Genomic DNA, 72,089 nt, shown 5'->3' on the forward strand with positions numbered 1-72,089 from the left:
CAACAACCTCTTCTTGGTCAAACAAGACCCGTATGCATTTTCCAGTACAAACTAAACACGACCCGTGTATGCTCCTATCTCCAAGTCCAATCTTGATTTTTTCAACTTTTCTGTTTTGCGTCCGATCATCCCAAAATCTTCACGCATGCTTCTCGACACCTCCCAAAGCGCGTTCCAACCTCCGATTTACCTGAAAAGATCATGAAAGTGTGCAAATAAGGTTGTTCTAAAGACTAACATGAATTTGATGAAATGCAAGAAAAATGAAGGATAGTTATGCTAAATAGATGCATAAAAGGGACTAAAAGATGCACAAAAGGTACACAAAATGCACCTAACAACTACCATGTCAAATGTATCCAAAAAGCTGTAAGGTATATTAGACAATCGACACAAAAGATAAGCAAGTTCAAAGAGACTATGAAAGATTGTGGGTTAGAAATGAAGAAGTTTTTATGTAGTAGCACTCCTATCTTACGGAAATTGACTTTCGAGTTATTGCAAACTGCATACAAGCTACGAGAGTCGTTTATAGAATTTTGCATAAGATGTATTTTTTTTAATTGTGTTGAATATGTCATCTTCTTTAAATTTTCATAACCCATTCGTTTGAAATCAGAATGACATGGTTTTTTTTCCAAATTTGTAGTTTAGTGTTTGTATTTCATTTTAGACTATATAAATATCTTATTTTGTTACATATTGATTGAGTTAGAGACCCACAACATGGGATATAAAAGCTAAATTTATGTTGTTTCAACATTGTGATGAATCCTAATTCATGCTTTATGTGTTTTTATAGAAAAAAGTGTATGAAAATAATCTAGGTAGACTACCAAAGCATTTTGACATACAAGCTACGAGAGGCGTTTATGGAATTTTGCATAAGATTTATTTTTTTTAATTGTGTTGAATATGTCATCTTCTTTAAATTTTTATAACCCATTCGTTTGAAATCAGAATGACATGATTTTTTTCCAAATTTGTAGTTTAGTGTTTGTATTTCATTTTAAACTATATAAATATCTTATTTTGTTACAAATTGATTGAGTTAGAGACCCACAACATGGGATATGATAGCTAAATTTATGTTGTTTCAACATTGTGATGAATCCTAATTCATGCTTTATGTGTTTTTATAGAAAAAAGTGTATGAAAATGATCTTGGTAGAGTACCTTGAAGATTTTATGACAAAAACGGAGATTGTTTTGGCTATATCAAAACCTTTAGAAGATCTCTTTATCCGAGAAGTCTTAGATGCATCTAAGAAATTGGTCAACCATAACCGGATTTATTGAAATGGTAACAGGCATGAGGGCGAAATACGACAAGCATTAGAGTGCCTACAACAAGATGAATGATTTATTTACTTTGGAGTTTTGCTAAATCCTACCATGAAGTCAACTTTATTGTTACATTATTTAAAAAATGATCAGGTACATGAATAACCCTATCAAAGAGTTTAAAGCTCGTCAAGTTCGAGAAGTCCAGATGGGGATGGAGAAATTGTTTGGCCTATTTGGAAAGATTTAACAATGGTGAGTCTTTTCAACAAGAAAGTCATCAAAAGGTCATTGCTTGTGATGATGATAGCGATTGTTTCGATAATTTCCTTAATATGTAAGGTGGCAACTCGGATCCGAAGGATAACGAGTTAAAAAGCTATTTGAAGGAGAATCAAGTAGCTTACAAACAAGATTTTGATATCCCAATTGGTATAAAGTTAACGCGATAAGGCTTCGGGTACATGCTCAGATTGCGAAAGGTAATTACTACTTTTTTTTAGTCTTTCCTAGTTTGTTTATAAATTAAAGTGGCAACTCGGATGTGAAGGTGGCAACTTGGATCCGAAGGAGCTTATGAGATAAAGGTGGCAACTCGGATCCAAAGGATAACAAGTTAAGAAGTTATTTGAAAGAGAATCAAGTAGCTTACAAACAAGATTTTGATATCTTCGATTAGTATAAAGTTAACACGATAAAGCTTCGGGTACTTGTTCGGATCGCGAAAGGTAATCACTATTTTTTTTAGTCTTTCCTAGTTTGTTTATAAATTAGAGCAGCAACTCAGATCTAAAGGTGGCAACTTGGATCCGAAGTAGCTTACGAAATAAAGGTTGGCAACTCAGATCAAAAGGATAACGAGTTAAGAAACTATTTGAAAGAGAATCAAATAGCTTACAAACAAGATTTTGATATCCTCGACTAGTATAAAGTTAACGTGATAGTGATAGGGCATAAAGTTAACGTGATAAGGCTTTGGATACTTGATCGGATCGTGAAAGGTAATTACTACTTTTTTTTAGTCTTTTAAAGTTGTTACAATTTGTAATTCTTTTTGTTGTTGGACATATTGACAATACAAATTTCAATCGTGGCCTTCCGAGGTCACGTTTAGTACTAGTGGTATAGTTTAAATTAGTATCAGCTAACTTGTCCACATTGATAGTTGAAAGTTTGGTGTGCATTCAAGATTGGGTTAGAAAGTCTAGAAATTCGATAATATACATCGGCAACGACATCTTTACAGACGATGATATAGCTTTGGGTTTCCTTTTTTCTTTTTACAATTTCTGTTATATTTTGATACGATTTTTTATTAAATACTAACAATCTTTCGCTGTGTGTTCAAACAAAGTAGATGACAAAGGAATGGAGAATATGCCAACTTTTGTTAGTTGAATTGGTATTAAACTATAAATTCTGTGTTACGATAACTATGATGTATGTTTTATTATTGTTACTTTTTGTTGGTTCATTTGGTATTAACGTTTTTCGGTTAATTTGTTGATTTGATATTATTCTTCTCAAAATATTGACTATATGACTAGTTCATTTAACACATAGTATAATATGTTCGGGTTCCAACTTCTAAACCGGGTATTCGACTGGAAACCGGGATGGCACCGGTGTAGTGGTGTAGTCTTACTGGTCAGCTTAATCGGTTCCGGTTCCGACCCCTAAACCGTCTTGCAAGTTGCAATCTTCAATTTTGTTGAAGATTCATTCAACTAATACAATACATATCAATACTGGCTTCTCAAAAAACAAATCTGTAGCATGATTTGAAGCAATCAATTTCAATTCCGAAAACAAGCCCTAAATCAACGTTACATCAGTGGAAAAATCAAAATTTCTCATCAAATTGATCAATCTGTTCCTGTTTTGCGAATTTGTGGATCGGAAACCAATCACAACAAAGAAAAAAAATACACGGTTCGAATTACGTAAAACAAAGTTTAAAGAAATAAAAGATGTGACCGTAAGATTAGTATCAATTGATGTCGGCGTCGTCGAAATCGTCTTCGAAGGAGTTAAAAAAATCGGAATCCGTCAAGCGGTGGTGGTCCAAGGCGGCGATAGGACCTTCTCCGAAAATATCGAGTGCTTCGACGTCGTCGACGTCCATAGCCACCGTTGATGCTTGTTCTTCCATCTCTCCGAACAATTCCACTGGCATTGGTTTCATTTTCTCTCTCCAAAAAGTTCGTGTCGAAGAAAAAGGAAGGTGCACTTGAAATTTCCTTTATATATGCCTTAATGCCGATTGTAAGTTTCCCAAATAGCCCCTCTATATTTCTTCATTTTCTTATTTCTTTTGGGATTTTGTTGAATTAAATATATTTTTTTTCAAATCTTGGTTTACAAAAGATTTATAAAACATAATTAGAAAATCATTTGATAAATTTAAATTAGGAAATCATTTGATTAATTTAAAAAAATTGCAAAATAATTTTATATTTATTAAAAAACAATTTATTAATATCAATATCTTTTTTATATGACTCAAATAGGGTTAATTAGAAATGAAGTGGTAAACATGGACATGTACTCCATTAATTTGACATGAACCGAAATCAAAGAGCCAGTCAAACGGGTTATTAAACTTTTTGGAACTATTCGGTTCTAGTTCAGATACAAAATACTCAAAATAACTACTAATTACAATCTACAATGTAGCATCTCTCCCTACAAAAGGAAAAAGAAAGTAAAAAACATTAACTTTTGAACAACAAAAAGATGTTAAGATGTTAAATCCTTTTAAACTTCAAAATTATATAGTGGTGTTTAATGAAACAAAATCTCAGTGTATCAAATCACTTAAAATGAATATGTTTAAGTTTAACCATCGGTATATATTATATAGTGCTATTTGACAAAACAAAGTCTCACCGTATCAAATTATAATCATTTTCAATTTATCCATCAGGTTGTGTGTGTGTGTGTGTGTGTGTGTATATATATATATATATATACCAGTTTTAATAGGTACCCATCGGATAACGGTTTCAAAAAATTAATAACAGTAGTCATAATCACTTTCGATCGATTCCAACATTGAGCTGGAACCAAAACCGTTTACATCAGTTTTAAATCATTTTAAACATTGAATCATTTACTTATTTATCGGGTTTATATGTAATCTTCTGGTAAGGACAAATGCTTTTATTTTCCAAAAGAAACTGTTTGACAAAGTTTTTCTCAAATGTGTTAGGGTTCAAAAAAACGTGAGTTTACCAAAAATAAAAAAAAATTAAAAAAAATTAAAAAAATTAAAAAAAAAACATATGGATAGCCATGTTTTGAGGGTTTTTCAAACAAATTAGATAAAATGAGTCGAAACGAGGAAAATAGTAAAACATGAGGGATTTGAAAAACCTAGTTGTTTAATATGATTAGCCCTTCAAACTATTTTTATTATAAGAAAACAAACTTACAAAATTAGTTTTGTGATAACAAAGTTGACTCATAGAGTTCCCATTAGGTTAAAGGGAGTGATGCCTTACATGATACGTCTTCCACATCAGATTTTTGACATCCACCTCATTGTCACATCACTTTTACCACACAACATGAATGTCAATTTCAGAGGTGGGTCAAGATTGATTTTTTTCTAATTTAATACATTCTGTTAAAAAAACAAGCATTTCATTAAAATAAAAAAGAAAGCTACAACATTTGAAATATTACTTAACTTTACTTAATACTTTACTCAATACTAGACTTATAACTTGACATGTTTTGAAGTAACTATATTGTGAAGCATGAAAGTTTGGCTCTTTTAGAAACACGAAGGTTAGGGTCTTTCATGTCTTGTGTCTGTATATAACATTCTAACTCACATGTTCGATAACAACTAGCTCATAACAAGAGTTCCACTTCATTTTTATTTTTCAGATTTCTTTCAAAACTATACAGATTTGAATCTTGAACAAGTAAGCAACAGTCAAAATGAATGTTTAATCGAGTTTTAATTTACATAACACAAGTCTTTAATTTATCATCTTGAAAATAATCCAACTTTGTTTAGAAAACATCCAGATGCTGGGTCCCCTATGCACCCACAAAAACCATCATCGTCCTTTGGAAATGATGCTGGCAATGGATGATCAGGTGTTATCCCAACCTACATTCCTCAACACCAATACAATATTTGGTCATACATACATACATACATACATACATACATGCATACCTTATTGATGTCAATGTGATCAGGGGTTTCATAACGAGCAACAGTAACAGCTAAGCCAGAGCCATCAGACAGTTCAAAAACCGATTGTATTTTTCTGTAAATTAAAAATAAATAAATATATTGACTTTCTAAAAAACAACAAAACATTAAATGAAAATTTACTTTATTACCCTTTGCCAAAAGTAGGTTCCCCAAGAAGCACTGCACGCTTGTTATCCTTCAATGCCCCAGCCAATATCTCACTTGCACTTGCAGTTCCTTTGTTCACCTAAAACACACACAAAAAGACTTAATTTTCTTTTTGACTTTTTCCAAATTTGCCCTTGTTGATTATTAAAATTATTAGCATTACCAAAACAGCTAGAGGCTCTGAAGCTGCTATTGCATTTGTTCCATCAGTGTCATATATATCTCTAACTCCACGACTATCGCATATGTACACAATCACACCCTTATTCAACCTGTTTCATATAATTTTAAAAAATATAAAAATAAATAAAAAAGAAAAATCTTTTTTAGTTCTTAACAGAGAGAAAGTCAGAAGAACAAAAAGGCTTACCAAATCCTAGCAATTTCAATTCCTTCAGGAAAAAGACCACCACTGCATCAAATTATTTATCATCTTTTTAAAAAGTGTTAAGCCCAAAAAACACTAATTTTTATTTTTTATAAAATATTATTACCTATTGTTGCGAAGGTCCAAGACAAATGCATCAACATTGTCTCTTCTTAAAGTCTCAATTGCTTCCTTCACAGCAGCTAGAAAGAGTAAAATTTGTTACAAGTTAGAAGCAATTTTTATAAAAAAAATTAATATAGTAAAAGAATTGCTTTTAAAATATTACCAGAAGCATTTTGGTTGAATGATGTTAATTTGATGTATCCAATCTTTGAGGTACCCTTCCCCATGCCAGGTGTCTCACACACTCTTGACCTCACTGGATTTAATGAAATATTTTCCCTCCTTCATATCACATAATTTTAATCTCAATAAACATTTTTTGTTATAAATTTATAATTTAAATGAAAGAAAGAAAGAAAGAAAACTGATATACGTTAAAGATAATTGCTTTATCTCGGGCCCACTTTGTATTTTTAACTGTACTTCACTTCCTTCAGCCCCCCTGCAAATTAGTTAGATTTTTTATAACTAACTTCAAGATTTTAAATTTTTAATATCTATTTCTTTATTTGAAAATGTTAAAGTATATAATATATATAAGTATATAACTTACTGTAAGCGTTCAGCTGCATCATAAATATCCATTGTTTCTGTACTAAAATCATCAATGGCTAGAATTAAATCACCAGGGGCAATGGAAGCCCGACTTGCGGGCCCACCTGGAGAAGCTGAAATAACCATAAGTCCAGAAAGAGCTCCATCATTTCCAGTTGGGTAACCAATTGACAATCCTACCCCTGTAAGTGCACCTTGTGTTCCTGACTGCCTTCATAAAACATATTTGTTTAAAAAAGAAAGTAAATCTCATTGAAATATAGTCAGCTTCATTTTCAATTTTTCATACCCTTAAACTTTTGAACTTTTCAGGCTCTAAAAAACGGGTGAAAGGGTCATCTAAGGTGGCAAGCATCTTCTTTATTGCTGCATCTGAATGCCAAGATAGAAACAAGTTTTAGACAATTGTTATTAGTAAAGAAAATGAAAGAAATTGAAAGAATGAAATTTTACATGTTTGTTCACGATTGTTCATTGGTTCATTTCTCAGTGCATTTTCTCTATACCTAAACCAACTTTGACCATTGAAGCTTTTGTCAACATATGCACGATCAATTGTTCTCCATGCCTCAAGGAATAAAAGATTCTCCTCAGTAAGTGCCCCTACATATCAACTCAGAATAAAATTGGAGATCTTCATATCATACCTTGAAGAAAAATGTAAAGATCAATAACTTACAGGAAGGAGATTTGCTAACAGGAATAGTGATTGTCATAAAGATCATCATTCCCAAGACAATTCGGACAAATAGAACTGGAAACAAATCTTTAAGTTTCTCAGAACTCTTAACTAGTTTCCGAAGGTTGATAGTATGATTCCTTAACTTTGTTAATAACCTTCCATTCCTCCTAAAAAGCACAACATGTTGGAAAGCGAATCGTTTGTTGAAACTTCTTATCAACCAGAAGAAACTTCCGTTCTGCTGCTTGTTAGGGTTGAAAGCTACTAATCTATTGCTAGAATTTAAGCTTACACATGAAATCGAGTTACAAATTTGAGGTTTTACGGAGCTAACAAGTAAAGAATTCCATGGTAGCACCTGTAGAAAAAATACATCCAAAAATGTGAACAATAGTACTAGTATAACTGTGTAATTTCATCGCCATTCCATGATCATTTCACATTTTACAACTTTACTTACACACAACTTATACTTTCCAGTAACAATTAAGGATTGATAGGGATAAAGCGATTGAAGTATAGAAAAAGGCAACAATGTATTCTAGGTCAAGCTCATGTGTTGAATGTGGTGGTAAATTCAAACAAAATTAGAAGGATTCTATACCCGATTGCAATGAAATTGTGAAAATGGAACTAATCAAAAGAAAATTTGAGGATGAGCGCATACCTTAGGAGCGAAACAGAGATTGTTGCGGGGGGAGACGAATACGGAGACGGAAGAGGAGCTACATATCACTTCCATTTGACTCCCACCAAAGTGGATGGGGTTTCGAATTCTTTCCCATTTTTATATGTGGACTCGTATGAAACCAGTTAACCAACTTATTATTTCTTTTTATTTTTTTTATTATCTATTTATGTACTACTTTTTTTTAATTATATAATTATATTAATAAAGAGTTCCCAATTCAACAGTTCTTGCTCTTGATTGGACCAATCTCATTTTTTATTTTATTTAGTGGTATACGTGTTGTGTTCGCTGCTCCCAGACAATTGTAACCAATAAAAGCGGGATGAGTGTGCTCTCCACCGCTTCATTCCCCACTTGAGCTTCCACCGCCTATCTTCTTCATTGTTCATTTTTTTCTTTGTTCCGATCCATTCCTCTATTCTACATCTATTCTTCTGTCGACTACCCTTCAACTTTACCACAGATTAGTTCGATGAGCGGTAATAGTTTACATGTAATGTCCTTGGATGAATGCTCTTGGGTTGGCATTTTAGAGTTTCCTTGTGTCCGGTTTTGATTTGTCGAGGTGAAAGAAAGGGCGAAGGTCAAACTGATGTTATTACCAAGGAGGACGATGGGTTGCTTTCTCCCCCGATTCCTTTGTCTATTGAGTCGATTTTGTTTTTCAAGTGTCAGCTGGGTCCAATTTCTTTCTAGGGTATCGTTTGATTGGAATATGGGAGCAGCACAAGAGCTGAAGACTATCTCCTGGATGAAGTTATCGATTGGAGCTTATGATTCTTCAAGTAAGTGCAAAATATATGTATTTTTGTTGCCTTCGTACGCCCCCACCTTTGTATTGACTTTAATTTCATTTGATTGGAATCAGTTACATAAAGGACGTCAACCCTATTACCGTTTCTTCCTACTCCCCCATCTCTGTACTGACTTTTATTTCATTTGATTTAATTTTTAGATAATCAGAGGAATCAGAGCATATGGCGTTAGGTTTGGTACATATGTCGGTCCTATTCATTTCAGTTTTAGGGTTTGATCCCCTCCGTTGGGGACACCAGACAAACTAGGATGTAGCTTTTCAACTCAACAAAGACTTACAACATACTTTTATAGGGTATATAAAACATCAATCTGTATTAGATAATTTTCCTCAATTGTATACAATAAAGTTGTTATTTCTTACCCCACTGATAGGATGTGTGTTTTAGTGATAATAATGAATACATGGCATATTGTATGGTTAAGTTGGATTTGGGTGTTTTATAGCCGGTCAAGGAATTGGATTCCATTCATATTTTGTTATTCCTTTGGAAACCGGTTGTGACAACCCGAAATTTCCATTCTAAACAAACCATATCAAAGCCAATAAGAAGTTAGAACAGTTACAGTGAAATTCCAGACTTTGGGTATAAGTTTGAGTATTTCAGGATTAGCACTTAAGGAGATATCAGGAGAGTGGATGCACTAGGGTTTTGTGCAACACTGTTATTCCAATACTCTATGATACTAGAGTTCATTCCGGGAATAAAATATTTTCTGCCAAAAATCTATGGACTATATATAGAAATTTGAACCATATTTATTCATTAGTTACATTTCCAACTAGAGAAAAGCCGAATTCTCTCTCACGGATCTTCGGGTTTTTATCTCAAATCGTGAGTGTAGCTATCTAGTTGTATTATATAGCTTAGATTGTGTTTTATAATATCAAAATCGGATCAAAACCCCAAGATTTGGGAGTTTACCGCCCAAGAACACTTGGAGAGTAAACTCCTTTTTAAGGGCCAAAAGAGTGCCCAATGTCCCTCAAAGCCTTGGAACTCGAACTAGAAGCTACCATTACATGTTTAGACCACAAAATCAATTAGAAACAAAGGCTAGAAGTGAGTTCACGGCCAAGGATGTTCTTGGGCCGTGAACTCCATTTTTAAGTGTCAAAATGCCCTAAAAACCTTCCTTAAGCCAAGAGACTAATTTAGACAAGTACCCTAGTGTGTTTAGGACTAGCAAACACCTTTAGAACACCAAGAAAAAGGTGTTCACGGCCCAAGAAGTTCCAGGGTCGTGAACTCCAAATAATAGTGCCAAATGGTGATATAAACTCTCCTAAAGCCTTAGACAATTTCCTTGATTCATTCTTAGATAAATTAGGGACTTGAAAACACCACAAACACCCTCCCAAAGGAGATTACGGCCGTAATCTCCAAGGGATTGGTCCCAAGGCCGTGAACTCCTAAAAGGAGTTAAAAGGAAGCCCAAACACTTGTTTAAGCCTTGAAGCACTTCACCACTTAAGTTGTAATAATTTTAAGGTTCATTTAGTGACCCTATAGAGAGTTTACGGCCAGGAGTTTACTCCCCTGGGCCGTAAACTCCCAACACATATGGTCTTTTGACCATAAACTCCCATAAGAGGTCTTACACTCCTTTGTTGCAACCCATTAGCCTCCTAGCACTTGACCAAAAGTGTTTTCCTCGCATTAGGATGATTATACATGTTTAATTGGTGTTATAATCACTAATTGTTTATATACATATGTCTTCATATGTAATTAGGACCATTGTGTGTGTCTAAAGTCTTCACTTGACAGTTAGCAGTCCTACCTCTTCGGTTCATCCGTATCACCCACAACAGGTGAGTTCATACCCCTTAATCAATGTTTTAACTGTTTTTAAATGTTTTGTGGGGGGATACAAGTAGAATCATGCTAGTTATTATATCAATCACTTGTGATTAATAAACAACATTCAAATGATTGACTACTCATTAGCCGTTTTACCAAACAATTTCCTTCAAATGTTCATCGTAAACACTTATTATGTTTAAAACTCCTTATTAAACTGTACATTTTACTCTGTATGTTTCCATTCAAACTCATTTATAATTGTGTTTCAAACAAATGTTTCCTTATACTTAAACTGTTCATTCAAACCCATGCCTTCAAACTGTTTTATAGATTGACATCAAGTCGATCTTTTCCTTAGATAATAATTATGTTCAAAGGTTTTACAAAACTTATTTTATGCTTTTATATTATAAATTGCATGCCTATATATGTATAGTTATATAAGCAATGTTGAAAGGACTTAGGAAGGCTATCCACCCTATTTCCTTTTCCTCGATTTGGATGTGGTCTGGTGGGATATCGGGTACCCGTCTGAAGGTCGTTTAAATATTAGTTATATATCATGTGTACATATATAGTCATAAAGGTCCTTCCAGTACATCCAATGCCCTTGGGTAGCAAGGGTATATATCCATGTTCATACGTACCAGTTAGATTACTAGTAAACTACCATAGGGGTAGTTTAGGAAGATACTAGAACTATTACTAGAATGCGATATCATACAATGAGTTAGTTCATTCATGAGTCAATACTTGCTAGATAGAGAGAACATACATTACATCTAGAACATTACAGTACATTACTATACTTACTAGAAAGAGAACATATACAACTATACTAGAAAGAGAACATATACAACTATACTAGAAGAAGAACATATACAACTATACTAGGAAGAGAACATATATAATGATACTAGAACAAGTAACAATACATTACATATACATGAATACGTTAACAATTGTGATTCACTGTATCGGAGCATGCCTTCAATGGCATGGCCCGAGTTGTAGCCAGAGTCTCTTGAAGGGAGAGCGTGAGTTTGCGTATAGATCTATAATGGGATTGACTATCCTACACCTTGCTGCTAGCTACAGGCGGACCTGCAGGTATGCGGGTGCCAAACGTCATTTCTTTTTTTACGACCTACCTTAGTCGTTGTTAACCAGTCGATAGTATGGTACAATTAATCACATGATGCCTTAATATAATGTAGCACCTGATTTCGGGTACGTAAATCTTCTTTGAGTATTTTCCATTTTTAGCCTTGGACTCGGCAAGTCATAGGTCCGACTCGCCGAGTAGAGACGGGACCCGGGACACATTTAAGTTGGTGACTCGGCGAGTCCATATTCCGGACTCGGCGAGTCATCGCTGTTGGATGAAACCCTAAGTTTCAGGGGTTTGCACCCTATTTAAGCCTCATGTCCGCCCCAAGCCAGCCCCCATTCACCCTCAGAGCCCCCAACCCTCATTCAAAGCTTATTTCCTTGAGAGTTTGAAGCATTATTGTGTGTTCTTGAAGGTTTTGAGAAGGAAGTGGAGTAGATCAAGAGGAAGGGAAGGAAGCCAAGCATCTTAGTGTTCTCTCAGTGATTCCTTTGAGGTATAACCCGTTTTCCCTCTGTTTCTATGCTTATTACTCCATTAAGTCTTTCTTGAGCCCTTCCCCAAGCTTGTATGTGCAATACAATTCGTAATAAGTTGATTGGCCTTTAGATCTAGGCATGGTTGAGCTCCAGGAGCTCAGATCTGTTGCCTTTATGGACCCATATTGCATGAAGACCCTAGATCTACCCTTTTGGGTGCATTTTGAACCCTAAAACCCTTAGTGGTGAATATCTACACGTAAAGTTGGAAACTTTACGTGTGATTCATGCTCTAGGAACCCAGATCTGTGAATGGCATGGACTGGATCCAAGCAAAATCGCGTTTATAGTGCTTGCATGGTAACGAATCGGCGAGTCGTTCATCTGACTCGGCGAGTCTGCTCGCGAGTCTCCGAGTTTGTCCCCTTTTCGTAGTGTCGAGTGTGAGCAGTGAGTCACGGGGTGTGACTCAGTGAGTTGGAAGCCAAACTCATCCATGAAGGAACTCGGCGAGTCAATGCCCTGACTCGGCGAGTTCAAGGCAATCTTCTTAGATCAAGAACAGACTCGGCGAGTTGTTCATACAACTCGGCGAGTCTTAGCATAAGTGTTCATCGTATGAAGATGAACTCGGCGAGTTGTTCATACAACTCGGCGAGTCTTAGCATAAGTGTTCATCGGATGAAGATGAACTCGGCGAGTTGTTCATACAACTCGGCGAGTAGGATGAAGGACTTGAACATCAGTTGGAAGGAGAACTCGTCGAGTCAACGCCTAACTCGACGAGTAGAAACGGGATTCAGGACAATCGTTTGGGTAGGGACTCGACAAGTTGGAGAGCCAACTCGGCGAGTCGGGTCAACTGAAAGTTGACTCTGATTTGGACTTATGACATGATCAGGGGTAAAATGGTCATTTTACCCAAAGGTCAGTTAGCAGTGATTGATTGAGTATGTTGTGGGAATTACAGCCGGAGGATTTCCGGAGCAGCAGCAGCAGCAGTAGACAGTCAGTTCCCGATCAGATCAGCAGCTACTTTGAGGTGAGTTACCTTCCAGTAGCGGTGGGTCTACGGCCCACCAATAGGAGTCGTATGATAGATGATTGTCTTTGTGATATCATCTCTGTTTGCTACTACCTGATATGTTATATGCTAGCATGATATGTTATATGTGATAGAAGTAGAGATCGGTTGTTAGGACCGAAGGGTAGTTCAGACACCCCATAAATGTCTGACAGTATGTGATGATATGTTTGCATGATGGCTTGTTATGTTGTATGCGATAGAGGTAGTAGGAGGGGACCAATCCCCGAGTTCGGTTGTTAGGACCGAAGGTTAGTCCAGACACCCCAGATATGTTTGATAATATGTTATGTATGATATATGTGTAAGTAGCAGTAGGGGGTGAAACAGTCCCCGAGGATCGGTTGTCAGGACCGACGGGTAGTCAGCACCCCAAAATAGCTTGACACGGGTAGTCAACACCCCAGAATGGCTTGACACAGGTAGGACGGCACCCCAGAATGGCCGCACGGGTAGTCGGCACCCCAGAATAGCCTGGCAGTATGTATGATATGTGTTGTATGGTATGTGGTACGATGGGGGAACTCACTAAGTTTTGTGCTTACGTTTTTCAGTTGTTGTTTCAGGTACCTCTTCAGCCAAGGGGAAGGAGCAGGCGCAGTAGCGGCTCATCACACACACACACTTTGATTCCGCATTTATGAGTTTACCCTCGGATTGTTACTCTGACATTTTGGTTGTTTAACTGTTATGGATTTCAAATTCGGTTCTCGATGTGAAATGGTTTAATCAAGCAATGTTTTAATTATTAATGTTTTCTAAAGTAATGTTTTAAAAACGAAATTTTTGGACGTGAAAATTGGGTCGTTACATATAAATCCGGTTTAAGGTAGTTAGTACTGCAGTAGTTCTTATAGCGCTACACTTCAGTACTACATTAATTTTCCCTTTACATATATTTAGTGATCTTTTCACTTAAACTTTAAATGTAAAAACTATATTTTGTTAATGATAGTCACACCTGGGAAAATTACACATTTTTACAAGAAATGAACATTTAGAACAGTTAAGTCTTGGTAGAAGACTACATTGAGAACAGTTAGGTCTTGGTAGAAGACACCCTTATATAATAGTAGGAATCATAGGGATTTCTAGGGTTTTTCAAACGTTTACAGTTGTTTTACAAACATTTTTATACTTACAGTTCATATACATTTTTATACTTACAGTTCATATACAAACTATTTCTTACATACAAATTAAGACACTAAAATACTTATGATCTCACCAGCTTTAAAGCTGATACTCTCTTTCAAAATAACTTGTATCCTTAGGTCAACCATAGACAGGTACCAATGCAAGGTTCAGGGAAGATGTTGCTCAATCAAGACGCATCTTTCATTTTGATTTATGCTTTAGTGTTTATCAGAATTCGACAGAACACACTTGTATAATAATTATATTATTAATGCAATGGATGATGTTGTTGCTTGTTTACTACTTTTCATTGTTGTGATACTGTACATGACGTCCTCCGCCCCAGAACGTTTCCGCCGTTCTTGGTTTTGGGGTGTGACACCGGTCAAAGGAATTGGACCAACCAGCTCCGATTCGTCATCCCCTGCTTGGATTCCGACGACTTCGATTGATTCCGTGTTCAACAGGTAGTGAAACCATGTGATTGTGTTGTGTCACCTTGATTTATGTTTTTTTTTCAGAAGCAATTGGGTCCGAAAGATGTGCTTGAATTTTTTTTTTTAAATCTATGAGATTTAGGGCAGTAAATATGAAATGAATAAGGGATGTTTTCTTGACCTGTTGATCCTCTTTTGTATCAGAGTTCTTTCCGGGTCGTCACTGCTCCATCTCCGCCACGATTGAATCCAAGTGTAGCGTTTGATTTAATGTTAATGTATTGACTTTGTGTTTCACAAATCATTTTCAGAAGTTTTTTAAAGTGCTTTTTTGCGATTATAGATTACACCTCAGTTGATTCTTCTTACGATACCATTAAGCAATTCTGTTTAGGTTTTACTTTTTAGGTATACCAATCGGATTTCAGATCATCGACGGATTGGAATAATTGCATGTTAATTATTATGTTGGGAGATGATGACGTTGCTTTTATCATAAATTCGCTTTCGCATTATTGCTTTTTGATTAAATTAAATCGAATGAACTGTATAAGCATTTTCGCTATTAACTTTATTTCCTTCTTAGGGTTAGTGGTTTTAATCATGTTTGGTGCATCTTTGTTGCTTCCTATATAGGAAATCAGCCAGGATTTGGTGATTGAAGCTCTGATTTTGAGAAGGAAATGGGTTCAGAAGCGCCAAAGAGTGTGGTGATTCATGTGACTGGCTTCAAGAAGTTCAATGTCTTTGCTACCAATCCTACTAAAACATTAGTTTCAAATTTACAAAGTTATACAGAAAAGATAGGTTTACCTCTTGGTGTTTCTTTAGGTAGCTGCACTATTCTTAAGACTGCAGGAGATGGTGCCTTTAGAGCTCGCCAAAGTGAAATGACAATTATGTCCCTGTTATGAAAGTTTTTAACTTTTGGTTTTTAGAAATTTCTTATAAAATATTAAATTGTAATTGGCATCTTTGTGTTTGTAATTTGTCCTAAAATTGGAAATTTTTTTGATGGTTGACAGCTGGAAAGAAATTAGGCATGATAATATTGTGACATAGTTAAAAAAACCCGAGATCGTGTCGTGTCGTGTTCATGTTACATAAAACATTGTCGTGTCGTGTCGGGTCAGACAAAAACACGACATGATGGCCCGATTTGCCACCCTTACTTCCACTAATGACTCCATTTTGTAGTGGGCACTACGAAGGCCAAAACGACATCATATTTGTCCTATAATTTTTTGTTTTACATTGTATGGAAAATCTTTGAAAAAGTCTTAAAAATTTATCCTAATTTACGAAGAAGTCCCAAACTAAAATTTCTTTACGAAAAAACATGAATTACCGGTAAAAATGACGATTTGTCCCCTTTTTCTCGGTTTCATTACTTACCTGGTTTCATTAAAGTTTCATTATTTTATCATAATTTACGAATAAATCCCAAACTATAATTTAGTGATGATTTGACCATTTTCTCCATATGACATACATTTTACCGATTTCATTGCTGACCTGGACGCCTAGTCATTAAATCAGCCGATGAGATGGATATGTTAAGCTATATAGTGTTATGTTACCATAAAACTTGATATCTTGATGCATTGTATATTTTTTGGAATATAAAATGCATCAAACGAACACTGTAATAATTACATAAACCAACACAACTTCATCATTTTTACGTTTATAAGAAATTTCAAATTATGTATCTAATCTTATGTAGCTAAATATATACATCTCATCAGATATCAACTCATTTTCTGTTGTTTTTTTCCTGGAAACACATATTTTATTGGTTTAATTTTTGACCTAGATATATAGTCATAAATGAGCCGATGAGATGAATATTAAATTTTACAGTAAATGTAGCATTATATTCATTGTATCAATCTTATCAACTAATTTAATGACTATGTGTCCAAGTCAGCAATGAAACTGATCAAATGTATGTTACACGGAGAAAGATGTCAAATCATCACTAAATTTTAGTTTTAGACTTATTCATAAATTAGGGTAAAATAATGAAACTTTAATGAAACCGGTAAATCGGGAAAATGGTATCAAATCGTTTTACCGGTAATTCAAGTTTTTTTGTAAAGAAAATTTATTTTGAGATTTTTTTTTCATAAATCAGAGTAAAATAGTAGGACTATTCTGGAGATTTCCTTACATTGCCTTTAAAAAGTTATGAATCTAGACTTTTTATTAATTTCCACATACCACATTATCCAACTATTATATATAAACATGTTAAATTTATAACAATATTCACACCAAAATTAATTCATTCACTTTCATATCTCTTTGTTATATAAAAAAAATGTATGTTAGGCCATCCAAGAACAATATTTTTATGTTAAATGTTGTTTTGTTTGTATCGAATGAGTGCAATATTGCCTATTTCTATCTCATGTCTATCACTATCAATTTATCCTTTCTTTTTTCGTAGTATTTTAATAATGAATTGATTACTTAATTACGAAACAAAGCATTAACCCAACAATCATTCAAATCTATTTATAATTCACATTTTGGGTAATTTAATACAAGCTAAAAGAATTATGCCCATTCGTTACTCTTTTTTCAACGTGGAGAGGAAAGGGTGCTTCGATCATTTTGCTTTTCATATCGGCAAAAGGACAAACGGTGGGTTAGATTACGTCTCGTATTTGATATGTTTAGATTCTAAATGAACACAAAAGCACCAGTGGTCTAGTGGTAGAATAGTACCCTGCCACGGTACAGACCCGGGTTCGATTCCCGGCTGGTGCAATTGAGCTGTGATGCTACGCCTACAGCAACGTTGGGTTCGTTGTCAGTCCATCTTTCATAGATGAAAATTCAGGCCTTTCTGAGCTCTTTTTTTCCCCTTCTAAAGTTTATTATTCCCTATGTAATTTGAAGTTCATCTTTTGAACTTTTTCAATGTTTATACTCAAGTGTTCATTTCATAGTATAGTGTTCTAAGTTCTTGAAGTTCTTTACCATGATCTACATTCTCGTCTTAATCAAATTATTCAAATGATCTACATTCTTGTTAAATAATAAACCAAGAAACTGTAATTTCTTCTTGGTCATCACTATAATTTCTATGTTTTGTTCTTGATATTCTTCTTCAACAATATCTTTCATGTTTGTTTCTTGTTTAACTTCATGTTCTTGATCATTACCTTTACATTACTTCAAATCAAATGTTTTTTTTTTTTTTTTCCCGGATTTCATCTTCATTGTCAACACAGTCTTCATATTCCTCATCATTTTGATACATAGTTAGTGCCCAAAAAGGCAAAAACGATTTGAAAGAGCTTCCATCTTCATATATGCATCTCATAAGCAACAAAGCATTCTTTATTGTTATACAAATGTTCGCTCTTGCTTCTTGTTTAGTCCCTTCAGTTCCATAATCTCCATCGTGAAAACCAAGCTTTTCAATAAGCATGCTAATTAACAAGCTATGTTGTTAAAGTTTTTTAATAGTTTAATATTATTATATTCCTTATCTATATATCATATATCGATATATTTAGTATTTGATTGCTACTGTGAGACCATAAAATAACTATATGAAAAAACTCTCATATAGTTTGTGCTTATCGCGGATTATGAGCGTCAGGGGATCGATCGACTACAAGTTATGCTCGGTAAAATCACATGGATTCATTACATTTCCTGATCAATTTCCGTCTTTGTATGAGATAATAAAATAATATTAGCAGTATAATAAATTGTTAATAATATATAATTGACAACCATCTTTAAGTATAATGTGTACATCTTCCTTAAATGGGGTATACTTCAGAATATTATAACCAAAGACCAAAATGCTGCATGACGACACATGTAGACCAAACTTCCCTCCATTTGTGGGTGCTCATGGTCCTAACGAATCAGAAGGTGGTGCTCGTGCTCGACCCAAAGGTCCAGATCGTGATGTATCCAAGGATGACGATGAAGGTCCCGATGATGATGTCTCAATGTTCTTATATATTTGCTTCTATAGTGGGGATGACACCACTCATAAAAACCGGTGAACTTTATATAACAAGGAGTTGAAAATTTGAAATATATATTCATGGGCGTCAATGTGTTGGCCGACTATTTGTTTAAATTTGATGTGATGAATATATTTGTGAGTGTTTATGAATAAAAACAAATTAGTATCACAAAAAATATTTATTTATCTTGAACTAAAATATTAAATGGTATTTTTTATAAGATTTAAGACAAAACTGCAAAGTTTGTCATTGTGGTTTGCAAAAATCTTTGGATGGGGTCCAAAAAGTTTTCAACTTGCACAGAAGGTCCAAAATCAAGGTTTTTCTGAGTTTTTAGTCCAAAAAAACTTGAAAAGACGATTATACCCTTTTATTTTATTTATTTTTTTATTTTTTACAATTATTATAATACCATTTTAACTTAAAAATAAAAAGAAAAGAAATGTATTATCATCTCTCTCTTCTTCTTCTTCTTCTTCTTCTTCTTCTTCCTCATTTATCGAATCAGGAATAAAAAACCCAAATTTTTGCTACTTGGCTACAAGAGTATACAGATTGGTTTGTTCGACATGAATGAAATCATCATAATGTGTAACAGGGTACAGTATCAGAATGTTGATCTTAAATGCCCCTGCTGCTACAAGAAGGTCTCTCTTGATTTCAGATTCAACACACATGTTTATAGATTTAGATATTGTTTCAGGTGTTGAGGCTCATTATAAACAGTTGCAGGTTCTACCCCAAAACAAACATCATTGACGAATTATCTGATAACGAAGACACATACGTTGATGCAGGTTCAACACTACCCCCTCCCCATCTTCTTCTTTCTTGCATTCTCCTGCAAATGAAACCTCTCACATATACATCCTGCAAATCAAACATCTCACAAATGAAACCCGCTAATGGAGGTGTTGGTTCTAGGAGTCAAGACATCTGATGAAATCGCTCACCCACCCACTTCATCTTCTCCGCCCTTGGTTTAAATATTCTTCTGGGTTTTCGGTTTACATCATCTCGTCTTCTGGGTTTTTGATTTTCACTGAGAGGGGTAAGACCAACAACTAAAAAATCCCCTTTAATTGCAGGAATGGAGATCAAATCAGGGGAGCACAAGTTTTAGCTTGTCAGTGACAGAGGCTTAAATTCGCGGGAGACACCGTATCACGTTTTTCCGATGAGGCACAAGATAGAGATGAGGTAGGTGGGTTCAATCGATTCACTTGGGGGCGGGGGTGTTTGGTTAACATGGGAATAAGAAGATGGTCGGGAAATGGGCAATTCTTATTCCATTTTTGACATGGATTTCCTTACGGATCTGTTTTTTTTCATTTGATTACAAGTGAAAGTAAAAAGCATGGAAGAACATATATATATATATATATATATATATATATATATATATAGAGAGAGAGAGAGAGAGAGAGAGAGAGAGGAGAGAGAGAGAGAGAGAGAGAGGATAATTATTTTTTTTTTCTTTTTATTTTTAAATTAAAATAGTATTTGAAAAATTAAAAAAAATATATATATAAAAAAGTAAAAGGGTATAACCGTTTTTTCAAGTTTTTTGAACTAAAAACACAGAAAAACTTTGATTTTGGACCTTCTATACAAACTGGAAATATTTAAGACTCTATCTAAAGATTTTTGCAAACCACGATGACCAAATTTACAGTTTTGTCTAAGATTTAATAAAAAGGATGTATATTTCATAACTAAATTCAAACATATCCTTAAACATTTTATTATTATTTATGTTTAAGTTTATTTTGTTTAAATCGAGTGAGTGCAATGTAACAAATATTAACCCAATTTCTTCTTTCTCTCTCTCATATTATTTTAATAATTAATTAATAACTTTGTTATGTAACAAAGCATTAACCCAATTATAATTTAAATCTATTATAATTCACTTTTGGATAATTTAATATATGCTAAACAAAATTGCTCATTCATTTATACTTTTTCAACGTGGAGAGGATAGGTGCTCTAGCACATCGGCAAAAAGGCGAAACTGTGGTCTTGGAAGTAATGCTCGTCTAAGATATAGACCCAACAGAAGATGTTTTTTAATTTGAAGAATTTAGATTGCATTAAAAACACAAAAGCACCAGTGGTCTAGTGGTAGAATAGTACCCTGCCACGGTACAGACCCGGGTTCGATTCCCGGCTGGTGCACTTGAGCTGTGACGTTATGCCTTCTTCAACGGTGGGTCCGTTGTCAACTCATCTTTCATAGGTGAAAATTAAGGCCCTTCTGAGCTCTTTTTTTTTTTCTTCTAAAGTTTTATTGTTCCCCTATGTAATTGGATTTTTTTGAGCTACTTTTATCACTTCTGGGATTTCATACTCTTGTTCAAATAGTTCTACAATTTCCTCCATCTCATATCTGCAACCAAAAAACTGTAATTTCTTCTTCGTCTCATTAATTTCTAAGGTTTGTTCTTAATGTTCTTCTTCAACACTATATTTCATGTTTGTTTCTTGTTCAACTTCATGTTCGTGACATGCCACAACTACCAAGAAAACCAAGTTTTTTCAAAAAGTTTGCTAATAATTAGCAAACTATATGGTTAGATGTTAGAGCTTTTTCATAGTTTAATATTATTATATTTCATATATCTATATATTTTGTTTTTGATTGGTAATATGAGACTATAAAAAAATTATGTAAAAAAACTCTTTTATTTTAAGTGTTTACAAAGCCTTTTGAATTAGTGATTTGGCAATGACATGTGACTAAACAAATACCAAAAAACTTTCTTAAAGAGTCGACAGATGCTCTAAGAAAAAATGGGCGCATGAAGGCATATGTCACATGAAAAAATTGAGAAAAACCAAACAAATTCCTTATAACTTCATATCACACTCTATAAACCTTAAAAACGCATATTACCCAACCTCGTAGGATCCGTGATATGCGATCTTCTTATCTATAAATGGCGCCGCTCAATTTGTCGCCACTCAAATTCCAAACCGATACGCTTATGCTACAAGCATCCATACCACCGCTCTTTTCCAGAGCTCTCTTCAAATCCATATCAACCACCATCACCATGTCTCTTCAATCCACTTCTAAACCCATCAAATCTCGCCTCAGGGGAGTGGTTTTTGACATGGACGGAACCCTTACAGTCCCCGTAATTGATTTTCCGGCCATGTACAAAGCCGTCCTCGGCGAAGATCAGTACCTTTCCATCAAATCCGCTTCCCCTTCTGGCATCGACATTTTGCATCATATCGAACAATGGGAACCTTCCAAGCAACAGAAAGCTTACGAAGTTATTGCCGATTTTGAGCGCCAGGGGCTCGATCGACTCCAGGTTATGCCGGGTAAAATCGCATGAATTCATTACCTTTCCTGATCAATTTCCATCTTCGTATGGGATGATGGATAGATATTAGCAGTATAACGATGTTATTTAGCTGATTGCAAGTAGAATTTGGTGTTGCGACATCAGATTTATACATTTGAATCTGCATAATAATTGGGGAAATTCATGGGTTTCGTCAATTTCTTCGTGTTGCTGCTCATAACAACTTAAATTTCATAACTTTCAGCGTTCTTGGAACTTCAATCGGTAATAAAAACTTTTCGTTATACTTGAACAACAATGCAGGTGCTGCAGAACTTTGCGGGTTCCTTAATTCGAGGAATATCAGGTTAGATTTTGGATTTTGCTCACATGATTTCTTTATAATATGATCGCTTATACAAATTATCTGTATCCCTTCATTACATTTTGCAATTGAATTGATTGTTTTTGCAGAAGGGGACTAATAACTCGTAATGTCAAATTAGCTGTTGATTTGTTTCATGAACGATTTGGGGTATATATTTTTTTCTTTTCTTCTCATTACATTACTGAATCATTAAACTCATAAGGACATATATTGTTACAGATGTCATTTTCTCCAGCATTGAGCAGAGAATTTCGACCTTATAAACCAGATCCAGCTCCCCTGCTTCATATATGTTCAACATGGGAAGTTGAACCTCATGAAGTGATGATGATTGGAGATAGCTTGAAGGATGATGTGAGTGATTAATGCCATCCAATTTCTAAGGGATATATAAAGTTATAATCTTTTTGATGTTATGATTTTAAACAGGTGGCTTGTGGGAAAAGGGCAGGAGCATATACATGTTTGCTTGATGAAACAGGAAGGTATGATTCTCCTGAATATGCTAATGTTGAACATAAACCAGATTACAAGGTATCCTCTCTTGATCAAGTGCATTCACTATTGGAGTCAAACTTTGACTTAACGCCTTGACTATTGGAGACTTTATTGAGTTTTTAAGCGAAGTGCCTTTCATGATTTGGATATAAAACCAGAATGAGAGGCTTCAGTTGTTCAAGATTTTTGTGGGTAGAAGAAGCATTGAATTGATGTTGGCTCTTAAGATTGTTTTAAGTGTTTGTGAAAGAAATAGATTAGTTCACATTTTGTTATATGGGCTTTTTTGTGGTGGTGTTTCAAGCCAAAACAATGGGAATGTTGTATATTTTTTGTAAACTGGTTTGACTTTTGACCCAAGTCAACAAGTCAACGTTGCTCTTTCTTTCTTTAATTAGAATTAGATCGTTGTTAGTTTGCTAATGATCAAGAATACGTTCTTTTAGCTTGATTTTGTAAAGTTCAGTATGTTTTTTATTCAAAATATCAAAAAAATAAGAATTTAAAAATTTAATAATCAATTTTATTTAAAAGGAACATTTTGAAAATCTTCCTTAAAAGCTCGTGGTAAGAGCATCTTTGACGTATTATATTATATAGCTTAAGGTTTGATCTCTTATTGTAAAAGCACAACTTTAATAAAGACATGAAATATGAATAATTATTACCATAATTTTTTTTATTACTTTGCTAATACTTTTTATATGAACACATTAGGCCGGAGGGTACGTAATGGTTTAGGGGGTACGGAAAGGGAACCGCAACCGGAAACACAACAATGCCATTGTGGTTTATGGTGTGCGGGAACGGAGGGAGGGAAGGCTACCCAGACCCCTTTCTCTTCAACTCATTGGCTGATTAACTTTAAAAAATAAAACTTATTTTCCTTTTTTTTTTTTTTTTTTGGTTTCAACGAATATAAACTATAAATTTTCATTTTTTTAAAATACATTTACCACTCTATAAATACTAAACAAACCTAACACAATTTTCACACTTATTTCTATGTATTCTCTCAAAAAACCCACTCAAACACAATGTCGGCATCATCATCTTCGTCATCTGATTCGATGGCTCAAGCAGATGCATTAATTGTCGGTTTTGTCATGACAAAAATAATGGTGTATTTCCGAAACAGACATGTCAAAGTTCACGTTCACTACTTCAAACAACTTCAAACAAGAAACCCTTCGTTGGTGAGAAATCGTGAAATCAGGCACAAACGTCTTATAGAAGACTACTTTGCAGATAATGTCGTATACGCTGAAAAGTTTTGACGGTAGGTTCGGATGACGAAAGAATTATTTTTATGTATTGTTAGCGATTTTGGAAAGTCGTTTTCCATATTTCCAATGGAAGCGGGATGCAAGACGCAAAAAAGGTTTTTCTCCAATTCAAAAATGCATAGCCGCAATTTGTTAGTTAGCATACGACATGAGAGGACATAAGAGTAGACAAATGAGACGAGTATTTAAGGATGTCCGAGCGTACCACACGAGATAGTATGTACAAGTTCGCGAAAACTATTACTTTGGTTTACACACTATGATATTTGCGCAAACCAACTATCAATGATGTCCACAAATTGTACACAGTGCATGAAAGTAAGTATGAGTTCCCAGGAATGATGGGTAGTAATGATTGCATGCACTGGTCTTGGGTATTGTACCCCAAGGCATGACGTGGTCCATATATACGAGACGATCATAGAGAGCCGACGATTGTTCTAAAAGCAATCGCATCACATGATCTTTGGATATGATATGTATTCAATTGAAGTGAAAAGGTTGCAACACATAATGTAAGCGTACATCATATTACATAATATGATTCTAGAAGATAAAAAGTAGTTGTTAATACACAATAGTATAGGGCGAATAGAAGAGAAGTACATGATCGCGATATTCATCACGCCCTTTGTGTGGATTTGGTGGAACACATATAACGGGCTCACGTACAACCCATACAGAGTATTGACATGATGATTTGTTTGACGAATCAAATGAAGATTCAAATATATGCGTCGAAGACTCTGGCGAGGATTCGGATGACAATCATAGGGATGAAAGTGTCGAGGACTCGCGTGAGGATTTAGAGTGACACATTTTTTTCAACTTTGGATATTATGTAATTTTTAATTATGTTTTCTAAGTCTTTTTTTAAAAATCTAGGTTGTGTTTTTTTAATCTTGATTGTTTCTAGTTATTTATTTTAATTTTTTTTTTATAATAATCTTGATTGTTTTTTTATGTACCTTTTTTTGAAGTAATGAAATATTTTTATTTTAAATAATTATTAAGTTTATTAATCATTTTTAAGGAATTATATTTATTTTTTGGATTTATAAAGCTTAAATGTAGATTATTTTTATCTAAAAATAATAAAAACGAAAGATGATCATTTGCTATTTTTTGGTGAGTGAAATATGAGTGAATAAAAAACTATCTTGACACTCAAAAAATGAGTGGTGAAATATGAATACATCCTCCCATCTTATTGAATATGTTTTTGATATATATTTAATTCTTATTCACAACTATTAGTCAAAAAGTGTCATGTTTAATTAATATGTTAGAATGATTAGAAATTAAGGCGTAAGATTAACATGTAATATATGTTTCACATTACTAATTTGTAATATAACACATTGCTAATTTTTTATGGATATTGACAAAAATAATTATAAGGAATAAATCCATTATATGAAATGATTTATTTTTCATAAATTTAAGAAATAACTATCCGGTCTAGAACACCACTAGTTGGACTACGTAGTACACAAACCAAACTGTTAATTATTATTTTGCTATTTTGAATGCGCATAAAATGGTTCAGAATCTAATGTGTAGTAAGGTATACTTTGAACTAACAAATTGTAAACTCCAAACTAACCATATATTTATGAATGCACCTAATATTTTTTACTTGCCATCCACCTGGTATTGTAATGTATAAACATGTTAACCTTAACATTTTCTTGTTCTTACCAAAACTGAACTAATTCATTAACTATAAAATCATTTAACATAATACATTTACTTTCATATAAACATGATTTCATCCAAGCAAGTTGTAAAAGCGTGTAAAGATGGTGTAGGCATTACACAATCGAATAGGTTAATGATGAAAATAAATAAATACGAGGGGCTAAAATTGTCTACTAGAAAACTTGTCACAATTAGTTGAATTGGTCAATAACCTAAATGATAGAGTAATGGCAGAGTGGGGAAAATGTATTAACCTTGAAACTTTATTTAAAAATCCATGTCAAATGGTGCTCATTTGTGAAATAAGAAACATGGGAACTTAACTCGCCAAATAGCCAAAGATTTAGAATAACTAGTTAGTCTCCCCTCATTTAGATTTAAAAACGGGAATGAGAAGTTAAAGAGCATCTCCATGGATATCTCATGCTCTTGAGCAAAACCTAGGGCTAGGGTTTGAAGATTAAGAAGAAGGTTGAAGCTTGAGATCATTACCAAGACATATGATATTCTCATTTCTAACTCAAAAATCCAATCTAGTGTTTGGGTGATGAGTTACATATGAAAATCCAAGTTAAATTATGTTTATAAGTTAGTTTTCTCATTTTGATGTCGTTTCCATAGTTCCAAGCTTGAATCATCATCTCCCGCAATGTATTTTTGAGTTTTTGATGATTTGAATCATAAACCCTAGACATGGAGAGAGAAGGACTTGGTCAATGAATCATGTGATAGATTGCATCAGAGTAAGTTAGATTAATATTTTCTTACTCAAAATGAATCAACATTGGATATTCACGTCAGGAAATTTAAATGCCTTACTTATTTTGATTTATGCACAAACTGAAGATGATAGCAATTTAATAGTTGCTTAGACAATAGCAAAGAGATTTTGAAAGCCTCTGGTTGTAGGTTGCATTTGAACTATATGATGTTATTAAATTGATTACTACCTCGTTCTTTTAAATAAAACTCCATATTAATTTTGAAACTTTTAAACCTAATATAACAAACAAATATTTAAATTATTTTTAAAACATGCTTTAGATTACGGGGCCATATATTTTTCCCACAAATATGAACTCTGATACTTTTGGAACTTAAACAAATATTTTTAAAAGGTTATTTTAAACTACCCTAGCGAGGGGTGTTTTAAACTACCCTAGCAAGGGATGTTTTAATGCCTAATTATACATTCGAAGCAATGATAGACGCTGGTAAAGAAAGAGACTAAAAAGTGGTTAGATATTTAATGAACATGTAGACATTCTCTAAACGGAGCTGAAAGGAAAGATATTCCATGTGGTTTGCCTGAAATAACACTTTTAGTCCTAATATTGAGATTTAATCATGGGTTGTCCATGTGGAGATTTTTGGTATCATTTGTGGTCCCTATGGTCGTTATCGTTTAACAAGCTTACGTTAAGTGTATATCAAATGACAAAAATGCCTTTGTTTTTTTTTTCTTATTTTTTTCTTGGACCAAATTTACAATAACCTAATAGCATCAGGGACCAAAACTGAAACACGTTTAAAACTACCGTCGATCTTTTCCCATTCCCCATCCTTTCATCTACCTAATGAACACACCACTTGTATATAAACCGACCCCTGACCTTGGAACACACATATTTTAACATTCTCATGTAAACATCCATCATTCTCACCATAACTACACCATGAATACCAAGGAACTCAAATTTATCCTTCAAAACCTCATTCACAAAGAACACCGGACGAAAGCCACTATGATGGAGCTGTATAAAAAAAAATCCAGTCCGACTTTGACATGAAATCCCTTCCATTCTAAAAATCCTCCTTATCGATTCCCGTAGGTCAGATGTAGAGCTCATGAGAACCCTACTGATGGCTATGTAAACCATTGCTTCGAATGTTAACTCAGCTACTATATGTAATTTCCTATTTTCGTTCCTTCTTAGAATGCATGTGAAAAATCAGGCCATTTTGTTGTATTAATCCACATGGTTGAAGAATATAATGAAAAAAACAACGCTTTTAAAAAAACAATCATTCTTCAAACATACCATATGTAGTAGTTTCTCTAATTTCTTGGCTCTGAATCAAAAATCAAAACAATCAAAACATAATATCTTATACATATATGGAAGAATCTAGTTGAAAAATCAACCTGGTTGGGGTAGGGCGCCAAAGCTTGTAAATGTCGACAACTTCATTAGGAGGCTGGTACATATGTAGGAACTATGTGTGTTCATTTGGGATTGATTTTGGGCATTGGTGGGCATATACAAGAATTAAGGAGAGTTAAGTATGGGATAATGGGTGAGAAAGATAACATGATATAACCATGCATGATGTCATGGATATGCAATGAAGTTATGATAATTACAATGATGAGACTTATCTGAAACAAGTGATTATGCCATCAAATAATCATGTCTTGTTTTGTGTTTTTACAATGAGTATCTAGTTTCATACATAATGTCAATTGATACATTTCTTATGATAATTATATTAGAAGGAAGGATGTTTGAATTAGTTGTGTTGTTATCCAAAGCGAAGTGAAGTGGAAGGTGGTGTAGTGGTGATTGGCAACAGTGATAATGGTGGTTGGAGATAATGGTGATTAATGATGATGGTGATTTTGGATACCACAAAAGAAAAGAAAGGATATATAGTTATCATTCTACATGTATTTAACTGTGGAAAACAAACGGGTTTAATAGGGGTGAACCACAAGTGATATCAAAACCCTTAATAGGGACCATTGGTGTTATTTTGCCAAAATTTAGACCAAAACTGTTATATCATGTAAACCATAGGGACCACGTCTGTAATTTACACAATCTTTTATATTACAAAAAAAATATTTTAAAGTTTGATGTCTACCTTCAAAATGTCGTAACACCAACCATTACGACACGTCTACACATCCGTACAGTCGACAGAAAAATAAACTAAATTTCCCATTAAGCCCCCCAGAAGAAAGAAACCCTAACCAAGTCGATGGAGAAATAGAAAGACAACAGATTAGTGTCCCTATTCCCATTGGGTCCATTCTGGATCTCCAATAAAAGACAAGCAAAATAAAAAAAAACCTCGAATTCGATACACATCTTACCATCTCTAGAGGGTTCTCCTTCTTGGAGCCTCTGTATATTTTTCTCCACCTTCTTCACATCTTCTTGATCCATTTCCCTTATGTTATTCCTTTCTCTTCGTAATCTCTTCGTGTTCAAGTGAAGAACATCACAGAATCCATAAACACGAAGAAAAACCATGGCTTTATCATCAGTTTGCAATGAAGTCCCATCATTTGCATTCAATCCATCTTTCATAAATCCCACAAAAAACCAATCTTTTTTAGAGTTGAGAACACCCACCAAGTTTTCTTTTCCTTATTCCATCAAACAAAGAAAACCCATGAAAATCTCGAAAACGACGAAGTTCATGAACCCTAGAACTGATGTGGCCGACCCTGTTTTTTATCGGGACACGATCAAGAAGATAGAGAGTGAGAAACAAGATGGGAATTTGATAGGGTTTAAACAAATGTTGAATCTTTGTGGATTTGGATATTGGGTTCAAGGATTTAGATGTTTTCCATGGTTAGCGTTAAATTTTCACATGGCGAACAGTTTGAATATGAATCCTTCAACGTTGCAACTTGTTCAGATTTTTGGTACTCTTCCAATGGTGGCAAAACCCCTTTATGGAATCTTATCGGATGCTATATTCATCGGTGGTTCTCATAGGTTGCCTTACATTTCCATCGGAGGTTAGCTCTTCATCTGTCGAATCTAATTTTAACCTAAATCTATTTGCCTACGTTAATATCCATGTTTATCATATCATCCTACTTTCATTTTGTCAATTTGCCATATTACAATACTATACATTGATAATTTACTTTGAAAAATCTATCCAATTATATCAATGTCATCCCAATACATAGCAATTTCCAATTCTATAATTAGAAAATCGTTTTGTACAATTGGTCAAAAAAAAGTCGATCAATTTGTAAAATGTCACATCATATAGTGGCGAGTTTTGTGATTATCTCATAAATGAAAGTACATTGCTACTTATGAACAAATATCACGGATTATCCTTAGATTTAAAGCGCTTGATATCAATCTTTTCAGTTATGTTGCAGGTATTATCATGGGGTTCTATGGCATTCATGCCAACAGAAGCACTTCCTATTCTCATGACATTTGTTTTACTTAGTAATCTTGGAGGATCCATTACAGAAGTTGCAAAAGACGCTCTTGTTGCAGAATACGGTCAAAAAAACAAAATAAACGGTCTTCAATCATACGCATTCATGGCTCTAGCAGCCGGGGGCGTTTTAGGAAATTGTCTAGGCGGGTATTTCCTCTTGAAAACACATCAACCGAAAGCCATGTTCTTAATCTTTGCATCTTTACTCTCTCTGCAACTCGCGTTCTCTTTGACAACAAAAGAAAAATCCCTCGGGTTACCTCACCCTTCAAATCACCATGAATCAATCTTGTTGGGTATCAAGAAACAATTTTCTAATCTAATTTTAGCGATTCGAGACGAGGGTATTTTCGTCTCACTTTCTTGGGTTGTGGGGTCTATCGCGATTGTTCCAATTTTATCGGGGTCTTTATTTTGTTATCAAACACAAATTTTAAATCTTGATCCGTTTATTATTGGGATGTCAAAAGTTATAGGACAGTTACTGCTTTTAGCAGTAACTGTCCTATACGACCGCTTTTTGAAAGCGGTCTCCATGAGGAAACTTATTGGTTTTGTTCAAGTTTTATACGCGATTTCTCTCCTTCTTGATCTTGTTCTTGTAAAGCAAATAAATCTCCAATTTGGAATCCCAAATGAAATTTTTGTTGCTTGTCTTTCGGGTATGGCGGAAATCATTGCACAATTCAAGATTCTTCCTTTCCAAGTCCTTTTTGCCCGTTTTGCTCCTAAGGGATGTGAAGGGTCACTTATGTCATTTTTGGCATCCGCCCTTTGTTTGTCATCAATTTGTAGTGGGTTTTTGGGTGTTGGAATGGCGTCTATTCTTGGAATTACATCGGTTGATTACTCAAATCTTCATGTGGGAATCTTGATACAATTTATGGCTGCTTTGGTGCCTTTGTTTTGGATTGGGAATCTACCTAACTTAGAATCTTTAGATGAAAAGGAAAAGAAGATGGGTTTGAGTAAAAGGAGGAGAAAGTATAGAAGAGTTGGAAGAGTTGTGTATAACATGGTTGTTGTTTATCGAAGAGAAAGAGAATCCGAAGCCCAAAGGTAAAGATTTAGAATCAAGAATATCTTTAGATACAACATTTGAAAGAGAGTTGTAACAAAGGCTTAGGCTAGGTTGATTTCTACAAACTTGTGTATAGTATATACATGTGAAGAATGTCATTTTTTTTAATTATATGATCAATTCCGTTGGATTCAAATGTTTGGATTTTTCTTGAAAGTTGTAGATCCTAAGGGTGGATTAGGGTTCTTATTAAACTTTAACAACACTACAAGAAAGTCCTTCGATTTTGTTCATTGATCTAACAACATATCCAAACAATAATCACATTTCTCCAAATTTCTCCAAATCGGGGTCTCTAATCACTAGAATCAATTCATTCAAGATTTCATAAATCTTATGAGATTCAAGATGTGATTTATCAGCAACAAAAAAACTATGAGTTTGACTATTAACAATAATCCAACTACACCCAGGCAACTTCTTCAAGCTTCTATCTTTCATCACTCTTCTCACATCACCCACCAATTCCCACTTCCTACAACTTGCATAAAGATTAGAAAGAGAAACATAATTAGAAGGATTTTCAGGTTCAATCTTGATAAGTGATTCATAGCCCAAAACTCTTGTGTCATAATCCATATGAACCTCAAAACCACTCACAAGAGCTCCCCAAACACTAGGCCCAGGTTCTAAACTCATCATCTTGATAAAAGTCAAAGCTTCATTGACCCGACCCGATCTTCCCAACAAGTCAACCACACAAGAACACATCTCAACCGTTGGATCAAACCCATATATATTCACCCATTTGTTGTAAACATCAACACCTTTATCCACTAACCCTGATCTACTACAAGCGGATAAAACTCCAACAATGGTGATTGCATCTGGTTTGATTCCATTTTTTACCATTTTATCGTATAAATCAACTGCTTCATGGCCCTTATTGTGTAATCCATACCCTGAGATCATACAACCCCAAGTGATTATGTCTTTTGAGAAACAATCATGCTCAAAAACTAATCTTGCATCGATTAAATCACCGTTTTTTGAATACATATCTATTAGAGAGTTGCATAAAGGAGTGTGATTTGTAAAACCGTTTTTGAATGAAAACCCATGAATTTGCATTACTCCTAACAACCCTTCAAGTAAGTTACTAGCTTGGAGAACAATTAGAAGAGAAATCTCATTTGGTTTTATCAAACCCCTTTGCATTTCACAAAATAGAAACATGACTTCATCTGGATCACCATTTTGTAGATAACCACTCATCATTGATGTCCATGTGAAAATATTTTTAAGCTTCATTTGGTTGAAGATAAGTCGAGCTAAATTTATTTCACCAGATCTTGAATACATATCTATTAAACAGCGGTTTAAGTGAACACTTGAATCTATGTCAAGGTTTATTTCATTTCTTATTGCGTAACAATGGAGTTCCCTTCCATGATCAAACTTACCAGATCTTGATCCACACAATGGAAGAAGATTGGATAATGTAAACTCATTAGGCTTCAGTCCTTCTGTTAACATGTACTTTACAAGCCCCCTAACTTGATAACTTGGGAAGGAGTTCTTACTGTTGATATATCCCGACAGCATTATGTTCCATGAAGAAACAGTTCTTTGAGGCATTTCATCGAACAGTTTATGAGATTCTTTAACTCGGTGACATTTGATGTACATTGACATTAAGGAATTGGTTAATACATGATCTGACAAGAACCCGATTTTTATAGACTTCCCGTGAACCCATTCTCCGGCGGGGATGTCTCCAATCGCACCGGAAGTTTTAGCCAGAGTTGAGAATGTGAATCCATCAGGGGAAGAATTAACGCTTCGGCACATAGTATTAAAAATGCTGAAACATTCATGATGGAGATTGTTTTTTGCGAAGCCGTTGATTAACGTGTTCCATAAACATACATCCTTGAGTTCAATGGAGTCGAAAAGCTTTTGAGATTGAAGAGGGTTCTTGGAAGAAGAGTAGGCATTTATTAAATTAGTTACGACCACAGGGTGTTGGTGGAGACCCAAGTAGCAAACTCGAGCATGGGTTTGTTGGGTTAGTTTCAGAGATTGATTGTTGATTGAGAGTTGAAGAAGTCGGAGAAGGTGGCGAGGAGCAGGAAAATCTGATGGCTTTGTGAAGAACATCGAAAATAGACAAAAAGTATCTTATGTTTGCTCATTATTGCTGTCTAAGGCTCATACGAACGAAAACATATGCCTCCTTTTTAGCCAAAAAAAAACATCCTATTTTGCTGAATTTGATGTTAACACCTCAAACACCATTTTTAATAAATTTTAATGATTGGGATATATTATTAATTTAATTAATCATGTAATAACATTCTTATACCATTGGTAACACCTATGGGTATCGGCAACGGGAAAGGGTGTTATGGCCATGTTGACACTTAATAACGGCGTTATAACGGGAGAAACACCGCCCCCTAACAGTTATTAGACGTTACGTGATAACGCGTTATGGTGAACACAAGAAGTAACACCCATTTTTTGCATGTTTTTTTCATTCAATGGTCATAGTTTTGACCGTTTTAAAAACGGTAACATACTAAAAAAAATCAAGTTTTATTTATACTATAAAATACACATAATTTATATTCTTTTTACCTACAAAATACATAACTTTCTCTCAACTACATATTTCTTTCAATAATTCAAAACCAAAATATGAATCGTTTTGATCTGGCCCATCCGTACAACGATGATAACTACGAAGACGATATGTTCGTGAGTATGATGTACCGGTATTATACAGACATGCTACTACAGTCAGATCCAACTCCACTATTCACGTGACATGCGGCGTTAAATAGAGATCGTGAGGAAGGACATAGACGACTAGTTAACGATTACTTTGCGGATAATTGTGTCTACCAGCCAAGCGATTTCAAAAGAATGTTTCGTTTGCGAAAAAAATGTGTTTGAAAGGATAGCCAACTCCATGGAAGCAATATATCGTTTGTTTCAACTTTTCTACTTTATAAATATCACTTTTAGATAAAATAAACACAATTTTATATATTTAGGTATCGTTTGTTTCAACTTTTCTAATTTATAAATATCACTTTCAGATTAAATAAATACAATTTTTACATGTTTAATATATATTTAGGTATGAATTTTTCCATTGAGATATGATGCCAGAGGTAAACGAGGCTTTATAGGGTTGCAAAAATGTGTTGTGCAATTAAACTTATGGCAATGAGGGAGTCGCCTGATTCTATTGACGATTATATGAGAATGTCTGAGAGGACCGCACGAGAAAGTTTGTATTTATTGGCAAGAGGTATTGTCGAAACCTTTAGTGAAAAATACTTGCGCAAACCCTCGTTGCATGATATGCAACAACTATATGCGACACATGAAGAAAGATATGGTTTTCCGGGTATGCTTGGGAGCATTGACTGCACACACTGAAAATGGAGAAATTGCCCCGTGGCGTGGAAATGCCAGTATTCATGCGGTCATCATGGAGCGCCTTTGTTGATATTAGAGGTTGTTGTTTCACAATATTTATTGATTTGACATGCTTTTTTAGGGGTTGCGGGTTCTAACAACGACGTCAACGTTCTCGATCAATCACCAATATTTGACGATCTTTTGTCTGGAAAAACCTCAGATGCTCATTTCACAGTAAATGGAAATGAATATAAGTTTGGGTATTACCTTACGGATGGAATATATCTACCATATTCCACGTTTGTAAAGGCGTTTCAACACCCAATAGACCCAAGAGACAAATATTTCAAGAGACGACAAGAAGGGGCATGTAAGGACGTTGAACGTGTAGCACCTGGTTCCTTGTATGTATTTTAATCAAAGTATTTTGGCATTTTTAGCTGGAACTCGGCGAGTTGTAGGCCCGACTCACCGAGTAGAGTCGAGATATCGAGCACGTTTAAGTTGGCGACTCGACGAGTCCATATCCTGGACTCGGCAAGTCCGCCAGTCTGGAAGAAACCCTAATTTCAAGGGTTTGCACCCTATTTAAACCATGTTATGCGCCCCCAATCTAGTCTCCTTCACCCTTAGAGCATCTTATACCAAACCCTAACCCCCTCCTTGTGATTTGAGTGTTTGTGTGCTTGATCTTTGAAGTTTGAAGAAGAGAAGGAAGGAAAGACCAAAGGAGAAGGTGAAGAGCAAGGATCTAGGACCTAATCCAGAGTTCATTGAGGTACAAGTCGGATCTATTCTGTTTCTATGATGATTTTCTATTAGAAACCCCATTTAATCCATCTTTGTCCACCTCCAAGCTTGATAGTAATATAGGGATCATAATGGTTTGAATAGGCACTGGATTTACCCATAAATGAGCTCTAGAAGCTCAGATCTAATGCCTTTATGGAGCCATATTGCATGAAAACCCTAGATCTACTCTTTTAGTGCATTTTGAGCCCTAAAACCTTCATTGGTGTTTATTTACACGTAAAGTTGGAAACTTTACGTGTTAATCAAGACCTAAGAACCCAGATCCATGAATGGAATGCACTGGATTCAAGCAGAATCGAGTATATAGAAGTTGCATGCATGCGACTCGACGAGTCGTTCTTTGGACTCGGCGAGTCGAGTCGCGAGTCCCCGATTTTCCCTTTTGAGTTATGCCGAGTGGGACCAGTGAGCTTTAAGTAGACTCAGTGAATCGGAAACCAGACTCAGTGATGGAGGGACTTGGCGAGTCAATGCCCTGAATCGGCGAGGTCCAAGGCAACCTTTTTGCCTCAAGAACAGACTCGACAAGTTATTCATACAACTCGGCGAGTCACAGACCAAAGTGTTCATCAGATGAAGATGAACTCGACGAGTTGTTCATACAACTCGACGAGTCGGATGAAGGAAAATTGGATATCAGTTTAGAAAGAGAAATCTTCGAGTCTATGCCTAACTCGATGAGTAGGAACAGGAGTGAGGACAATCGACTGGATGGGGACTCGACGAGTTGGCGAGCCAACTTGGTGAGTTGAGTCAACTGGAAGTTGACTTTGACTTTGACTTTTAACTTGGCTAGGGGTAAAGTGGTCATTTTACCCTAAGGGCGGTTAGCAGTGTTTGATCGAGTGTTTCGTGGGAATTGCAGCCGGAGGATTTCCGGAGCAGCAGCAACAGTCAGACAGTTTCCGCGTAGATCAGCAAATACTTCGAGGTGAGTTACCTTCCAGTAGCGGTGGGTCTACGGCCACAATGCCGACCCACCAGTAGGGTTCGTAAGTTAGGTGATTGTCTTTGTGATATCATCTAGGTTTGTTACTACCTGATATGTTATATGATAGCATGATATGTTGTATGTGTAGAGTTCGGTTGATAGGACCAAAGGGTAGTCAAACACCCCAGATACATCTGACAGTATGTGATGATATGTTTGCATGCTGGCTTGTATATTATATGCGATAGAGGTAGTAGGAGGGGACCAGTCCCCGAGGTTCGGTTGTTCGGACCGATGGGTAGTCAGCACCCCAGAATGGCTCGACACGGGTAGGTCAACGCCCCAGAATGGCTTGACACGGGGAGGTCAGGCACCCCAGAAATGTCTGGCAGTATGTACGTGATACGATTGTATGGTATGTGGTACGATGGGGGAACTCACTAAGCTTCGTGCTTACAGTTTTTCAGTTTTGTTTCAGGTACCTCTTCAGCGAAGGGGAAGGAGCCGGCGCGGTAGCGGCACATCATACACACACTTTGGTTTTCCGCATTATGATATATTCTGGGATTGTACTCTGACACTATTACTATTTTCACGTGTTGGATATTTAGACACGAGATATGTTTAATGAAATGATATGATCGTATGACGTTTTACTACAAATGTTTTACAAACTACTTAATTTAAATGAAATTTTTGGACGTGAAATTTGGGTCGTTACAAGTTGGTATCAGAGCCCTGGTTTGAGGGATTCGGACACACCTTCGGGAGTGTTTGGACTCAAATCGAGGGATTAAAAGATTTTGAAAAAGGAAATGTTTTCTAAAAAGTTAAGTAAAGAGTTTTTTTGAAAGAACGAAGTGTGTGATGTGCGCGATCGGCTGAGCTCAAGTAAGTATTCCCCAAAGTACCCATACAAGTTTGTGTTATGATTATCAGTTTTAGTAGAACAACATGCTATAATAGGACTAAGGATCTAGGAGTGATGCCTTATGTGCTTGCTTTATGTGCTTCAGCTTATGAGGGTTGCATGCTAGTATTGAGTAGACAGTAGTAGGATAGCCTGTTCAGGTTATGCCTGGTAGTAGGAGCTTAACATTGCATGCTGGTGCAGTTCTTGTTATGAGGATAGAGTTGCTTGAGATTGTTCCCTTTTGTCTGAATGTTGTTGCTTTGTGCTATGAGGGCCTTGAGTGATGAGAATTAGCTGTTAGGTGAATACGTTAAGTCACATGTGATCAGGGTGAATAATCTCAGAGTGTTGGATTTGACCCTATTGCATAGCTCTTGTTTGAGTCCTAATCGTTGTGGGGATGAGTCCCTTACTCGAAGGATTATCCGGGCCTCGTTGTATGTGGTTGTATTCAGGTAATGGCTAATTAGCATTACAAAGAGACCTTCAACAGTTGAGGACTGGGTTGGGTGGAGTCAGAGGTTTCCTAGGCTAAGCCTAGGATAAGAGTAGCAGAGACCAACAGTGGTAAAAGGGATCTGGTGGAGTCAAGGCAGTCCTTAAGGAAGGTACGGATAGATGTGGAAGGTAGTTTGGGCCCGTACTACTGAAAGCAGAGGATCCGTACCCGAATTGAGGAAGGCTAAGAAAAGACCGGGGAACTTGTATTAGATGTGATCCCTTTAGAGGTATCAGTATCACTAATGGTTGCCTGTATGTAATGCAGAATGGTGGTACTACGTCAGCGACCAGCGGTTGGCAGTTCTGGAGAGGGATCGGGTTCGGGATCAGGTTCCGAGCCAGCAGATGAGAGGCTATGCGAATTTATCGCGTCAGAGATCACCAGAGGCATCCTTGAGTCGACTCCCATTATCTTCGGGCCGATCAAGGAAGGGATAGTCGAGTTGATGGAGGATCGCCTCCGGGCATTCAGGAGCGACATGACATCAGAATATTTACATAAAGTGATTGATATTCAAGATTAGCGAAAACACAAGCAACTCCGTGAAGACTTGACATATTACATCTATGTTAGTCACGAAGATGAAGATGAATAGTTTTAGGCCAAAAATGTAGGTTTCATCATGGGGTTTTTTTTTAATTATTTTTTTAGGTTTTTAAATGTGTCTTTTGTTGTAATTTTTTTAATTTAAGATTTATTAAAATTTTATTTTACTTTTCAAATATAATTTTTAATTTATGATTTAAGTTATATGATAAATATAATTATTATGATATAAATAGATAAAAAAAACAAATTTGAAATATAGAAAAGAAAAACATAAAAAAGAAAGTAAAAAATAAAATAGAAAATAATTGGTGTTATCATATGTTATTAGATGTTGCTCATTTTCACTTTAGGTGTTATAACACCCATGTATGAATAGGATGCTAACATGACATCTTTTAGGTGTGGTAACATGTAATAACATGTTGCCCACACCTAGTAGTCTAACATCATCAAAATCATGGATTAAAGAGATCATTTCGTGTAAACTTCATTTTAATGCATTAAAACTAAAAAATGATCATTACTTTTGAGTTCTCATCCATGATTTACATTAAAGGCTTATCACAATTCAAACTTATTAACATTCACAATTTCTCTATCTAATGAATCCATAAGTGTTTTGCCAAATTTGAGCTTAAAACTTTGTTAAAACACCAAAAATTCGCTTTCAAACCAATAAAAGGATTCAACTTCACAATTTGGACTTATAATCATACACCCTTAATCTAAAACATATATTTAGCTCATAAAATGGTAAATTTGAGTTTTGATAAATCAAATGGATGATTCATGATTCATGTTAGGTCTTCAAAATCACCCAGAAGCTCCATAAACCCAAATTCCATTATGGATTTTGAACTCTTATCCATAGATTAGTGTTAGAAACATTAATTTAGCACAAACTCGTATTAAACATGAATCTCATCCTAGAATTCAGATTTGAGATACAATTACCAATGAACATGAATCTCATCTTATTAATATTCAGATTGAGATACAATTAACAACAAAATGACCAAAGAAATGCTATCGAGACCAAAGAGTGAAAGCAAGAAGAAAGACAAAAGGAACAAAATGACAATTTTAAAAACAAAGTATAAATACAAAAACTTAAATGTATAAAAAATTAATATTAAATTAATTAAGTACAGAAAAGGGTAAAATTAATAATAAAATTATAATATAAATATTACAAACAAAAAAATTATAAAAGGTAATAATATTAATATTAATTTTGTTAAACTTTTTATTAGATATACTAAAATACAGAAAACAATAAAAATTATACTCAAAAATAGAATTTCTTTTAACACCGCTCTTGAGAAAAAATAGCTGGGCACCTCACGGAACAAGTTTGTTTATATATGTGGTGTACTAATATGTGTACTAGAGTTCAAAATTTTGAATAGTATAAATAACTAATTATCCAAAATAATGAAAAAAAGTTGGCTGTTCTTTAAATTACAAGAGAGAGAGAGAGAGAGAGAGAGAGAGAGAGAGAGAGAGAGAGAGAGAGAGAGAGAGAGAGAGAGAGAGAGAGAGAGAGAGAGAGAGAGAGAGAGAGAGAGAGAGAGAGAGAGAGAGAGAGAGAGAGAGAGAGAGAGAGAGAGAGAGAGAGAGAGAGAGAGAGAGAGAGAGAGAGATTATATATAGTTAAAATAAAGGGTTTGCTAAGTCAAAAAAAGTGAGACATGATCAGAAGTTACGACTCAGGTTGTTTGATATTAATGTAAACCTATTTAGGCAACATAAGTAGTGGATAGGGAGGAATTTTGTCGAGGGTTTTTATAACGAATATTATTGACTAATCTATCATTCCATTTAACAAAAGATCTTAGAATTAGTTTGATAGAAATTAGATATTTTCTAACTTTCTACTGCGAATAATAATAATACAAAATATTGAATTTTATTAAGTATGGGTGGGTTTAGGGTTAGTTTTGGGCCCGAAATCCGGCCCGGCCCGTAAGTGGTTGATTTTGAACCAAGGATCGGTTTCTGGTAGGTTCGGCTTGGGTTCTAAGGTCGGTTTGGGCGGTTTTTCGGTTTCTTGGGTTCAACTCATACATTCACGGGTTCTGGGTTTAAACCCATGGGTTTTGGGTTTTAACCCATTTTCCATAAACGAAACAACAAGTTAAATACTTCAAAAAACACCAAATTTAAGTTAAATACTTTAAAAAACATGAGTGTTACAACAAATAGTCTATTACAAGTTACAACCAAAACCCGAAATAGCTATTACAACAAAAAAAAACAATCAAGTATGTGTCGGTTTCTTGGATTGGATGAGTCGGTTTCTTGGGACGGTTTGTCGGTTTTAAGTACGGGTCGGTTTCTCGGGTGGATAGGTCCGTTTCTGGGTAAAAACTGAAACCGAACCCGATTTTTCGGTTTTTAAAAAACTCAAACCCTAACCGTCGGTTTTGCTTCGGTTTCGGTTTTAGTCGGTTTCTCGGTTTCTTGGTTTGGGTTTGCTCACCCCTAAATTTTACTACTTTATTCTACTAGAAAAAAATGAATAAACAATTGTGTACTTTATATCAAATGAACCACAAATTTTATTAAAGTAAATTACACGAATGGTCCCTATAGTTTGGGGTAATTTGCGCGCTTGGTCCTTAACTTATTTTTTTAACTCGGAAGGTTTCTACTATTTGTTTTTGTTATGTGCTTGGTTCTTACTGTTTTGTTTTTGTTACACGCTTGGTCCCTATTTTACTTAAAAAGACGATTATTTAAATAGGTAAAAATTATGGGGTATGTAAGGTAAGGGGAGGGGAGTGAAGTTGGGGGTGTGTTTATTTAAATAAATTAAAAAATCAAGGTCATAATAGTCATTTTAGGTAAAACAGGGACCAAGCGCGTAAAAAAATAAACACTAGGGACCTTTCGAGTTAAAAAAATAAGTTGCGGACCAAACACGTAAATTACCCTAAACCATATGGATCATTTGTGTAATTTACTCATTTTATTACTGAGTATTTAGGAATGCGTCATCTTTCTTTTTTCTTTTCAGTTTTATTTTTTTGTTTTATTTTTCGGTCCAAAATAGTTATAACTTAAGTTGTGTGGCAGCATCTTAATTTTGAAGACCTCTATTTTTTAAAAGGGTTTAAAATTTTATGGTCTAACTTTTTAAAATGTAAAAAAAAAAAAAAAAAAGCAAAAAAAGAGACGGTCATGAATCAGAAAAAGAAGAGAGCAAAATCTTTGCTTAAAAATTAAAGTATTTTTGAAACACGATCATTTAGGGTAAATAACATAAAAATCATGAAGTTTAAAAAGAAATTCGATTTTGACATTATCTTATTTTTTTTTGTCTTAAACTGGACATTGCGTTTCCTGTTTGCTACAATTTTGACAATTTAACTGGTTAATCTGGTTGCTTGCTGACATGACATGATGATATGTAAGTTTATGATGATGTGACATGCTACCATGACCTGCCGACCGACGTGTCAAAATTGAAAAAAAAATATTATTATTTATTTTATTTATGTATTTTTTTCAATTTTTATACTAAATTATCATTTTATATCAGTTTGGACATTCTGTTTTTTTGTTTTAAATTGAACATCATTTTTTTTTTGTAATTTTGTTCAATGTTGGTTATTTTCAGTTGAATATATATAACATTTGAAACCATATAAATATATTTTTTTTCATTTAAGACCCATATTTTTTGTATAAATACAAAACATGTACATCAAAACCATAATGTTATGTATAAATATGTAACAACACAAAAACAATGATAAAATTTTTATTTTTAAAATGAATAGTTTCATTCATCAAATATCTCCAAGTAAATCACTAAATACACTATCAAAATATCATAGTACAAATATCTAAAAAGTACGAAAATCATGAAGGGAGGATGTTGTTCCATCACGTCGGGTCATTCTCCTTGGTATCAGAAGTACCTGAAATCATAAACAAAACTGTAAACATAAGACTTAGTGAGTTCCCTAAAGTACCACATACCAAACATACAACTGAGTCTAACCCTAGGGTATATTCCAACCCAATACACAAATATGGGCCTAGCCCTAAGGTTTTTTCCAACCCATCATATACTCATAGGCCCAGCCCTAGGGTCTATTTCAACTTAATCATACAATAATAGGCCCATCCTTGGGGTCTATTTCAACCCAATTATACAAACATGTAAAAGTCATATAATAGCTAGCATCTTACATAAATAATCTGGTGGGCCGACATTAGTGCCTTCAACCCACAAGCACAGTGAGAAGACTCACCTCAACTGAAGATATCTAAAACACACACTTGAGCTGCTGCTACTACGGCTTCTCACACTGATCATAACCCAAAATCAATTCTAGTTAATAATCGGGATTCTAACCCCATAAACGAAGGTCCAATTCATCCTTTAACATACTAAGGGAAAAAGACCAACTTGCCCTTCCCATACATGACCCAACTAGACAAGGCCCAAAACCGAAAATGACCCAAGGCCTAATGCCCAAAAAATAACCCAAAAGATTTTTCGAGAGTACACCCAACGTACTCCTTACTACGCCTAACGTACAACTCGATCTCGAAAGGGTTACGATGCCATAACCCACTACACTCAGTGTACTTAGGAGTACGCCCCGCGTAACCCTCTAAACTCTAAACTCTCTTTTAATGTCTTAATACTTTAAGACTTAAGGTACAAGCTTCAGATATACACCTAATAAATGTCTAAAATCACAAAGTTGCAACCATTATGCCATTGTATGGCTACAAGGAGCCCAAAACCAAAACCCTAACTCATATAATGTAACATCCATAAAATTCATGAAAAAATTTAAACTTTTAAGACCAATCCACAAATCATCATTGTTTACAAAATAGTTTTCAAAACATGTTTAATATCAGAGTTTTCCCAAAATCATAAAACAAAACACGTGGAGGTGCACGATCATACCTTCGTCTTCCCGCGATCACCTGAGGTAACTGCAACATAACATAAAACTGTAAGCCCAAAGCTTAGTGAGTTCCCCCAAAGTACCAACACACAAACAAATAACACATATACAATAATAGCATACTATGGGTCCAATCAACCATTGGGTTGGAATAGCCCAGGCCCCTCAACCATCGGGTTGGAATGCCAACATATTATAGGTCCAATCAACTATCGGGTTGGAATACCCCAGGCCTCTCAATCATTGGGTTGGAATGCCAACATATTATGGGTCCAATAATCCACGGGATGGAATACCCTCGGGCCCATTCAACCATCTGGTTGATATGCCCCAACCTGTTAGCTTACACATAAATTAGTGAAGCCTCAACCACCGACCAAAAATGTGCACATATAACATATAATCATATAACAACCTACAGCCAGTTAAATAGATCTACAAATCACTAAGCATACTATCATCATATATACCAGGATTTCGATCTAACAGATCACTACAGTACAATAACATGCATATCAGGATGTCAATCCAATGGGCTGACATTGGTGCCTTCGACCCGCAAGTACAGTGAAGAAAACTCACTTCGTAAACTGAACAAACCGATGAGGCTCGACTCAAAATCTCAACTCTCTAAACGATACCTATTTTGACCAAATGACTGATTCCATTAAAATTCCAAAATACATAAAATACCCTCAAGGTCAAACTTGGTCAAAGTCAATTGAGTCAACCCAACCAAGTCAACTCAACCGAGTTAACTCAAGTTTGGGAGCATGTGAGGCGTACCCCAGAGGTACGCTTAGCGTATGCGAAGCCTCGCAGAAGACCACCATCAGGTGGTTAACCGAGTACGCGGGGCGTACTCCCATGTATGTCGGGCATACCCTTACAACTTCTAAATTCCATTTAGTGCTTAATGGCTCAAGTACTTAAGCCCATATTTCAGATCCATGAGCAAAACACACCCTAGAGTCATAAAGTTTCCAACTATATGACTTTACATGTCTAATAAGAGCTTAAAAAAGGTCTTAATCCGTTAAGACCTCCTATAAGATGCATGGAACAAAACTAACCAAACATACTTCATTTTTATGGCTAAGGACCCCTCCTAGGGTCTGAAAGGACAACTCAGAACATCTAAAACATGCCATGCTCAAGGTGAGACTTTTGGGACCAAAAAAATGACATAAAACCCCATACTAGATCTAAAAGATTAAGAGGCAATGGTGCAAGCTTTATACCTTGAAAGGCTTGCAAATGAAAGATGAATCCTAAATCTAAGGTGCCTCTTCCTCCAAGTTGAGCTTGATCTTCTTCCTTCCTCTTCTAATCACACAAACACACTCTTAATGCTTGAAATGGCCTCACAAGGTGCTTCTAGGTTTTCAAATCACGAAGAGAGGGTAGAGGTTGATCAGGTGAAGAGAAATGAGTCCATAAAGATGCTTAGATACCACCCAAACCCTAAAAATTAGGTTTCCAACTTTATTTTGTATGCCCTATGTACATAAGTGTACGTCTAACGTACAACATGTACGCTTGGCGTACTCCTTCTGGCCAAAATTATGAGAATGCCACTAGGGTTTCAAGGGGCATTCTCTGGGACTTAGGGACCAAAATGTCATATAATAAACTTAAAGCGGGTAAATTTAGAAGTACCTTAACATCGGGATGTTACAATTCTCCCTCACTTGAACTAGACTTCGTCCTCGAAGTCTGTTGTGGTGAAAAAATCTGGATAATGCTCCCGCATCTTAGCCTCCGACTTCTAAGCCCGGTCGGAGCCCCTCCGGTGTTGCCACCGTACCTTTACCAAAGGTACTTCCTTGTTACAGAAAACCTCCACCTTCCTTTCTAGGATAGCCACTGGCCTCTCAACATAGTTCAGGCGCTTATCGACCTGAATATCATCCAAGGAAACCACTGCCTCCTCATCCAATATGCACTTTTGAAACTGCGAAACATGGAAAGTGTTCTGGATCTGACTGAGCTCCTCAGGAAGATCCAATTTATAAGCAACCTTGCCAACCCTGACAATCACCCGAAAAGGCCCAATATACCGGGGGCCTAACTTCCTCTTCTTCCTGAAGCATATCACACCTTTCCAAGGTGAGACCTTCGGTAATACCATGTCGCCGACCTGAAACTCTAAATCGGATCGGTGCCAGTCGGCATAGCTCTTCTACCGACTCTGAGCGGTCTGTAGTCTCTGCATGATCTGTTGAATCATCTCTGTGGTCTGAAGGACCACTTCTGTTCGACCCATAACCTTATGACCAATCTCTCTCCAACAAACCGAGGTATGACATCTCCTCCCATACAAGAGATTGAAGGGTGGAGCACTAATGTTGGAGTCCTAACTGTTGTTGTAGGAAAACTCCACAAGAGGCATGTAGGAGTCCTAACTCCCACCGAAATCGATAACATGTGCCCACAAGATATCCTCAAGGATCTGTATCATCCGTTCACTCTAGCCGTGGGTCTGCGGATGATAAGCAGTGCTAAAGTGCAACCTCGTGGCCAATTCCTCATGGAACTTTTGCCAAAAACGGGAGGTGAACCAAACATCAGGGTCTGAAACAATGGAGACCGGAACCCCATGGCGAGCAATGATCTTGCGAACATACATATCGGCCAAATTCTCAGCCGAAGAACTCTCCCAAATTGCCAGAAAATGGGCACTCTTGGTCAATTGATCCATGATGACCCAGAAAGCAACAAAACCCTTTTCCGTCTTCGAAAACTTGGTGATAAAATCCATCGAAATCTGCTCCCATTTCCATATGGGAACCTCCAGAGGCTGTAGCTTGCCATGCGGCCAATGATGCTCAGCCTTGACCATCCTGTAGGTCATGCATCTCTCCACATACCAGGCTATCTCTTTCTCTCTCTCTCTCTCTCTCTCTCTCTCTATCTATCTATCTCTTCATACACGACCACCTGTGGCTTAATCTCAAATCCCGATACATCTTGTGGCCCCCTGACGAATAGAAAAACGAGACTTACGAGCCTCATCTAACACAATTTGTCTGACCCCACCAGATATCAGAACCCAGACCCATCCACATATGGTCAACAACCCATGACTATCCATGGCAAATCTGTCAATCTCACCCCTGATCCTCTCTTTCTTCTAATTCTCTTTCTGAACACCCTCAACCTGAGCCACCCTGATTAATCCCAAAAGTGGGGAATCCACTAATATCCTTATACACATCACCCTGTCCGAAGATCCAGATGAATTGCGGCTCAAAGCATCCGCCACCACATTCGCTTTACCCAGATGGTAAAGGATCTCGTAGTCATAATCCTTGAATACGTCCAGCCACCTGCGCTGCCTCATGTTCAGGTTCAGCTGATCCATAGTATGCCTCAAACTCTTGTAATCCGTGTAGATAGTACAATGGACCCCATAAAGGTAGTGCGTCCATATCTTAAGGGAAAAAATCACTACCCCTAACTCCAGATTATGGATAGGATATCGCGTCTCGTGCGGCTTTTGCTTCCGCGAAACATAAGTAAGCACTTGTCCTCTCTGCATGAGGACTGTCCCCAAATCGGTGATGAATGCTTCACAGAACACCACAAAGTCCTCAATTCCCTCCGGGAGGGTCAATATCGAGGCCTCACATAATCTCTGCTGAAGAGTCTCAAATGTCGACTGCTGCTCAGGGTCCTATCAGAAATCCACCCCTTCCTCGTTAGACGAGTGAGGGGTACCGCAATTTTAGAGAAATCTTGAATAAATCTCCGATAGTACCCTGCCAAACCCAAGAAACTCCTGATATCTGAGGGAGATTTCAGAACCTCGTACTGCATCACAACCTCGATCTTGTTCGGATCGACCAAAATCCCATCCTGGTTAACAAGGTGCCTAAGGAACTGAATCTCTCGCAACCAAAATGCGCACTTCGAGAACTTAGCATAAAGCCTTTATCGCCTCAAAACCCCTAAAAGGTTGTGAAGATTATCCTTATGCTGCTCTCTGGTCTTGGAATACACCAAAATATCATCAATAAACATGATAACGGAACGATCGAGCATCTGGCTACATACCCGATTGGCCGATTCATCAAATCCATGAACTCCACAGGCACATTGGTGAGCCCAAATGGCATCACCACGAACTCGTAATGCCTATAACGAGTCTGGAACGCAGTCTTCTCCACGTCATCCTCTCTCACTCTAATATGATGGTACCTATACCTCAGATCTATCTTGGAAAACCAAAATGTATCCTGCAACTCATCGAAGAGGTCTTCAATCCGCAAAAAGGGATAATGGTTCTTCACCGTTAACTTGTTTAACTCTCGGTAATCAATGCACATCCGGTGTGAACCATCCTTTTTGACAAATAGTATCGGTGCTCCCCATGGAGAAATGCTCGTCCTGATGAACTGCTTGCCTAGCAGCTCCTGCAAATGATATGACAACTCCTGCATCTCTGGTGGTGCCAAGCGGTACGACGCCTTGGCAACCGGGGCCGCACCTAGCACAAGGTCAATCCTTAACTCGATCTACCTCTCGAGAGGCACACCAGACAACTCCTCCGGAAACACATCTGCAAACTCCCTGATAACCAGGACCTCTGAGAAAAAAATATGATCCCCAACATGTGTGTCCACCACATATGCCAAGTAGCCTGCACAACCATGCTGAATATCTTGACGAGCCCTAGCTGCTGAATAAAACCCTGAACCCATCCTTGTGCCCTCTCCATAGATAACTAGCTCTCCCCCACTTAGGGTTCGAACTACCATGTGCTGGTGCTCACAATCAATCATGACACCAAACCGGATCAGCCAATCCATACCCACATTCACGCAATATCCCTCATTGGAATAGGGATCAGATCGATCGGATAAGGCACCCCGAATATCTCCAATATACAACCCTGATACACTGATGATGCAGAAACCCCGTGTTCGTTGGTGATAGAAACCTACAACAAATATTCTAACTCCCCAATAGGCACATCAAATTCTCTACTGAACAAACGAGATACAAAGGACCGACTCGCACCCGAGTTAAACAACACTAGAGCATGCAAATAGTTCACTAGAAATGTACCTAACAGAGGCACATATATAAGCATAACACAAAACAAAATCAACAAGATAACGGATAGAAACATATCGGTCATAACATCTAGAGTTGCTCTAGCATCATCGACAGTGAGCTGGAAAGTGCGACCTCGAGCCCTCGGGGGCTCTACACTGCCCCGACTCCCATCAGTGATCCTAAAAGTAGCCTACGCCGGCCTGGCAGCAAGCAAGGGACACTGGGACTTCATATGGCCCACCTTATCATAATGATAACAAATCCTGATTCCAGGAGTTGGAGCTAGCTATCGGCAATCCCTCACAATGTGACCCTACTTGCCACACTTGTGGCACCCCGAAGAAGATCGACAAGCTCCATCATGCACCTTACCGCACTTCCCACAAGTGCGGCCCCTATGACTCCCCGACCTCATATTAGCGGTCCTAAACCACTTCGGCACAGGCTGCAACTGCGCTAGGGCCGATCTCTACTCCCTCGTCTGCAACTCAATCTCAATCTCACGCCGCCTGGCGACCTCCCGCAACTCCAATAAAGAACTATAGCGCTGGGTGAATACAACCTGTTTGATCTCCTCCCTGAGCATGCTCAAGTAACGGGTCATCCCAGTCTGCTCAGAGGCGGCAAACTCAGGACAAAACATGGCCCTCTTCGTGAACATCTTGGTGATCTTCGTCACCGACTCCGTAGCCTGCCTCAAATCCAGGTACTACTGGGCCAACCTTTCACGCTCCACTAGCGACACATATCTGGAGTGGAACATCTCCGAGAACTGCTCCCATGAAACATTAGCTCTCTGCTCAGAAGAAAACGAACTAGTAGCAAGTCTCCACCTATCATTCGCTCCGGACCTCAGGAGGTTCAGAGCGCACCTGACCTTCTGGTCAGCTGGGCAAGAGCAGGTGAAAAAGCATCCCTCAACATCAGACAACCATCTCATAGTTATAATTGGGTCCTAAACTCCATCAAAAGATGGGGGCTTCATATTATCTAAGTTCCGATACTGAAAAACCTGACCCAAACCGACCCCTGTAGCTGTAACGGCTGTGTAGGATACAACAACAACAATCTTAGCAATGGCTATGTATATGTCATCAAATCACTCCATCATCGCGGTCTTAAGAGACCCAAAAGCTCCGGTATCTTCCCCCAGACAATAGACCCAACCTCCTCATGGATAATCTCTCTGATATGGTCCTTTGACACTACTGGCCCACCCCGACTCCTAGCCTCGATCCTGACCCGGACCCAACCTCAAATCGTCTCGTAGTCACCATACTGAAATTATACCAGGGAGATATCAGATAACACACATATCATCAGGGTAACCAACTTCCAACAAGCCCTAGGGGCTATGACTTCCTTGTTACGCATAAGGGTCATATGCTTTCAATCGTACGGGCTCATACTACCTTCCACACCTACCCGTATTTGTCTCAAAGATCATCACAGCAACCCTAACAATACATACTAGCATGCACACACATGAAATTCTCACACCCTATAGGAAGGCTACACATCTTGAGACTTGCCGACAGACCCCACACAACTCATCCTACCAATGGCTGCTACCCGACCCTCCATTGGTGCCAGATAATTGTCGCATGAATACAATCACATGCCACACTGTTTAAACAATCTTAGACTAGAATATTCAATCCTACCACGGTTGGACTCAGACAAGATCTGCGTAGTAGAACCAAATCCCTTATCCTAAGATCATTTAAACCATGTATCATGTGACTTAGTGTATTCACTCAATAACTAGTTCACACGCGAAATAGTCATACAACAGTCAATTAAGTACTTTACAAAATATAAGGCATCATATATCAGACAATTCTATCATGCAGATCCTAAAGATCCCTATACTATTACCAACATGCTGTTCTAACATATCATAGCATAATCTCAATAAACTATGTGGTAATTTGGGGTCTTCTTACTGGCTCTGGTTGATTGTACACATCGTACCCTCTTTGATTATTTTGAAAACCATTTGGAAATTGTTTTAAAAATCTATTTCCTTAGTTTGAGACTAGATTCACACGAGTGTTTCTCCAATTCACTCAAACCAAGGCTCTGATACCAACTTGTAAGATCCATAAAATTCATGAAACATTTTAAACTTTAAAAACTAATCCACAAATCATCATTGTTTACAAAATTGTTTTCAAAACATGTTTAATATCAGAGTTTTCCCAAAATCATAAAACAAAACACGAGGAGGTGAATGATCACGTCTTTGCCTTCCCGCGATCACCTGAGGTACCTGAAACATAACCAAAAAATGTAAGCACAAAGCTTAGTGAGTTCCCCCAAAGTACCAACACACAAACAAATAACACATATACAATAACAACATACTATGGGTCCAATCAACTGTCGGGTTGGAATACCCTACGCCCCTCAACCATCGGGTTTGAATGCCGACATACTATGGGTCTAATCAACCATCGGGTCGGAATACCCCAGGCCCCTCAACCATCGGGTTGGAATGTTAACATACTATGGGTCCAATAATCCTCTGGATGGAATACCCTCGGGCCCATTCAACCATCGGGTTGGTATGCCCCAGCCTGTTGGTTTACACACAAAGCAGTGAAGCCTCAGCCACCGACCAAAAAAGTGCACATATAACATATGATCATATAATAGTCTACAGCCAGTCAAACAGATCTAGAGATCACTAAGCATACCATCATCCTATATACTAGGATATCGATCTAACATATCACTACAATATAATAGTGTGCATATCAGGATGTCAATCCAATGGGCTGGCATTGGTGCCTTCAACCCGCATGTATAGTGAGGAAAGCTCACCTCATAAACTAAACAGACTGAAGAGGCCCAACTCCGAATCTCAGCTCTCTAAACGATACCTATTTCCACCAAATGACCGATTCCATTAAAATCCCAAAATACCCCAAATACCCTCAAGGTCAAACTTGGTCAAAGTTAACTGGTCAAACCTACTAAGTCAACCAAGTCAACCCAGCCGGGTCAACTCAACTGAGTTAACTCGACAAGGCTGACCCACCAAGTACACAGGGGGTACTCCTAGGGTATGCTTAGCGTATGCGAAGCCTTGCAGAAGACCACTATCGAGGTGGTTGATCGAGTACGCGGGGCGTAACCTCGCAACTTCCAAATTCCATTTAGTGTTTAATGGATTAAGCACTTAAGCCTATATTTCAGATCCATGACCAAAACACACCTTAGAGTCATAAAGTTTCCAACTTTATGACTTTAAATGTCTAATAAGAGCTTAACACAAGGTCTTAATCCATTAAGACCTCCTACAAGATGCATGGAGCAAAACTAACCAAAAAGACTTCATTTTTATGGCTAAGGACCCTTACTAGGGTCTAAAAGGACAACTCAAAATGTCCAGAACATGCCATGATTAAGATGAGAGTTTTGGGACGAAAAAGATGAAATAAAACCCCCATTACTAGAACTAAAGGATTAAAAGGCAAAGGTGCAAGCTTTATACCTTGAAAGGCTTGCAAATGAAAGATGAATCCCAGATCTAAGGTGCCTCTTCCTCCAAGTTGAGCTAGATCTTCTTCCTTCCTCTTCTAATCACACAAACACACTCTTTAATGCTTCAAATTGCCTCACACGTTGCTTCTAGGGTTTCATATCACGAATAGAGGGTAGAGGCTGACTAGGTGAAGAGAAATAAGGCCATAAAGATGCTTAAATACCACCCAAACCCTAAAAATTAGGGTTTCTAACTTTATTTACTATGCCTGAGTACATAAGTGTACGCCCAGCGTACTAGGGCGCGCCCTAGTATGCTCAACGTACACACATGTATGCTTGGCTTACTCCTTCTTGCCAAAATTACGAGAATGCCACTAGGGCTTCAAGGCGCATTCTCTTGGACTTAGGGACCAAAATATCATATAATAAATTTAAATGGGTAAATTTAGAATTACCTTAACATCAGGATGTTACATATAACCGTTTAAAACTCCATAACTCTTGCATGGAAGAATACCAAGGACAAAACTTGCATTTTTATGACACTAAACACTCTTAAATGCTTGAATGGAAAAATCAAATGGTATGGAGTAGACAATACTCAAGATGCCAAGATTTTGTGGACAAAAGGTCATAAATTGCAACCTAACAAGATCTAGCAAGGCAATCATCAATATTTGAACTTTATACCTCCAGAAGATGCACAAGGATGAGAAGAATCTAGATCCAAAAGTTTAATAACAACACCACAACTTTAAAGGTCCTACTTCACCACCAAGCACACCAAGATATCACTAAAAAGTTTCAAAACTTGCACACAAGAATTAGGTTTTAAAGATGAGGGTAAAGAGGGATGAAGGCTGGAGGTAAGGAGAGGTTTGAGGCCATTAAATTCTTTAATTAGGGTCCAAACCCTAAAGATTAGGGTTTGGAATCTTTGTGAGTATGCCCTACATACTCTTACATACGCCCAACATACTCGAAAGAAATCCCGCCACTCATTAACCAACTACGCCCGACATACCAGGAGGCATGCCTCACATAATGACTGATTTTGCAAAGATTTTAAACTTAGATCCAAGAATGAAAGGTACCTGGAACATGGGTGTTACAACTCTCCCCTACTTTAATCAAACTTCATCCTCAAAGTCTACTGGTGCAAAAAAAATATGGGTAGTGCTCCCTCATCTCATCCTCAGGCTCCCACATCTACTCAGAGCCTTTATAGTGCTACCATTACACCTTCACTGGGTTCACCACTTTGTTGCGTAGAGCCTTGGTCTTCTTGTCGATTATCGTAATCGGCCTCTCCAAATAGTTTAGTCGTTCATCAACCCGAATACTATCCAAATACATCACTAGATAATCATCGGCTACACACTTCCACAACTGAGAGACATGGAAGGTGTTGTGGATCTGGCTAAGCTCATCAGGCAGATCCAGCCGGTACGCGACCTTGCCCACCCGGGCGGAAATCCTGAAGGAACCAATAAACTTGGGGCCCTAATTTCCACTCTTCCAAAACTGGATGACACATTTCCAAGGTGACACCTTCAAAAGCACAAAGCCCCCCTCCTAAAACTCGAGGTCTGAATGACGACAGTCTGCGTAACTCTTCTGTTGGCTTTGCGCTAGTCGCAATTTGTCACATACTTACTAAATCAACTCATTGGTCTTGAGCAATACTTCGATACTCCCCATGACCCGATGCTTGACCCTGCCTCAACAAAAAGAGGTCTTGCACCTCCTCCCATACAACATCTCAAAAGGTGGTCGATCAATAATAGTGTGATAACCGATGTTGTCGGAGGACTCGACCAGTGGAAGGTAAGTATCCCAACTCCCTCCGAAATGTAACATGCACGCCTAGAGCATATCTTCGAGCGTCTAGATCATTCGCTCACTTTGTTCATCCATCTGGGGGTGGTATGCTATATTGAAATGTCGATGAGTACCTAACTACTCATGAAACTTCCTCCAAAACCTGGAGGTAATGCGAACATCTCGGTCTGAAACCAACAAAATTGGCACCCTGTGACGAACCACTACCTCTTGAATGTAAATTTCAGCTAGCTTCTCAGTAGATATACTCTCGACAATCGTTATGAAGTGTGCACTCTTGGTCAATCTATCAACGATGACCCATATCGAGTCAACTCCACACACCGTCCTTGTCAGTTTTGTATTAAAATCCATGGTGATCTCCTCCTATTTCCACATGGGAATAGGTAATAGTTGCATCTTACCATGGGATCTCTGATGTTCGGCCTTGAATTTTCGACAAGTCAGGCACTGCTCTACAAACCATGCTATCTCCCTTTTCATATAGGGTCACCAATAACTCAACTTCAGATCCATATACATCTTCGTGGTCCCTGGGTGGATTGAAAACTTCGACTTATGAGCCTCTTCTAACAATGTATGTCTCACCCCACCAGTATTCGGAAACCAAACTCTGCCGCACTGATTCAACAATTCCCGACCATCTTGGACAAATAAATGAATCCGTCCCTTGATCTGTTCAGCCTTCCAATTTTCCTTTTTCAATCCTTACAACTGAGCCTTCTTGATCATATCCAACAGAGGCAAAATAATAATCATCCTCAGACATAAGTCCCTGATAAGAGCACTTACTTCTTTATGGCTCCGGGCCTCTGCCACAACATTGACCTTTCTAAGGTTGTATAGGATTTCACAATCATAATCTATTACCACATCCAACCACCTCCGCTGCTTCATATTCAAGTTCGGATGATCCATCAGATACCTCAAGCTCTAGTGGTCAGTGTATATAGTAAACCTATCCCCATACATATAATGCATCCATATCTTGAGGGCAAAAACCACGACCCTTAACTCCAAATCATGCATGAGATAATTTGCCTCATGAGGCTTCAACTACCTCGAAGTGTAAGCAATCACATGTCCTCTCTATATGAGGACAAATCCCAAACCCGAGATAAAAGAATCACAATAAACCAAAAAATCATCCATGACCTTAGGAATCATGAGAATCGATTCCTCACATAATATCCGCCTCAGAGTCCCAAAAGCCAACTGCTGATCAGGCCCCCACTGAAAAGTAACATTCTTCTTCATCAATCGGGTTAATGGCACAACAATCTTGGCTGGATAAATCTCCGTTAATACCTTGCAAGACCTAGGAGGCTCCAAATCTCATATGGGATTATCAGAACCTCCCATCGCATCACGACCTCGATCTTGGCCGAATAGACCAATATACCCTTCTGGTGGACGTTGTACCCCATAAACCGCACCTTGAGCAACCAGAACTTACATTTGGAGAATTTGGCATACAACCTCTCTCTCCCCAGGGTCTCCAATACCTCTCACAAGAATTTTTCATGCTACTCCTTGGTCATGAAGTAGACTAAAATATCATCTTTAAACAATATCACCGACCGAGACAACATTGGTTTGCAAACCCGGTTCATGGGATCCATGAACGCTGCTGGTACATTGGTGAGCCCGAATGGCATCACCACGAACTCGTAATAACCATAACAAGTCTTAAAGGCCATATTCTATACATAATCATCCCTGACCATCATATAATGGTAACCCAATCTCAAATCAATCTTGGAAAACCAAGATGCACCCTGAAGCTAATCAAATAAGTCGTCAATACTCAAAAAGGGTAACGGTTCTTTACCATTAGCTTATTCAACTCATGATAGTCAATTCACATCTTGTGTGATGCGTCCTTCTTTTTTATGAACAAGATCGGTGCTCCCCAAAGTGAACTACTTGGCCGAATAAATCCCTTGTCTAGCAACTCCTGAAGTTGTGTAGACAACTCCTGCATCTCCGACGGTGCCAAGTGATATGGTGCCTTGGATATTGGGGCCGCACCAGGAACTAAATCAATCCGAAACTCAACATGCCTCTTGAGAGGCACTCCTGGAAAATCATCAGGAAACACATCGGGAAAATCCCGAAAAATTGGCACCTCACTCTACGCCGTCGTGCCCCCAACCTGAGTATTCGCCACATAAGCTAGAATCCCAAAATAACCCTGCTGAAGATATCTCCTGACCTTCACACCTGAACATAGAGTCAGTCCATATTAAGTACCCTCGCCAGGAATAACCAGTTCTCCCCCACTTAGGCTTCGAGATCTCACCAGTTGTCACTCACTGTCAATCATGGCCCCATTGGGACCCAACCAATCCATACCGATGATAACCTTCAACCATCGTAGAGGAATCGGTACCAAGTCAATTTAATATCTCTCGCTGAAAAATTCAGGACACACCCATGATGAAACCTCGAAGTACTCACAGAACGATCATCAACAATCTCAACCTCTAACGGATTATCTAGACTCCTGGGAGCATCATTAAACTTCTTGCTAAGCGCAAGAGATACAAAGGATCGAGTAGCACCCGAAACAAACAACACATGACCAGTCATACCGTTGACTAAGAAAGTCCCTATACAGGATCAGATATAACATAAGCATAAATAAAGAAAGCAATAAAAGATAAGATAAATCACGTACTGGTAAGCACATCTAGAGCCGATCAAGCCTTATCGCTAATCAACTGAAATGCCCTGCTCTTCACCACATGTGTCTCCGCCTTGCCCTGACGACCATCAGTAATCCTCAAGGTGGCTGGTGCAGGTGCCACCATTGCCCCTCCTATAAATCTCAGACAATTGACCTTTTTATGGACGGTCTGATTACAATGAAAGCAAATCAGTGCACTGCGGGGGCAATCCCTACTCATGTGACTTGTATGTCCATAATTGAAACAACATGACCCCACTGCTCGACATGCCCCATCGTGCGGCTTTCCGCAATAGCTCCGACCCTATTGACCTCTGGTGTATGAATCAGAAGTCTTAGGCTTCTTAGCCTGACCCACAACTCTCTGCACCTGCTGTGGCTTGCACTTCTTCCAAAGCTCCAACTCGATCTCCTGTTCTCGGGCACTCACAATCATATCATTCAGGGTCTTGCACCCCGAATAGCTCACAAAATCTATGATCTCATCTTTCAGCATGTCATGATATCTCGTCTTCTTCATCTCCTCATCCACAATGTACCGCGGAATCAACATGGCCCTCTCATAAAATTTGGTGGTGATCTCCACCACGGTCTTAGTAGTCTAATGAAGGTCCTGAATCACCCTTACAAGCTGTTGCACCTCAAATGCTAGTGAAAATTCATCATGAAATCTCGACACAAACTCCCCCAATACATGGTCGCCACCGCCTCAGTCCCCACAACATGACCGACCTCTTCTCACCAATCACGGGCTCAGTCTCTCAGAAGGAAGGAGGAAACCACAATTTTCCCCCTCAGGATAGAAGCTCGTTCGATGTGCATTCTCCATGTTAGTGATCCATCGGTGGCTGCCAATAGGGTCCTTGGCCCCAAGAACTCCGGTGCTCCACAAGCCTTGAACTCCAAAAATGAGGGAGTTTGAGCACTTAACTGACCTGACATGAACTCTGCCTAAAGGGCCACAAGTAGCTCATCTAGAAGCTCCCTAATCCCTTCCTTGATGGTACCAAAATTACAGGGGTGACCTCCATGATATCGTGAGTGATCTCAGAAGTGATAAACCCGCACAACCACTCATCAATGGGTTTGGTACCAACGCTCGAACTAGATCCAGAAGCTTATCCTCGAGTAGACACCATGATCAACACTGACTAAAATACAAACATACAATCGATCAACAAAAATATCAAGGAAAGTTCATCTCTATGAGACCCTTAGAAGTTCCAAGACCGTTCTTGTCTCAAATACAAATCCTATGCTTTCAGTAATACTGGCCCAATACTATCTTTCACACCTACCCTCATTTTCCTCAAGAACCATCCTGAAGCCTCTAAGTTGTAACCCTAAATCCATATACACCAACCCTATGCTAAACAACATACATATCTCGCATAAATATAGTTGATTAGGCTATCTTCATCCCAGATATGATTACATAACAACCTAGGCTTAACCGCAATGTCCAACTTATCTAAATACTTTTATATGGTTCTTATTACGACACTTTTCTAGTATGCATGTAGGTATGTATACTTTTATAAAAATACTTATATTTTAAAAGTATACTTTTAGTCAGAGCGTTTTAGCCCCATTGTATTTATAGTTGTGTATCGTACATGGTTTGATATACTTAGTTCACTATAAACAATGCTTTGATACCAAGTTGTCAAACCCTCGAACCGGAACTGCGGAAACGTCCAGGGGCGAATGACGTCATGTACACTATCATAACAATTAAATAATAGAAATCAAAGCATTATAACTATCATATTGATAATTTAATATTTACATTGATAAGTTCGATTCATCGTTTGTTTGACTCCAAAAACATACTTCAAAAATATAAGATGTGACACTGCTACGCTGCATCTTCACAAAACTTGTGTGGGTACCTGTCTACCGATTCCCTGAGAATACAAATGGTTTTGAAAAAGTGTCAATATTTAAGTTGATGAGTTCATAAGCATTTTGTATGAGAAATATATGCCATTATTCCTTGAAAATGATAGTGTGTTCTTCCACAAAATCCAAACTCTATTTTAATGTCTTAATGCTTTAAGAATTAACATCCAAGCTTCAAATCTAAGCCTAATAAATCTTAAAATAACAAAGTTGCAAACTTTATGCATTTGCATGGCTACAAGGAGCCCAAAACCAAAACCCTAACTCATATAACTATTTAAAACTCCATAAATCTTGCATGGAAGAATACCAAGGACCAAGCTTGCATTTTTATGGCACTAAAGACTCTAAAATGCTTGAAAGGACAACTCAAATGTTATGGAGTAGACAATACTCAAGAGGCCAAGATTTTTGGGACAAAAGGTCATAAATTGCAACCTAAATAGATCTAACAAGGCAAGCATCAAGATTTGAACTTTATACCTCCATAAGACCCACAGGGATAAGAAGAATTTGGATCCTAAAGCTTGAGGGTAACACTACAACTTTAAAGGTCCTCCTTCACCACAAAGAACTCCAAAATATCACTAAAAAGCTTAAAAAATTGCATACAAGAATTAGGGTTTCGATATGAGGGCTAAGAGGGATGGAGGCTGGAGGTAAGGAGAGGGTTGAGGCCATTAAGTTCTTTAAATAAGGTCCAAACCCTAAAAATTAAGGTTTGAAATCTTTGAGAGTACGCCCTGCGTACTCTTATGTACGCCCATCGTACTCGAAAGAAATACCACCGCTCATTAACCAACTACGCCTGACGTACCTGGAGGTATGCTCCGCGTAAGTATCGATTTTGCAGAGATTTTAAACTTAGAGCCAAGAATGAAAGGTACCTGGAACACGAGTGTTACAAAATATGCATTAGTTATATTACAATCGTATTTTTCATTAAATACGCAACTTGAAAATGATTTTGATGATGTGGAATGCACAATCATAAAAGTTAAATGTGATACCGGGAACATGAAGGTAGGCACGTCGCTTTAGTTAGCAAGGGACCGCTCGTTGTATATATTCATGATTTTTGGTTCTTATAGATATACTTCTTGATTTGTTGGAAAAAATTACAACATCCTAATAATATATGAAAAATACGGTTATAATATAATACAATTATAATTTAATTAGTACATATTTAGTGTGTTATCTATAAAGTTGGTGTATTTTAATTGGATTATATGTAATAAATGGAAGAATTGTAATTAAATACACCAACTTTATAGATAACAAACTTAATATGTATCAAGTATATTATACTCATATTATATTATGTTGAATCTATATGCCCAAGAATCATTATGGAGTGATATTTTTAATAATATATGATCCTATAGGGTCACACCTTTATCAAGTTGACACATTTTTGTATATTTATTACTAATATGATTATTAATAAATAATGTTGATTCTTGTATTTTAATTAAGGAATAATTTTTTTTATGAAAATAATAATTATAAGAGAGTATAACTAGTTTTATTTCATATGGTATGAATTAATAAGTCATGCACAACCTTTTGGATTAGTTGGATTCTTTTGTCTTTTACCTAAAGATAAAGTTTATATTTTATAAACTTTGAGTTTATAATAATTGAAGAATCTTTCTTATTTTAAAGGGTATGGCCAAAATTAATCAAATATTATGAAGGTTGCTTGTCAACCTCCATGCCTTTCCCCATGCTTCTTGAAAAAAGAAGAGTTGCTTTATATTATTTTAATATAAAGCCCTTACCATGCCTGGACTATATAAGAGATGCATGAGGCTTGCATTTTGGCCAAGAAATATTCATGAGACCATGTTTTTATAAACTATAAGTGTAACACATATATAAAACCTTTTCTCAAAATGCAATTCATTTCCGTCTTTTGAAGAACATTCGTTATCATTTGTATGGTGTTAGTATCATAAGGTCACCTGGTCATTAGGATTGGATTATGATGGTCGGTGTAATTTTTGCAGTTTCTGGTTTCTAAAGGGTCACCTTGTCATTGGTTAGTTATAGTGCTACAAGTTGTTTCAAGTAGGATGACATGATCGAAATCTTGTGTGATAAATGTCACCTAAGAATGAGAGGTCTAAGGAAAAGATGGGATAAACATGCCAAGTTAAGCAATAGTTGTTTAGGATCCCATAATCTAGGAGTTAAATATCGTATGCAATTGGTAATCGATACCTATAGAGTTTTATTATGTTTATGGGATAAAGGTCACCTAACCATTTACTTGTTTCACTACTTGGATCCCAGAATTTAATAAATTAATGTTTTAAGAAATAATAAAAGGTATTAATTTTTAAAGACTAAATATTGAAAATACTAAATGAAACTTTGCTAAACTCTGTTGTTCAAGCATTGAATAAAGGAAGTCTAAGAGATTGTGTACTGAAATAGACTTATAGTTCGGTTAAGGGAAATACAACATAAACCCATAAATCAAGAAATGAACAATTATTAGTGTTTGTTTATACTGTGGAAGAAACTGCACACTAAAAGAGAAATTTCATTTCTAATCTCATCGAGCTAAAGAAGTCTGACTTGGACAAGACTTCAGATCTCTATATGATAGAACTATTTATTTTTACATCATTTACTTGAGTATGTTATACTTAAAGTGACACTAATAATTGATATTATGTGCTGATGATTGGAAGAAATAAGCAACTGATTACAGATGAATGATATTTCATGTTGAAGATATAACAAGTGATGTCATTTTTGGTCACTTAACTTTTGGTTTTGTACTTATTTGGTCACTTAACTATTTTTAAGTTTTAAAAGGTCATCAAACTTTTGACTTTGTGCTCATTTAGCCACTTAATTTTTGGTTTGGTCACATTTAGTCACTTAACTTTTAGATTTTTGATCATTTGGTCACCTAACTTTTAAAATTTGCTCATTTAGTCACCAAACTTTTAAAAACAATTTAAAAGTTTAGTGACTAAATTAGCACAATTTTAAAAGTTAGGTGACTAAATGTGATCAAACCAAAAGTTAAGTAACTAAATGAGCATAAAGACAAAAGTTTGATGACCTTTTAAAACTTAAAAAGAGTTAAGTGACCAAATGAGCACAAAACCAAAAGTTAAGTGACCACAAATGACCTAAACCCTATAAGATAATTACATAGTGTGATTTGGTTATAAATCAAAATGACTCTAGTGTTTTCTACAAAGCTAGTGGGAGCGCAATAACATTCCTAACCTTATATGTAGTTGACATACTAATTCATGGAATAAGGATCTATATAGATAGATCATGACAACTTAAATGATTAAGTAAAATTGTATTACTTGTCAAGGATCTTAAATAGCTTAAGATAAAGGACTGACAGAGTCATCTTGTCAAATACCATATGACACGATTTTGAGCAAAATCCTAGTGCAAATGTTTTTAAACTAGATAATATGATTATATTCCATGTGTTCCTGCAATTGGATTAATCATATATGTCATGATTATGCATAAAGGTCAAATAAGTCGTATGCTTAGAGGATGTTGAATGATACCAGTATAATCCGAGAACAAGTCATTGTGTGACTTATAGGAGCATTCTAAAGTACTTGCGAGAACTAGATAAATATTCCTAATCTACGGAGTATTTGAAAGAAAGCTATGTTTAAAGTTGTTACACATGTGCTAAACTTTCAAATAGATTAAGATGATTCTGAATCACAATCGAGCATGTCCTCATTATGAATGAAGAGCAAGATACATGGATAGTGTTTCCATTACAGTTACACATCATAGTTAGAGTACATTGTGGTTTGAAGAACCACATACGAAGATGCTTAATGTATAGTTCATTATGACTATGAGTAATCCAATTATGCTAGTATTAATATCTAAGTCATATTTAAGTATCTAATACATTCTCAATAGTTTTCTTTATATATGAAAAACTGAAAATGTTTGTATTCGTAAAGTTTATACAAATCAAGTTTGTCAAATCTACTTAACAAGATCCTTTATTATTTAAAGCAAGAAAGTCAAGCTGGTGCTATAGGGGCTTGTTGATGTCAGTAGATATATTTGATTAAAATTTAGTATTTGGATATTGGAACAGTATAAGCAACATATATTGTAATGAATTGATATATTGGATATGAGTCTTTCATTGAATAATTGTTGTGTTCTATATTAGAATGTTTAAATCCTTGAATAAATAGGTTATTCTAAATGTCCATAGTAGTTCATAGTTGTGGGAGCATCTATGAGGTAAGACTAATCTGAGTGGATTGGTGGATTCTAATGGAGATGAGAATAACATAAGTTGCTACTAACTTCATAGGTACTTGATTAGGAGAATAAGTATTAGACTTGACCCGCATCAAATCGCTTTATGGATCGTAGTCAAGAGTGATGTTTTGATCGAGGTTGTATCTTTGTATTCTTATACCTAAGATACATATTTGGGACTTGAAGTGTAGGGATTGTTGTGCTTTGACATGGTTTAACGTTGTTCCGTACAAGCCAGTCATAAGGGCCATAGTTGGGTATGACATGAAATACATTGATGGGCGTATGTTGTCAAGATGGGATTTTTCCCTCTTATTCATTGATAGTTAGACATCTAAGGCGTTACTCAAAGTCAAACACTAAATGAGATTGACCGCGATCCATATATCATGTCAACATGATGTTTAAGGCAATGGAATAATTGATGCCACACCTTAAGTAACAATTGTAGCTTAGAGCTCCTGGAATTGGCTGTTGATGAGATGATACCCTTCATATGTTGTTATGGTAGTAACCTGTTGCTAGACGTCAGCTACTATCTATGTCAGTCTATAATGAATCTTGTGCAAGTGGGAGATTGTTGAATCTATATGGCCAAGAATCATTATGGAGTGATATTGCTAATAATATATGATCCTATAGGGTCACACCTTCATCAAGTTGACACATTTTGTATATTTATTATTAATGTGGTTATTAATAAATAATGTCAATTCTTGTATTTTAATTAAGGAGTAATTATTTTTTTATGAAAATAATAATTATAAGAGAGTATAACTAGTTATTATTTTATATGGTATGAATAAATAAGTCATGCACAACCTTTTGGACTTGTTGGATTGTTTTGTCTTTTACCTAAAGACAAAGTTTGTATTTTATAAACATCGAGTTTATAAAAATTGAATAATCTTTCCTATTTTAAAGGGTATGGCCAAAATTAATAAAATATTATGGAGGTTGCTTGTTAACCTCAATGCCTTGCCCCATGCTTCTTGAAAAGAGAAGAGTTGTTTTATATTATTTTAATGTAAAACCCTTACCTTGCATGGACTATATAAGAGATGCATGATGCATGCATTTTGGCCAAGAAAAACACTCTCTCCTTCCTCCTTTTTCTTCACCAAAACCGTGGGCATGAAAGATCTTGGAACTTTCACTCTTTTGAAGTTGTTGCTTGGCTTTTGGTGCTTAATTTGTGTCTTCCTTTAGTGATTAATTTTAAGTACTTAAAGGATTAAAGAACAAAGTATTACAAAAAGGAACTAGCATTACAAATGCCTTAATCTTGATGATGGATACTTGTAGAGAAGATCATAATCTTTGATCTTTCCATCTTAATCAACACCCCAAAACCAAGTAGATTCAAAGGCTTCAAAGGTTATCATTCTAAAAGCTCTTTGGTTGTTTTTGTTTCATTCTAACCTCTATAAATGGATCCATGATGGTTTGATTTTGTTATGAACTAAAAATAAACTTGTTATTTTTAAAGACTTCCGTTGTTGGTTTTTAGGAAAAACAAACTTATATTTCATATCAAAACCCAACATATTATAACCATACTTTTCATACATTATTAGTAAATTATAATTTTTTTCAACAAAAATCATGAATATATACAACGAACGACTCTTGGTAATTAAAACGACCCCCGTACCTTTGTGTTCCTAATATCACATTAGTTTATGTGACTGTGTATTCGACACCTCCAAACTCATATTAAAGTTGCGTATTTAATGAAAAATACGAGTTTTAATTGAAAAAATATATTTATACGGGTTGAATGTAAAAAAGCTTTGTATTTATACAAAAAAATATGGCATTTAAATGAAAAAAATATATTTATACGGTTTTAAATGTAAAAGAAATTATTTATACAATTTCAAATAGAAAATTATTAATATTGGAGAAAATGATGTCAATTTGGGACAAAAAAATGGAAAAATTAAAAAAAAAAAAGAAAAAAAATATCATAACTTAGTGTCGAATTTGAAAAATGTGAAAACTTAGGGCATCTCCAACCTTATATTACAAAACCACTTTTATACTATAAATTTCTAACCGTACATTATACCTAGCACTATATATATAGTGTTTGCTTTTAGAGTAACACTATATATAATGTTGGATTTTAGTGTGACATTAAATATAGTCTTGAATAAAGAGCAATATACATAGAATATTTCTTTTTAGTGTTAAATATAATATAATAGGTTGGAGGACTTTAGTGTATACACTATCTTTTATACTATAATTATAGGTATAGTGTAAAAATATAGTGTTAAGGGTTGCAGATGGTCTTAGTGTCTTTTGTGTAATTTTCTTTTCAATGTTGACAGGTCAGCATGCCATGCCAGATCATCAAAACTGACACGTCATCTGACAATCAGATTGACCGGTCAAGTGGTCAGAATTGTAACAAATTGGAATCTCAATGTTCAGTTTGAGACAAAAAATAACGCAATGTCAAAATCAAATTTTTATGTAAGCTTAATAACTTTAGTGCTATTTACCTTTCTTTTATTCAAATACAACTTATGTTTTTTTTTTTGAAAAGTAAAAGACTGCTAAATAATTAAAATACAAAAATTAAAAAGCTAAATCTAAAAAATTATAAATCTTCCGGTTAAATTTACTTATCACAAAATATGAACAAACGTGTTCTCTTTCTAAAGTGGACTAAATTAAATCAAATGAGGATTTGAAGGGTTGTAAATGTAAATATCCATATATAATAATCCTTCGTGTATATTGCTTTGATACCTGCCTTGAAAGAGAATTTGTCAAAGTAAAATTCAAATGATTCAAAGGTTCAATGAGTGAGTATGCTTCCACATTACCTACCTAAAGTTCTTGATAACATCCAAACACCCATCATCATTGTAACTCTTGTAATCAACAGTTATATTCTAATCCACTTCAATATATAAATAAAATAAGAGTTAAACAGTGTGGAAAAAGATTTATCCGGTTTGTAATTTAATGACTAATAAATACATTATTATTATATTAGAGGTAACCATCTATGTAATTATACAAATGACCTGTTACATCATACACGTACATCATGTTAAGTATCAGTTCGTTTTACCAAAGAGGTAACCAATTATAAAATGGTCTAAAATGGTCCACAATTTCACTTTGACAATTTTGGCCAAGTTTAAATTATGTTACGAATTTTGTCCAAATATGTTTACAAATTTGAAATTAAAATTTGTACAACTTTTTTAAAAACATTTTACAGTTTGATGCAAACGGTTTTTAAAATATTTTATTATCTATGTCATAATTAGTTCTACAATTCTTTTTAAACTTCTTCAATAATTATTATTATTTATCATTATTTTTTTATTATTTTTTTTTACAATTTCTTGTAACTTTTTTTACAAACTCTAGTTCTAATTATTATTATTATTTATTATTATTATTATTATTATTATTATTATTATTATTATTATTATTATTTATTATTTTTTTTAAATAAGCCTTTAGCATATGCATTTCATTTTATAAAAAGATAAAAATTTGAATAAAATTTATATTAGTAATTTCTAATTTGATCTAAAAATAAATTATCTAAATAAGTAGTACATTAACGTGAAAAACATAAGTTTATAAAAAAGTTTGGACCGAGCTGTAAATATTTTAAAAATGTTTAGACCAAATTATAAAAGGTTATAAAATATAAATGCAAAAAACAGTTGTATAAATAAATTATAAAAAATAATATTAAGTGTTTTAAAAAAATTGTATGAAAAGTAAAAATTTATGTTCAAATTTGTAAAACATTTGTATCAAATTCATAATAATATTGGAAGACAATATTCATAGTTACAAAAGTCGATAATGTTAATATGAATTATAAGGTTCTTTTATGTTACATGTAAGGACAAAAATAATCAACTAACTAGGCAAAAGTTTTATTGGGGTCTAGCTTATTTATTAACTAACTAGTTTATAACCTGTGGGCACTACGGATTAGAAAGGTAAAAATAATTTTAATTAAATTATAAGGTAATTATTGAGCAATGATAAAAAAAAATTAATAATTTAATAAATTAGGCAATAGATATTACAAATAAATTTTTTGTTGATGTGTTTGATATGTGCAAAATGGAGAAGTGAATTAGTGGAAATTTAATTAATGAGGAAAAACCTTAGAATGACAAGTAGCAAATAATTAATGTGAAGCTCTAATTGATTGACACGTGGCGAATATGCTACTCTTTTATTAGGTAGGGAGATGGTTTAATTAATTAATAAGAAATTTATAATTAATTAATAAGAAATTTATAGAAATTGGTGCAGGGAGATCCGTGTCAAACACCAAACCAACCCATGACATGTCTCCAAATCACCTTGGCTTGATTCAAATTCTCGTTTTGGGTTCAAAATGGTTAAAATGAGGAATATACATTTTCCTAGGATCGCCGACATGTTCTGCTGTAGGAAGGCATTAAAGTTTTGAAAACAAGAATGCAAAACAAATAACCAAAATAACTCTTTGATTAAATGGAAAATCACTCAAAACCAATGTTTTTACAATCTGTTCTCATAATCATAAACTCGATCATGAACATGTATATATAGCCTAACAAACCAACTTGTATTAGACTAGGAAACTTATGACCAACTTGCCATAAACTAAACTTTCCATAAATTAGATTGTTTGGTCTCCAAGTCCTCATCGACTTAGGATTCCAACAGGCATTACAACGATATTGACTAAGTGTTATAGAGACAGAAAAGCTAATGCGAAAAACTATTTTAAGAAAGTGGGATGGGAGTCGAGTATCGCAGAAGTAAGGGTAACACCACCTGTTGACATGAATCCAATAAACTGAGAGAATGCAATTCAAATTTTTTTAAGCGAGAAACATAAAAAACGTTTAACTGTGAACACAGTAAATCACCAACAACAAAAAATAGTTAACTATAGGGGGTCAAACACGTATAGCAGTATGTGTTACAAAGAAGTAAGTTGCTATATATCTATATATGTAATTTTTTTATTTAAAGTCTAATCTAATTTTTAATATTGAACAAAACCGAACTAGACTTCAAAGGTTTTGTAAAGCTCATATCGATAGAAATGAGATTTGTGACTGCGTATTATCCGAGCTATATTATGTAAGTGTTTATTTAAAGTATAACTTTCATATATATATATATATATATATATATATATATATATATATATATATATATATATATATATATATATATATGAGTCAAGATCAAATAAGAAGGAAATTTTTGGTAGGAAGGTAAGAAGTTTTTTTTCTACATATTTTTTTCGCGAACAAATAAAATGAATCATTAGATGATTCATTTGTAAGATGATTCACAAGAAAAAATTCTCTCTCTCTCTCTCTCTCTCTCTCTATATATATATATATATATATATATATATATATATATATATATATATATATGTTAGAAACTATTGTTTTTATTAACTTCTATTTTTTTTATTTGTTTTGTAGTTTTTTTTTATCTTTTTATTATTTTTAATGTAAATAACTTCATAATTTTAGTTTTATTTTCCAATTTTATTCAAATTCTATGTTTTTAGTTTTTTTGTAACAAATGTTTGTTATTTTTGTTATATGATATATATTAAAATGTAAAAAAAGAAAGTAGCTATAAATATTAGGAGGGAAAATCAAAGACAAAACGTGGGAAAATGTTTTCAATTCCGGCTATCATTTTTCCTACGAATTTCCAACAGAATATTGATTTTAAATATTAATTAACATGTTCGTTTGTGTTTTGTAGGAAAATAGCTACACTTTTCCAATAGAATATTTAGGATGTCTACTGCGGTAGTTAATTTGTTGGAATTTTGTTGCATTACACTTTTGTGGTAGATATGTAGGAAACTAGATGAATATTTCCAACAAAAAAATTTAGTAGGAAATATTTGGTAGCTAAAACCAAATTTTTTAGTAGTGTAAGTAGTCAAATTAGGGTTTCCTAGTTGAAAACCCTAATAGCCTACATGTATATAAAGGACCCTTAAGCCCCAAAAACGTGGACAAGTCTTCCTCTAGGGTTTCTAGACGTTTTGGGCAGCCTCCTCTCTTCTCCTCTTCATCCAAGTTGCTTAGTGGTGTTTGTGACTCCATTAGAGGTGCAACACTTGAGGCAATAAGCTTTTGAAGCCAATCAAAGCAAGGAATTGATTGTTATTGCAATATAACAATCAAAGGTAATTACTAAACCCTTATTTCAGTTCTTTTATGATAGATCTAGGGTTTATAGCTTTGGATATTCAATTGCATGTTCATTAGACAAACTAGATCCAAAAAGCTATTAGGGTTTGCATGTACACCATAGGATTGTTGTTTTGCTTGAAATCCATCAAGAACGTCCAAAACGGAGCTCCTATGTGAAATATATGAACAAAACTTGGGCCCTAAGATGAAGACGCAACACACCCCGTAAAAGGCACGATGCGCCTTCCGTCCAGGCTTCTATAAATAGCGAGCCAAACCTCCCTCTTTTTTTGCTCATTCCATTCTTGAGTTTCTCTCTCTATAAAACTTTGTCTCTTTCTAAAATTGTGGCCTTTTGAGCCCCGAAGTATTCCTGACGAAGTGCTGTAGCGACAGAAAACCGACAGAAAGAAGGTTTAGTGTCAAAGTTCTATCTGCGACTTTCCAAGTTTTTTTTTGCTAAACAACCTGTAAGTTGAGTTATGATTATCGTACTTTAAGTATAACTTATACTGATGTTTGTAGGCGTTATTATGAACTTATAAATAAGATTTACCAGTAATACCAGTCGTTATACTAATTGATCTACTTACGAGAGTGATTTTCCAGGCTTGATCCGTGAGGTGTTTATAGGGGATTTTCCAAAAAATGTATCTCCATATATGAATAGATCCTACATCCAATACGATCTTACCTGGTTGTTCCTTATCAACTATAAGTCTATATTCTTTTGAGATTATTGATAAATTTGAGAAAAACATTATAACGATTAAACTTTATAAATACGAACAAATAGTAAGCCTTAGTAATATTTGTATTTATGTCGTTTTAATGGAAAACTAAAGCGTTAATCAAGGATCTGGCTATCCAGCGAGTCTTCCACCTAATCAGGTGAGTGCATAGTTATTTTCATGATGTAACACCTCGATTTCTTGGATGTGGAACTTGAGAATTTTATTCACATCAGAGGACCTACTCGACGAGTTGGTTGGTCCCGACTCGTCGTGTAGGAGTTGATCAGGATGCGTGGAATATGAAGTCTACTCGTCGACTCGGAGGACTGGACTCGACGAGTAGAGTCTGTTTGATGAAACCCTAATTATTCGGGCTTGCACCATATTTAAAGGAATTTAAATCCTTTACCCCACCTCCCTCATCAATTTATCACCCTGAGACAAACCCTAACCGAGTACCTTCCATTTGAGAGTGCTTAGAGCTAATGGTGGGTGTGTTTTGGTGCATTCCTTGAAGAGTAGAAGGCTTGGAATAAGAAGGAGTCTTTGGATCCGACATCATCTCAGTGGTAACAATCATTTGAAGGTAAAAAGTCATTACCTTGATCACTTGTTTGTTAGATCTCTCCATTAGAGAGTTTATGGACCTTTCTAGCTTCTCATTGAGTCATTAATGGTTGTGAGCATGCTATGGAGCCAAGATCTTAGATCTGGACACTACTAGGCCCTTTAGGCCTAAAGCCTCAAGCTATATGAAGCTTTGACCCGTCTTCATGTCCTAAATCCCTTCTTAAGCTTAGTATTGGGTGTTTTTTTTCCTTGTAAGGCCTTGCATGATCGTAAAATTAGCAATTTTACGTGGTAACTTCATCTTAGGAGGTTGGATCTAGAATTTGGAGCATTGGAATCGACTAGAATGAGTTTAATGTGTAATGGCTGAAGAACTCAACGAGTTCGGCATCCAACTCGACGAGTTGAGTCGGGTTTTCCCGTTTTGGATTTAGAGTAAACTCGACGAGTGGATAGGGTTTTCCCCGATCTTCTGGACTATGCATGGACTTGATGAGTTGGCTAGCAACTCGACGAGTCTGGGTTTTTGTGATTTACTGAGCACTGAGGAACTTGACGAGTTCATGAGTTGCACTCGACGAGTTGGGTCATCTTTTACTGCTGACTTTAGAGTTTTGGTCAAGTTGTGGATTTTAGAGGCCATGGAGAGGCGAAGTCTAGACCAGCAGTTCGAGTGTGGGATATATTGCTTTACTAGGCAAGGTGAGTCTTTTCACCATACTTACCCGAGTGGTAATACTGTTTGACCGGAGGGTCTTATTTGAGTTATTGACTAGAGGGTCTTATGTGCTTATATTGAGTTATGTGATATTATACATTATGTCTTTGTGATTTATGATGTATATTATTTCTGTGCCTTATTGAGTTAGGACCGGAGGGTCCAAACCGAGTTATGGGACTGGAGGGTCTTCACTGAGATACCAGACTGGAGGGTCCGACCCGAGCTGTGAGACCGGATGGTCTTCACTGAGACACATGACCGAAGGGTCGTTATCGAGATATAGCCATGAGAGGCTAATTATTTGTGCGTGATATTTTGGGGAACTCACTAAGCTTCGTGCTTACATTGTTGTGTGAAATGTGTTTCAGGTACCTCTCAAGATCACGGGAAGGCACCTGGTTGATTATACATACCAGCTAGAGATTATGTAACTGAGGATTCTGAGATATTGTCAAACATTTTTATTGACTTGTGTTTTGAACAAATTATAACTTGAGTTTGAGAAATGTGAAACTATGATTTGTTCTCAACATCTTTTTTCACTAATTATCATTCTTACAGAATACAATTATTAAGAACACATTCTCATAGAATGATAATAGAAAAAATAATAATTAATCGCCTTATAAACAATTTAGTTAGTGAAAATGAATATAATAATAATAATTAGGTGAGGTTGAACGTATTCATATTACCAAATAATAAATTTTATCAATCATTTTCACAGAATAGTACTGTTTAAACGTCCGTACAATCCATATATGAATATCTCTCTCTCTCTCTCTCTCTCTCTCTCTCTCTATATATATATATATATATATATATATATATATATATATATATATATATATATAAATTTATTTTTAAGTTTAAAACATAAACGGGTCACGTGTCAACCAGATACTTTTTTTTTTTGCAAATCCGAACTCGAATTTAAACATGTTTGTCTTCATGTCGGTCTCATATCGTCTCGCGGACCAAGAATTGCTGCTAGCTAGGCTTTCTTACGGCCTTGAAAATTGATGACCTATTTTATCTTTCATCTGAATTATTTGGTAGTTTCATCTGTATCATTTCATACTTTTGATTATTTGAAAGAGAGCAAGATACATTTTTCCCCCAAAAAACAATTATAAGAACAAATCTTCGGACCCAC

General features: G+C 35.9%; 4 protein-coding genes and 2 non-coding genes across 7 annotated transcripts; 4 read left to right on the plus strand and 2 right to left on the minus strand.

Moving 5' to 3' along the window:
• Positions 1-5,138: 5,138 nt before the first annotated feature.
• LOC145095374 (Peptidase S41 family protein) lies at positions 5,139-8,170 on the minus strand. Its single transcript, XM_079033267.1, has 13 exons — positions 8,063-8,170; positions 7,393-7,753; positions 7,167-7,316; positions 7,003-7,085; positions 6,712-6,920; positions 6,532-6,600; positions 6,322-6,440; positions 6,160-6,235; positions 6,036-6,077; positions 5,829-5,937; positions 5,647-5,744; positions 5,477-5,570; positions 5,139-5,407 (listed from the first exon to the last, which is right to left on the minus strand). The coding sequence occupies exons 1-13, from the start codon at positions 8,135-8,137 to the stop codon at positions 5,282-5,284; spliced, it is 1,611 nt and encodes a 536-aa protein (XP_078889393.1). The 5' UTR covers positions 8,138-8,170; the 3' UTR covers positions 5,139-5,281.
• A 9,492-nt stretch (positions 8,171-17,662) lies between these two features.
• Positions 17,663-17,733, plus strand: TRNAG-GCC (transfer RNA glycine (anticodon GCC)). The gene has a single exon. It is a non-coding gene; the product is annotated as a tRNA-Gly (tRNA).
• A 3,330-nt stretch (positions 17,734-21,063) lies between these two features.
• Positions 21,064-21,134, plus strand: TRNAG-GCC (transfer RNA glycine (anticodon GCC)). The gene has a single exon. It is a non-coding gene; the product is annotated as a tRNA-Gly (tRNA).
• Positions 21,135-21,823: 689 nt separating this feature from the next.
• LOC145095384 (Haloacid dehalogenase-like hydrolase (HAD) superfamily protein) lies at positions 21,824-23,413 on the plus strand. Its single transcript, XM_079033276.1, has 5 exons — positions 21,824-22,289; positions 22,577-22,619; positions 22,727-22,787; positions 22,860-22,994; positions 23,070-23,413. The coding sequence occupies exons 1-5, from the start codon at positions 21,896-21,898 to the stop codon at positions 23,232-23,234; spliced, it is 798 nt and encodes a 265-aa protein (XP_078889402.1). The 5' UTR covers positions 21,824-21,895; the 3' UTR covers positions 23,235-23,413.
• Positions 23,414-29,113: 5,700 nt separating this feature from the next.
• LOC145095406 (putative folate-biopterin transporter 8, chloroplastic) lies at positions 29,114-31,542 on the plus strand. 2 transcript variants are annotated; one of them, XM_079033298.1, is made up of 2 exons: positions 29,114-29,879; positions 30,247-31,542. In XM_079033298.1, exons 1-2 carry the CDS (start codon positions 29,381-29,383, stop codon positions 31,386-31,388), a joined length of 1,641 nt encoding a protein of 546 aa, XP_078889424.1. In that variant the 5' UTR covers positions 29,114-29,380; the 3' UTR covers positions 31,389-31,542. The 2 variants fall into 2 exon arrangements, with proteins under 2 accessions (XP_078889424.1, XP_078889428.1); XM_079033302.1 differs by having other exon boundaries at positions 29,677-29,879; positions 30,258-31,542.
• A 35-nt stretch (positions 31,543-31,577) lies between these two features.
• Positions 31,578-33,567, minus strand: LOC145095397 (pentatricopeptide repeat-containing protein At3g12770-like). The gene has a single exon (XM_079033291.1). It carries the CDS (start codon positions 33,504-33,506, stop codon positions 31,668-31,670), a length of 1,839 nt encoding a protein of 612 aa, XP_078889417.1. The 5' UTR covers positions 33,507-33,567; the 3' UTR covers positions 31,578-31,667.
• Positions 33,568-72,089: the final 38,522 nt, after the last annotated feature.

This window comes from Lactuca serriola, chromosome 1 (genome assembly GCF_051521515.1).
Source record: "Lactuca serriola cultivar US96UC23 chromosome 1, Lser_US96UC23_V15, whole genome shotgun sequence".
Taxonomy (NCBI): Eukaryota; Viridiplantae; Streptophyta; class Magnoliopsida; order Asterales; family Asteraceae; genus Lactuca; species Lactuca serriola.

What these genes read in the sequence shown, in the direction of transcription:
- LOC145095374 (XM_079033267.1), bottom strand. Translation starts at nt 8,137, where the DNA reads ATGGAAGTGATATGTAGCTCCTCTTCCGTCTCCGTATTCGTCTCCCCC. An exon ending in TTGGACCTTCGCAACAATAG is followed by an intron (nt 6,078 to 6,159) that starts GTAATAATATTT and finishes AATTTGATGCAG; the next exon opens with TGGTGGTCTTTTTCCTGAAG. An exon ending in ATTGAAATTGCTAGGATTTG is followed by an intron (nt 5,938 to 6,035) that starts GTAAGCCTTTTT and finishes TATATGAAACAG; the next exon opens with GTTGAATAAGGGTGTGATTG.
- LOC145095384 (XM_079033276.1), top strand. Translation starts at nt 21,896, where the DNA reads ATGGCGCCGCTCAATTTGTCGCCACTCAAATTCCAAACCGATACGCTT. An exon ending in TCGACTCCAGGTTATGCCGG is followed by an intron (nt 22,290 to 22,576) that starts GTAAAATCGCAT and finishes ACAACAATGCAG; the next exon opens with GTGCTGCAGAACTTTGCGGG. An exon ending in TGTTTCATGAACGATTTGGG is followed by an intron (nt 22,788 to 22,859) that starts GTATATATTTTT and finishes ATATTGTTACAG; the next exon opens with ATGTCATTTTCTCCAGCATT.
- LOC145095406 (XM_079033298.1), top strand. Translation starts at nt 29,381, where the DNA reads ATGGCTTTATCATCAGTTTGCAATGAAGTCCCATCATTTGCATTCAAT. An exon ending in GCCTTACATTTCCATCGGAG is followed by an intron (nt 29,880 to 30,246) that starts GTTAGCTCTTCA and finishes CAATCTTTTCAG; the next exon opens with TTATGTTGCAGGTATTATCA.
- LOC145095397 (XM_079033291.1), bottom strand. Translation starts at nt 33,506, where the DNA reads ATGTTCTTCACAAAGCCATCAGATTTTCCTGCTCCTCGCCACCTTCTC.